Source organism: Spermophilus citellus (assembly GCF_964194105.1).
Source record: "Spermophilus citellus genome assembly, chromosome: 14".
Lineage (NCBI taxonomy): Eukaryota > Metazoa > Chordata > Mammalia > Rodentia > Sciuridae > Spermophilus > Spermophilus citellus.
Window position 1 is genome coordinate 7242498 of NC_138194.1, and position 72089 is coordinate 7314586.

The 72089-nt window shown below is 39.3% G+C and overlaps 1 protein-coding gene and 2 pseudogenes across 3 annotated transcripts; 1 reads left to right on the forward strand and 2 right to left on the reverse strand.

Moving 5' to 3' along the window:
* Positions 1–10657: 10657 nt before the first annotated feature.
* On the forward strand, positions 10658–14291 carry LOC308633233 (rho-related GTP-binding protein RhoC-like; annotated as a pseudogene). The gene is made up of 4 exons: positions 10658–10666; positions 12740–12860; positions 13126–13256; positions 14110–14291. The product of its transcript is annotated as a rho-related GTP-binding protein RhoC-like (transcript).
* Positions 14292–15198: 907 nt separating this feature from the next.
* LOC308633307 (putative helicase MOV-10) lies at positions 15199–21556 on the reverse strand. The gene is made up of 13 exons (XM_081265910.1): positions 21131–21556; positions 20865–21012; positions 20167–20475; positions 19834–19937; positions 19587–19684; positions 19393–19495; positions 17722–17839; positions 17326–17517; positions 17048–17194; positions 16058–16183; positions 15887–15975; positions 15498–15619; positions 15199–15412 (listed from the first exon to the last, which is right to left on the reverse strand). Exons 1-5 carry the CDS (start codon positions 21187–21189, stop codon positions 19675–19677), a joined length of 630 nt encoding a protein of 209 aa, XP_081122036.1. The 5' UTR covers positions 21190–21556; the 3' UTR covers positions 15199–15412; positions 15498–15619; positions 15887–15975; positions 16058–16183; positions 17048–17194; positions 17326–17517; positions 17722–17839; positions 19393–19495; positions 19587–19674.
* A 7615-nt stretch (positions 21557–29171) lies between these two features.
* On the reverse strand, positions 29172–47592 carry LOC308633234 (F-actin-capping protein subunit alpha-1-like; annotated as a pseudogene). The gene is made up of 7 exons (XR_014024334.1): positions 47559–47592; positions 39579–39784; positions 35852–35931; positions 34356–34434; positions 32370–32441; positions 29904–29966; positions 29172–29518 (listed from the first exon to the last, which is right to left on the reverse strand). The product of XR_014024334.1 is annotated as an F-actin-capping protein subunit alpha-1-like (transcript).
* Positions 47593–72089: the final 24497 nt, after the last annotated feature.

Genomic DNA, 72089 nt, shown 5'->3' on the forward strand with positions numbered 1-72089 from the left:
AATTGTACATAGAATTTTCCCCACATTCTTTACCTTTCCAGTGTGATTTCCCCTGTGTTGAGTAAGGCCTACTCTTCAAATAAAAGCCTTGACACATTCTTTACATTTTTATGCATTTTCTCCAGTATGAATTCTCTGATTTTATTAAGGTATGATGTTTCATTAAAAGCTTTCTCACATTCTTTACATTTATATGGTGTCTCTCTATTATGAATTCTATTGTGAACAATAGGCTTTGCCTAACACTAAACTTTTGCCACATTGTTTACATTTATATCTGTTTTCTCTAGTGTGATTTCCTTGGCGCACATCAAAGCTGTTCTGAACAGTAAATTCTTTGCCACATTCCTTACATTTCTACGGTTGCTCTCCAGTGTGAATTCTCTGGTGCACAATAAGTGTGCCTAACATTAAAATATTTGTCACATTCTTTATATTTGTAAGGATTCTCTCCAGTATGAATTCTCTGGTGTTGAATAAAATGTGATCTTTGATTAAAACCTTTGCTACATTCTTTACATTTGTATGGTTTCTCTATAGTATGAATTCTCTCATGTTTACCAAAGAATAAAATTTGATTAAAAGATTTGCCACATTCTTTACATTTGTATCATCTCTTCAGTTTGAATTCTCCGAGTTGAGAAAAGTATTGTGTCTGCGTCAAAAATTTTGCCACAATATTTATATTTGTTTCATTTTTCTCCAGTATGAATCCTCTGGTGAATTATAAAGTTTGAGATTTGATTAAAATGCTTGCCACTTTCTTACATACTTCTAGAGAACAACACAGTTTTGTTAAATGTGTACTTAATTTTTGTTATAACTTGCATATTTTTTACTATCTAATGTATGTTTAGCAGAAGAGGAGGAAACCCTGATGAAGGGAGAGAGAGAGAGAGAGAGAGAGAGAGAGAGAGAGAGAGAGAGAGAGCGCAAATACACCATAAACTGTACATATTCAGAATTATGGCACATGTATTATAGTTAACTGATTATATGCCTATCTCTCATATGTACCAAAATTTTCTCAGATGTGAGCAAGATCTTTAATGACACTGTTTCTGTGAGACTAAGCCCAATATCTTTCACACACTAGAGTATTCAATGAGCATTTATCAAATGAATGAAGCCAGAAAGCACTCACAACAGGATAGTGAGCATAATTATTTGCCAGAGATAATGATATAGGAGCACAGAAAGGTTATGTTACTTACCCTACATTATAGTAGTAGATAGAGGACTTATTTCCTATACTGTATGGCCCATATGAAGTCCAGAATATTTACAAAAATATGTTAAATTTTTCTGATATATTTTAGATTGCAATCTAAGCTTGGAACCAGACAGGGTTTTTACAAGCACTCCTTTTACAATATGTTTATATAATTAGAAAATGGCAAACCCTTTAGTCTTAATGGAAATGGAAACAAATCTGTTCTCCACAAACAATGAATAGTTGGTTGTCCATTGGTTCCAACTTTTCTCAAGTGGATGTAGTTTATTTGATTTTCTCTTCCCATTCTCGTTCACTCTCAGAAACTCAGTAACTTTGAATTGTTCTTGTCACATACTAGATGCCCAATAAGTATTTGCTGAATGAAGGAATGAATGAGTAGGAGGCTGGTTTCATCTTTCGCCAAGATCTCCCTGATCTCCACATTCTCATATACCAGTTTTGCTGCACCCAGGGCCCTGGTGGGTTTTACACACTGTCTTTTGTAGTAGCACATCTCTTGTTAATTTTCTTTGGACTGATGTGCCTACTGTAACTGAGTAAATCCCAGATCTGCTGCCCAGTGTCACAGAATCATTTCAGAGGCTCTTTAATTGCTGGTGATGTGACTATCATAATCCTGTCCATCTGACTTTCAGGGGCTCATTTTGGTGACCCTGTTATTCATGTTTCTCACTTGTCTTGGGATTATTGCTCTAGTTTTCCCAAAAATTTCCATTGCCAAGCCAGTTTTATTTTTTCTCAGTACTAATGCCAGCTGTTAATCTCATTCATTACATCTCTAAGAGTCTGGAAGCCAGTGGTGTCCTTCTCATCAGAAGTCAGGTAAGTGCCATATGTGTGTGTCCTCTAATCTACCCACCAACTTCTTGTTTATTAATTTATACCCATCTTGACCCTCACTGGGATGTCCTTGCACTGAGACCCTTACATCTTTACTGATCCAGAACTTCGTATGCCTGTTTTTGGCTCTATTTCTGCCCACATTATAGTCATCTGTTCCTGCATATCTGTAGTGACCTGAAAATGTAGGGACATTAAACAACTGAATTTTATCATGTCACCCCATTTTGTCAGTGTTCAGCAGGGTTTGGCTAACGGGAATCAGCTGGTTTACCTGGTGGTACTTAGCTGGTGTGTAGGTATCACTCACATGCCTGGCAGCTTGGTGAGGATGGCTGGCCATTGGGCTCACATGGGTCCTTCTCCATCTCCCCATACTCTTGGAGTTCCTCTGTGTGATCTCTCCATCAGTGCAGTTGGAAGTAGTCAGTAGCACAATGCTTCTAGAGAGTAATTACTTTTGAAGTCATACCTAGAGTTAGCACAGTACTTCTGATATAACCCAGAGACCAAATCACTCAAAGGCCAATGCATTCGGGGAAAGGCAATACATACTGCAGTTCTTGATGATAGATATATTTTTTAAATGTAGTCATTTTGAATTTATTATACCTACTCATGCTATAACTAGGAATTTACTCTTCCTGGAGTCACTTGAGACTAATCTGAGCCCAGATATCCTCCGCTTAGGTTTATTGCTTCCAGACTGGCACAGACACGTGGTAGTGTGGCCTGAGAAGGCATTTGACAGAAATGCTTCCTCTACTTAGGTATTGTAGCCATGCAGAGGCAGCTTCTGGATTTCTCTTTCAAGGAGGTTTGCTGCCTAATACAAAGGAGTGCAAATGGCAGCCTTTACCATCAGTCTCTACCTCAGTTGCAGAGAGCCTTTCCCCCAGCATCATGCCTTTCTGGGCAGGCCACATCCAGTGGTGAGTGAAGTAGGAAGATCAAGGCCTGGCCACTTTGGTGTAGACATTTCCATCTGAGTAAGATAACACTTAGTAGTGACACTTGTTTCAGAACTCTCTACTGTCTTATACAGGCACTGTCAAGCTACATTGAAATTTCACTTCTTCTATTGCCAAACACAACATCTTTTCTCTTCCTTTCATGAGTGCAGATCACCAATAAGCATGTTGTACACAGACAATCTCAGCCTCTGTTTCCAGAGTATGTGGTCTATGACACACTTCAACAACTATTTATCCATACCTAGGTAAGCACACTTGTATGTCTATATAAACCCACACATGTGCATACACACTCATCATGCATTGATAGATGTATACATCCACATACATATAGAATACATAGCGTATATACAAATATATAAAACACTCACATATACAGTGTTAGAGAGATCCCTTGGTTTCCATCCAAGACTAACTACATTTAGGTGATACTGTTTCTGTGTCCCTATATATGAGTTCTTCCTAACCAGAGAGTTCAATGTACATACCTTTTGTGGGAGAGTTGAGAAGAGCTTCTCCAACCACCCTGTGTTTTTCCTGTGGACTGTCAATCTTAAGACCGTCTTCTCCCTCTTTCTGTAGCCTTAGGTCTGGACACAAAACAGACAGGACCAATCAGAATCCTGATGGCATTGAACTGTATCTGGGAAGAAATCCTTTTGGTTCTGATGGAAATGTTGGAAAATGTGTGCCAGGAGCAGCTTGTGGAGTGGATCTATTTTATGCTTGGCTTTACAGAAGAGAAAATCAGCCATATACAGAGGGTGGCATTGAAGAACCAGTGGTCTGCCACTCTCATCCTCTGCTGCACAGAAACATTTCTTTTAATTGTGGAGCAGGCACACTCTTGCATCCCTATTACTATTTTCTTAATGCCCTACTTTTATTTTTCCCTTCTCACCTCTCTTCCAAATCCAGTTATCTACAAACAGCCACCACAAAACAGCTTCTCATCAGGCTCACCATGGATCTATTTCTCACCTATGACATTGCCATCACTCATCTTGTTACTCTCTCTTTCAATATGTGGCCTTGGACTTCTCCTCCTAGAGACCCTTCATTCCCCTGCTATTCCTGAGGAGGAAGGTTAATGTAGTCACAAGGATGGTATCAGCACCTTCAGAATGAGGCTCACCTTTACTTTAGTGTTAGACAAAATCTCTGTAGAGGTGGTTTGAAGACCAGCAGTTGGAAATTGAGGGAACTTGTTTGTGTAAATTTGTTCTTTTTCCAGAGACAAGGCCATCAGCCCACAGTGTGGAAGATTAAATAGAAATGTCAATCTTGAAAAAAGGGAGTGGATGTTAGAAATATTAGGAATTTTAAAAAAAAGTTCATGTACAAACAAGCAACAAGTGCCTAGAGAAAGAATATAGCTTGGATTTCTCAATCTCATAGATTTTTGCCAAAAGTCTATGTTGGAGAAAACCAATTAAGTGACATTTGCCAGCTAATAGGCATCATGGAAGCGATCTAGAGTGCGTAAGGGCAAGGCCAGTAGATAATCTAACCTCTAGATCATGGCAAATATTAGTTTAGCAAATTTAAGGGCCTGGAAATAAGTGATGGCAAGAAAATGAAGAAGAGATATTTTGGAGTATAATGTTTCCAACTGATGATGATGTACATGATCCATGGTGTCGCCATACTTAGTCTTGGTAGATCTAAAAGTTCAGTGTGTCTGAATGACCTGCAGAGCCTGGTTAAGCAGACTGGTGCTTCACTCTCTGTTAGGTCTGATATTTAACCTGAATAGGGTAGACCTTGAGAATTTGTCTTTCTAACACAATTCCAGGTTGGTTATGCTACTGTTCCAAGGGCCATGCTTTGAGAAACAGACTGTGTTATGAGAAAGAGAAAGGAGATGAAGATAAATGATGTTGAGTTGATTAAGATCCTGAGAGGCAAAGAACATCAGTTATCAGCAAAATTTAATGGGCTGATGAAGTAAAATTCAAGCAGGTGCTCAAAGGGTTCAGGGTCAAAAGATCACAACAAATATTCAGGAAGGAAAACTGCAAAGAAGGGCTCTCATGCAATGTGCTGTAAAGCAGAAAAAAAAAATCAGGATATTAAAAAGTGAGAATTTTCTACTGATATTAGTACATAAAACATAACTCTGACATAAACTCTGTCCAATAATTTGCAAAATATTTTTGATTTTTCAGAAGTAATATTTTATAAACATCAATTTAAAAATCTCCAAGCTAGAACTCTATAGATATTTGAAAAATATATTCCAAATTTCTCACATTGACATAGAGATTACCATACTGATTTACTTACAAATTAATAATACTCTTTCATGGGCTCTATTTACTTTCTACATGTTGGCTCTCATTTTTTTCCAGAGCCCTTTCATTAATTGTTCTTAGGTAATCAATAAAGCATTTGAAAAAGTATACTCTCAGGAAGCAGCAAACAAGTAAAGTATTCAAGCAAACAAATAATATATATTTCTTACTGATGAAATTCAGCAGAGTCATTGTAAGGAAATTTTGTAGGCAATAAATTCTGGACCATTATTTCCTTGTGATTCCTCAGGTAAAAGATATTGACTTGCTTTCATCATCTGGAATTATGCCAACAATGTATACTATATTACTAAAATAGTTTCAAAATACTTATTATAAAAGGATTTCCCATGTAATAAACTATAAACTCATCATTCCTTCAGGAACTATTTATTGAGATGATAAAGATGAATGGGATACAGTTACTGTCTTTTAGAAGCTTATAGGCTTGAGAAAAAGAACTCCATAACAGGTAACAAATCTATCCAAATAAAGTGATGGCAATGTAGTACCTCTTTTAGGAGAATCCAAGAAAGACTTCAGTGAGGATGTGACTTCCAAGCTGTTTGAGTCTTTTGGGACAGCTGTGTGAGGGATGGTGAGTGATATGTGAATTCAAAGGGGTGTGAAGGCTAAAATAGATTAGAATTTGGCCGTGTCTATTCTCGGAGATTTTCACAATGAAGCTGATAATGGAAACTAAAATCCTTTAATAGGGTTGGACATTTCTTTAATACAATGTATTAAGGTGATGGACAGCTTGACACTTAAAGATGGTACTTATTATTGGTAGGGGCTAAATCTTGCAAGAAATTCTGAGGCCATTCTTATACACAATTATGAGTCTTTTCTCTTTCATTCTACACACACAACCTCAGAACTTGGTTTGCCTTTTGGGGGTGGGTTGGTGGGGATTGAACTCAGGACTATACCCCCAGTTCTTTTCTTTTCCTTTTAAACAGACATTGTCCAAGGCTTATTTAAGAAGGTAGATACACATTCAAGGAAAATGTAAGAGAGAGAGAGAGAGAGAGACAGCCCTGACTTGGGCTGAGGATCCAATATGTATAAAAGGACTGTACCAGCAGCTGAACTAAAGGTGGATCATGGTGCATTTTCACAATTTTGCATCATTTTCAGTCCTTTTTAAATTTTATTTTCATACCAGGTCTCACTAAATTCCCCAGGCTGGACTCAATCTTGCAATCCTCCTAAATCTTTTATGGTATTTAGTGTATCTGGTTGACTTTACCCTATCTTTTAAATTCTGTTGTTAAAAACTGTTTTTATTCCAGTTAGGAATTAAAAGGCTTTTATATTTCTATTATTAAAAAAAAACTGTTTTTATTCTTTGGCTATAAACCATAAAGACTTGATAAACAATGATGTAGATTGTCACTTAATTTTTGAACTTGTCTATGAATTTAGGGCAATGAACAAAGGCTGATTAAGCCACACAGATGTGTATACATTTTGTATGAGATAAAGAAAAGGCAGAAACATACACTTCCGGCGACGCCTGGGCGCTGACAGCCCCGCAGCCCTGGAGACACAGTGGAGCCCAGCCGACTGACAGCGGCGCGATGGACGGTCGGGTGCAGCTGATGAAGGCCTTACTGGCCTGGTCCATCCGGCCCGCGGTGCGTCGGTGGAGGAACCCGATTCCCTTTCCGAGACGTTTGACGGCGATACCGACCGGCTCCCCGAGTTCATAGTGCAGACCGGCTCCTACTTGTTCGTGGACTACAAGACCTTCTCCAGCGACGCCCTGAAGGTGACGTTCCTCATCACCCGCCTCACGGCCCGGCCCTGGAGTGGGTGATCCCCTACATCAAGAAGGACAGCCCCCTGCTCAATGATTACCGGGGCTTCCTGGCCGAGATGAAGCGGGTCTTTGGATGGGAGGAGGACGAGGACTTCTAGGCCTGCAGACCCTCGGGCCTATGGCCGGTGCTCTGGGGAGGGTCAGCTGAGCCAGGCGCCCTCCCGCCGCGCCTCCCTCCCCACTCGCTAGCTAGCTCGCTCGCGTCACCGCGGTCTCCCTGCGCTGCTGTCCCCTCCCGCTTAGTGCTTGCCTTTGTTCCAGGAATAGCGCTCCAGGCTCCCGCAGCTGCCGCCACAGGGCCTCGCTCTGGAGCGGGCCCCCCGCCCTGTGCTGCCAGCCCAGCCCCTCCCATGCCCATTCGGATGCTGTCCTGTGCTCCAGCGGCACGCAGGCTGGGCCCCGTTACACACTGGACGCACCACCCACAGCCGGCCGCTGCCCACCACCCCTGCCAGACCACCTGACCGCATCGCGCTCTGCCCACACGCCTGTGCTGCGCTGCGCTGCCATCGCCTTCCACCACACCCACCGACAGACTGCCGCTCCTAGTGATCTGGACTCTCCTTGGAGGTACCTGAGCTGGCCACAGCCCGTGGACATTGATTCACACAGCTGGCTGCCACCGCCCCCTCCCCAGAAGGGGCCAGCCAGCCTTTCATCTTCAGCACATCCCATTCCCTTCCTCCTCCCAGAGACCTCTTGTGTTCCTGGCAGCCAAATGGAGTCTCTCATTTTCTCCTGTGGACCACTTAGTTTTCCCCAGAATCCAGTTTTCTTCTGAATGTGCAACTGTCTCTCTGATGTGTGTGCCCTTTGTTAAACACAGTAACCCGTCTTTCCAGCTCTTCTACACTACCTGTACAAAAGTTTCTTTTCCTTACTTTCAATAAATGTCAGACACTATTTAAAAAGAAAAAAAAGAAAAGGCAGCATAACATTTCCACATCTTTATGTTCTTTTTCATGTATGTTGAGGACTCATACATGGAACAGATCTAGCTGGTAGACTATGAGTCATTCTAGGCCTAGAGAGGGATCTTTTGGACATCACTGTTGATGGGCAGTAGAACTATTTATGTTAAATTGTTTCTAACTATTTTAATCTTTGTCAAATTCTACAAAATAAGGATTATGTTTTGATATTTTGTTTGAAAGGAAATTATATTGAAATGCTATTCTATATTAAGCCACTGAGATAAAAAATATTTTGATTTTGCTGGGATTTATTTCATCTGATTGTTCATGACCCATAGTAAGCATTCTAGTGTTAGCTTCTGCTATTATAATTATTATAATTTCCTTGTACTATGTGATTGCTACTTTGTTTATCCACATTTTAAGAAACCAAGTTATGCTGGGTATGGTGGATTTAGTCATCCCAGCAACTTGCAAGGCTGAGATAGGAGGTTTTCAAGGTCAAGGCTAGCTTCAGCAACTTCTGCCCTAAACAATTAAGCAAGACCCTGTCTCAAAATCAAACAAATAAGCAAGAAAAACAGCTAGGGATAAAACTCATTGGATAAGTGCCCCTGGGTTAAATACCCAGTTCCAAAAGTGAAAAAAACAAAAACTGAGTTATGCACAAACTTGTACAAGGTCACTCACCTAAAAGATCTCCCTAAGTTTTTCTGCCAGTTAAAAGGTCTATTTCTCATTATTATGGGTTCCTTATTCCAGAGTCCTTCAAGGATGACTGAATTTGTGAAGTAGATATTTCTATCCCACCATAAGCCTTCTCTGGCCTGTTCACTATGGGCAATCACAGGTAGTAACTAGGCAGGCAGATGAGTTTACCTGGTGAGCACTTCTGTGTTCAAAGAAAGAGTAGGGAAGTTATTGACCCAGCAGCCAGCTGGGCATGAGGAGAGAATGTGGGGCAAACACACTTCAACCTCAACATGGCCTGTCAAAGTGCTAATTAAACATACACATGTGCACATGCACACTCATACATGGACTGCTTAAAATCAAAGAGTTCCTAGTTAATATTTTTTTTGCTACCCATTTGCCCTACTTTTATATTTCTAGTCATAGATTTCTGTGAGATGGATGAATGTCAAATAAAATGTATCTTTTGGGTACCATGTATCTTTCTAGGTAGAAGTTCTTAACTGGTACATTTTTAAAATTCAAAATGACATTTTACACCTTTTATCTAGTTTAGAACCCAAGACAGACTTAGGTTCATCAGGGAAGCTTTCTCTGGCTCCCTGAGGTGGCATGAGCACCTCCCTATACAGCAGCCTAATGCACATAGTGCTTGTCCCTGTCACAGTAACAGTGGACATTTGAGTTTTCTTTAAGTTATTGGCACAGAGACACTGATCATTTATAATCTTAACTATTCTTTGTAACCATCGCTCCATGAAATTCAAAACTGCTGTGAAATGTACTCAGTGTTTCCAGCTTATAAGTGGTGGCCAGGTTTCTAAACTCTTGGCCTGGGCCTCCACTGATGACAGAACTTTAACCAACCACCTGCCTGCATCTGTCTCCTGAAAGAGTTCCGGTTTCAAACTTAGAGCACTCCATAATTCCCAAAGTTACTTCTGCACATTTAAGATGCTCTGAAAAACAGTTGTGTTATCACTTTTATTCCATTGTTGTTTGAATTAACTCTCAAAGGCTTGAAGTACAGGAGAAGGGAGATTATGAAAAAGTTCTTACTACCAAGTAAGAGCTTCTTGTATTCTTGTGATTCCTATACATAATTACTAAAGTCTCTCCTTAACTTTCAGAAGGGTCATTGCACTTGTGAGTATGTTTGACCAGCAAATCCTTCATTTCTCACCTATCTGTGTCATTTGATGAATGTTTTACTTAAAAAGACTGTCCATTTTCAGAATTTCGGTTATGTGCACATTGATTTGATTTGTAATTTATGTAATGGCATAATATTTAAATGTTTCTTCACAAGAATTCAACAAAGAAGTTTTTGTATGTATTCTCACTTTTCCAATAAACTTTTTTTTGTGTGTGTTCTAGACATACTCCATTTTTTATCATTCCTATTTATTGGAGCCAGAATGGACAGGTGGCATCATGTTTAAATTATGGTGATGATAAAATGTGTATATTCATTTCTAGGCGACGACAAACTATTGTCTGTTAGTACTGTTGCTGGGATTACTAGGAAATAAAAATATCTTCAAGTGTAGCACATAAAATTCTGTGCTTGATAAATCTCTAAATTGAGAATTTCATAGCACATCTTTTGTGTTGCTTCAAAATTATAACTTGATATTGAGTCTGTGGAATTGTTGGATGAATAGACACAGTAACTTAAAATATGCAATTAGTTCTGTCTCCCTTTGTTCAGTTACTGCTATTTAACAGATGCTAATGTTAGTCTATCAGAGGGAGTAATTATGCAATTGGAAATCAATTTCTCAAGAGAGACTCCCATAATTCAGGTAGAAGTAGCGTCTCAATCAAAATTGAGGGTTGACTCTTAAAAGAAAGAAGAATACCACCCTCTTGTCCTCATCATGACAGAGGTAAGTTCCTGTCCTTTTTAGACTGTGGACAGTCTCAGTGGGAGCAAACCAGTTCTCAAACAGCACAGGAATGGACACGGTGTGGAGCTAGTGATGGAAGTTCTTTGGAGGGCTTTGAATAGTTTGTGTTTTTCTTCTAAGCCAGGTTATAGGGTCTACTTCACAGCATTTAGTCTCCCAAGTTGAAGAAAAATGAACTAAATTCCTTTTTGCTTGGTAAAGCAAGACTCAAATCCTGGGTGTTTTAATAATGTCTAGTACATAGGGGCTGGGGTGTTTCTTCATATGTCATAAGACCTCAAATTGGTATGAGCTGTATAAAATTAATGGAAAACCAAATGCTTCCAATTCACCCCTTGGATGATGAGGTTCTATGTAAGCAGGATGGCTGAGAAAAAAGGGGAAGTGGAAGAGATGACAAGCTAGTTCCAATGCAGGCTGAATTAGATATGCAGCCCCCAACTAGATATGAAGTGCTAGAAGCACTGATGTCAGTGACAAGATTAGCTATTTGGTATTTTACTTAGTATTTGCAGAATGAACTTAGAATTCAGTTTGTAGTTGAGGAGTAGATTGGTCCTCCACTTGTATGTTTGAAATGGAAACATAGTGGACATATTAATGTAAATGTTGATTTGTACCCCAGACCAATAAGACTTGGGTATATGAATTCCTCTGATATCTGAAGATAAAAATCACTTGAAAAGATAATGTACTTGATCAGTTTTCCATAGTCTCTTCATTCATTTTTTAAAATATCTGTTCAACTAAATTTGAGGGTCTTAGCTCATCATCAAAATAGAGGACTTGCATAGCCTGTGCTTGCCTTGGTCTTCATGTTTTCCTATTCCAGTGTTTTCTCCCATATATACTTCACTGATTTAGTCATTCTAAATTTGGAGTTTGTAACATGGAGGTTCATTTTTCCCTCTCCCTCACTTTCCATCCCCAACTTCCCAACCTCACTTTCTTCTTTTTCCTCTCGTTTCCTTTTAGAAACTGGTCACTTTCTATTCTTTCAGGCCAATAAGTTAAATAGCTCTGCAGACCACCTTGAACATCTAAAGGCAAGGATATCTGCAAGTATTTGTCAAGATCTTATGTATCTTTTGTCCACATCTAGACTTTCTTTCTTGATTGCTATCTTTTGAGTAGCTATACTCCTTCCTCCACCATCAAACATCCATCACACAGTGACTTCCCAAGTAGTGGAAACAGCAAACGACTGGGCAGGGAGGTCCAGCCTCCACAAGCATTTACTCTAGTATGGTCAAAAGCATGTCATTGTGATGAGAGCAGTTACTGCTGAACATCTTCAAATTCAGCTGCTTTAGATAAGCATGGAGCATAATTAACTGCCAGGGGCCAGCCTTGTATGGGGTCTCAGAAGACAACTGGATGACAAGGAGTTGGTGAGGAGTGGAGGAGAAACAACACAGACACAAAAGTGAAGGTCCTGAATCTGAATCTTCACTTATGTCTTGAATCATATACGCTATTCTTTTTGGAGTGATTACAATACTTTGTGTTCACAAGGCAGGAAGCACAGAAGTTGTTATTCAAGGAAGTAGTTTCATTTTTGAGTAAGCCTAATCAGACAAAATTCATCATTAATCCTAAGCAGCAGTAAGCACTTTTAACTTTCATTTTGTGTTTTGCCTTGAGCTGTTACACTTATCTAAGCTTAAAAATAGTTGCCTATGACTCAAACATTTATCCTATCTCTCAAGCTGATTTATCTTATTTCAAACCTGGACCAGTGCTGCGGTTAGAGCAAGTGGTTAACTTGAAATATTTGACTAATATTTTTAATCACTCTAATGGTGAAGAGTCATACCATTCAGCTCTGCTAGCTGGTCCCTGAGTCCAAAACCATCAACTTATTTGTTTTCTAATGATTAACTTTTCTTCTCTAGGTTTAAGCATCAAGGGGTCCCCCTAAGTCTGCTTCATTCCCATTTACTTAAACCTCTATAGCATACCCTCTATAGCATACCCAACCTCTATAGCATACCCATCTCTGGGTAGTAGGTTGGGGCCCTTGGGGTCAGCTATGTATTGCCCGTTTGTCAGGTGGAGCTGGCTTTGTGGGACACAGCAGGGCAAGAAGACTATAAATGTCTTTGGCCTCTCTCCTATCTGGACACAGATGTCATCCTCATGTGCTTCTCCATTGACAGCCCCTACAGCCTGGGTGAGGACTTTGGAGAGAGAGGGTGGAGACGCTTTGGAGTCAGCCATCTTCAGAGGCTGTGGGGATGGAGTCACAAGGGCCACACAGGCTCTCCTGGCTCCTTTGTTGTGGCATCTCCGGTGTTTGGAAGGGCTTGGGGGAGGATATGCTACAAGGGACGGGGTTTTGAGGTATGAAGGAGACCATCAGCCTTAGACTGCTATGGGAAGTAAGACCAGTGCTCACATGCTTAAACTGAGGTACCTATTGGGACATGTCTGTGCAGAAAACATTCCTGAGAAGTGGACCCTGGAGGTGAAGCACTTCTGCCCCAATGCGCTCATCATCCTAGTGGGGAATAAGAAGGACTTGAGGCAAGATGAGCATACCAGGAGAGAGCTTTCCAAGATGAAGCAGGTGGGTGGGGCTGCCTGATGGGGAACCCTGGGGAGGAAGGTGCCCTCTGAGGGGTTGCAGTCTGGGGCAGAAAGGAGCTCTCTCTTCAGGCAACTGTCCTGTGTTAAGCAGTCATAGTGATATCTACCTCCTCCTCTCCCATGTGTGTGCCCTGCTAAGAACCAGAAGGAACCTCAGTATCAAATCAGATGATCATAGAATGAAGTGGGTGACTTGTCCAAGGTCACTTGGCATTTTAATTTATTCCAGTTTATTATTCTGTCTTTGGAATTGGGGCTACTAAAATGAATAAGGAAGTCCTTGTCCACGGGGAGACAGCTTATGTTTCACTTAGGGTATGCAGACTGTGCCATCATTGTACCTGGGGAGGAAGGGCATCATCAATGGCTGAAGAAAGGCTTAGGGGTTGAGGGAGCTGACTTATTCAGGGTCTCACTAAGCGGCCCACTGACCAGAGGAAGAGTTTATTATAGGAAGCTGCCAGGGTATGGAATAGAGACTATCTTGAGAGGATAATTATATAAGGCAAGGTTTTAAACTGGGGACAGCAGGCAGAGGATGGGTTGGGGGGATGATGGAGAAAGTAGTCATTTAGGAGGTAGCCAACACACATTCAGGCAAAACATATGTGGACCATAGGGTCTGCGACTAGGTGGGAGAGGAGGGGCTAGTCTGGGGACAACTTTGAATGTAAACATGAGGTTTAGATCCCTGCCTGGGGCAGCTGGGGCCTGGATGCTTTGTGGGCTCAAGGCTGGAGGAGGTATTTGTTATAGTTACTATACTTATGGGTGATTTGGTAAGAGGTGCATCTAACCAACAGCTTCCTCTGCCTTATCTTCTGTCTTCTCAGGAACCTGTCCGATCTGAAGAAGGCCGGGATATGGCAAATCATATCAGTGCCTTGAGTGCTCTGCCAAAACCTATGAGGGATTGCGGGAGGTTTTTGAGATGGCCACTCAAGCTGGCCTCCAGGTCCACAAGAATAAGCGCCAGAGGGGCTGTCCCATTCTCTGAGATCCCCATGGCTCCTGATGCCCTTTTCCTTCACAGGGTTTAGGGATCACCCACCTGCCCTTGAGCTCCACCCTTAGGACTCCATGCTGAAGGCTCCTTTTTCCAGTTCCCTCATGCCCAGGATTGCATCGTTTCCCTAGCCCCCAGAGTGGTGGCAGGCCTGCCCTCCCTCCCTGTCCTCTGGGAGCTGGGCCTGTGGCCTGCCCTTCTTGAGCATTTCCTCTCCCTGCTGCCTTGGTCCAGGGGTAGGTCTCTTTCTCCTTTTGGCCCTCCCCAGAGGATGGTCACAGACTAGCACTTTATATACTTCTGGCTCAGAGGAGCATTTCTACGGTAGGTAGATTGGGGGTTTTACTTTGGGCAGGGGCCTTGTCTCTGACTGCAATTGGTGGGGGGCATGAATAAAGGCCACAGGTTCCAACACGTGTGTGGCAGCTTCCTATTTCCTTTGTCTGATTCCTATCTTGGCTACAAGCCCAGAGTCCCATCTCTCTCTTCATTTCCAAGTTGCTTGCCAGACTGGCCCCCTGTTGGCAAAGGCAGGACTAGGGTGGAAGGGTGGAGTCTTAGAGCAGAGATGAGGTCATGCCTGGCTTAGCCTGGGAGGCGGGTGAGGGGCATGGTCTCTAGCCTGGACTAAACTTAGAAACCAGTGGGTGGCTTCCCACTGAGTTTCCTCCCCTGGACATGGAGGCTGTGAGGAGATGTGGCCCTGGACAGGGTGTGACAGTCTCACCCTCTTGCAGGTCAGCTTGGGGACACAGGAAGCTGGGGCCAAGATGAGGAGACATGATCAAGAGGCTTTTGCATAGAACAAGATTTTTTGTTTTCAGAGTTTTTCTTCCTTCCCCTTCCCCCATAATAATGCTAACAAGCAGCTTGATGTGTCATTCTCCCCAGCAGTGGAAGGGGTGGAAAGGCTTGGTTTTAAACACCATCCTCCAGCCTTCCTGTCCCTTAGAGGGGCAGCTCAGCTGGGTTCTGGTTCAGGGTTGGGTGCAGTGGGCTAAGGCTTGGCTTGGTGTGAGAAGGCAGGCAGCTGTGTCTTCAGAGCTCATTCCTCCACTCGGGCTCCACTTGCAGGGACAGGCCCCCTTTACTCTCCCACTCCTGGGAGAGGTAGTCATGACCATGGGGCCCTAGAAAGAAAGGAGGTATGCTTTGTCTTCTTTACCTTCTCTTCCACCACTGTCCCCTGCCTGGCCCACCCTGGCCCAGCCATACCTAAGGTAGAGGGGCTGAGCTTGTTCAGATCTTGAAGTAAGTTCTGTCCGTTCTGTAGGTCCAGTTTGGCAGGAAAGGGACACCCTGTATACCATCCGTTTTCTTTACAGAACTCCAGGAATCTGTGGGGTACAGAGGTGTTGGCACACAGAGTAGTGCAGGCCTGGATGAGGAGTACCAGTGCAGGCTGGAGGCCAGGCCTGGGTCCTACCACATCTGAGCCTTGGTTGCTCAAGCTCTAAATGTCAGCTCACTTACAAATAAGATGGAGGTTTTATGAAGACTAACTGATCCTGAGGATTGAGCCATAAGCAGGTACTAATGAAGATACAGCTGCCTAAGCTGGGGCTTGTGGCCACCATGAGGGATTACAGGGCAGGAATGCTCACGCTTTCCAGTCGAGGTCATGGCCCAAGAGAATGGGGTTGCCCACTATGATGAGCAAAGCTTTGGCCCAGGTCACAGCCACGTTGAACCTCTGGAAGGAAGAAGTGGTGGGGTCATGGGAAAGAAGGGCCAGAGGAAGGAAGAATTCCTGCCACACCCACTAGCCCTCCAACCTTGGGGTTCTTAAGGAAACCCAGGTTAAAGTGCAGATCCAGCTGCACAAAGCTCTGTCTGCTTGGCACAGTAGAGATGAAGACCACGCTGCATTCTTGCCCTTGGAATTCTTCCACAGAGTCCACCTAGAAAAGATAGAGGCAGGGCGTGAGAATAGGTGGGTTCAAGGTGAACTTAAGAGACGTCTGCCCCATGGCTCTTGAGCTGCAAAGAGGGTACACTGGGCAATTGTCAATCAGTGGGTGAGTGCTGCCACAGGGGACAGGAGGCATGCTCTGGAAGCACAAGCCTCAAGAATGAAGCTAGCTCTGGAATTTGGGCCTGTAATGCCATCAGAACAAAGCAAACAGTGTTTCAAAGAACACAGTAACTACAAACAGTGTTACTGAAACTTTCCTGGAGATAATCAGCAAGTACTTGTTAAGACTATAGAACCTTGGGCCCTAACCCAGACCTCCTGATCAGAACTTTCCAAGGCAGATGTCTCCAAATCTCAAAAGAGTAGGTTTCAGGCTTGTAACTGAGGAGCTGTAAAAAATACTAGTGCCCTGGCTCTGCCCCCAGATATCAGTGTTAATTGGCTGGGAGGGGCCTTGGTAGTATTAAAAGCCCTCCAGGTGATTTTTCTCTGTACTAAGAGCTTCGAATCACCATCTCAGAGCAAGTGTGAAGCTACTGAGGGTGGAGATGAGGTGACAATATCACATGACAGATAGGGGTAGGCTGTGGCATTTGAACTTCATTCTTAGGGCAAAGACCTCAAACCTGCCCAATTACAGTGACGTGGGAGATTGTTAAACATGCAGGGTTCCTGATCCCATGCCAGAACTATAAGCTGGAGCTTTGAGGAGCAAGAGGATGGGGGAAAACCCAGTTCTGTCCAAGGCAGTGGAGGTGGGACAGGGACATGGGCCAGACTGAAGCAGTGGCACAGGAGCTAAGGTCTCTGATTTGGGAAAAAGAAGGGTACAAAGAAGGTAGTGTGTCACCTTCAAGTCCTTCCAGTCTCCGAAGCTCCCTGTCAAGTTTGGTGATGCAATAACGGATTTTTTCCACCTGGAGTGAAGGGAAAGGCATCTTTCTCTTATGCAGTCACCTCAATTCAAGAGTAACCAGGCAGGAAGGAGGCCAGAGAGCTGGGGAGCAAAGAGGGAGGAGGCAGCTGACCTCTGCACTCTTCTGCGATATAGAGCCAGCAGAGGCCAGGGCTGTTTGAGAGGTATCAGCTGGGGGAGGACCCATCCTTGCTGGGAACTGAGGGCCTGACCTGCTTCTGGTATGGCGAGATGACTCCAATGCTTCGTGGGCTCAGGCGGGCTTTCCCCTTCTTAGAGGAAGGGGCCAGGAGCAGCTTCAGGTAGGAGGTCACCGTGGCAGCCTCTTCAGGGTTGAAGAAGGATGGGCTATTGCACTCACGCTCATCTTTGCCCATCACACCATGAAAGATGATGGGAAATCCCTGGTCACAGGGTTAGAAGAAACCCTCAGCTGGTCTTCCCTGCTTCCCTTCCCTCCCACTCCAAAACCCTTGCAGGCAATATAAAAGCTTAGGCCAAGGTGACAACTGGAGGGACCCCTGGTGTTCAGTCGAGCCTTTTCCTCCCTTCAGTAAACAATCAAGATATGGGGGTGGGGATCTGAGTCCTGCTCTGTCCAGCCTCACCTGTTGAGGCAGACCATCTCAGTGGCAGAAGCACTCTTGATCCACCACATCTGCACAGGCCTGCAGCTCTCCATCGTAGTAGAGTTGGTTGGGAATGTCCAGTATGGTGGGATGGGACCTAGAGGCAGGAGGGAGGGAGAGCTAGACCAAGACCTGGATTACTTTTGTCCTGCCCTGGGGGGACAGGCTTTAGGCCCACACATGAGCATCTTGCTTCTTGCTTCCTGCATAGCAGGACACATTTACCTGCAAGCTCTCCTGCCAGGCATTGCACACCACATAAAGAAGAACTTGTGGGGGCTGGGGATGTGGCTCAAGTGGTAGCGCGCTCGCCTGGCATGCGTGCGGCCCGGGTTCGATCCTCAGCACCACATACAAAAAAAAAAAAACAAAGATGTTGTGTCCGCCGAGAACTAAAAAATAAATATTAAAAATTCTCTCTCTCTCTCTCTCTCTCTCTCTCTCTCTCTCTCTCTCTCCTCTCTCACTCTCTCTTTAAAAAAAAAAAAGAAGAACTTGTGGGTCCATAGGGATCCAGTGACCAGTGAAATTATTATTATTTTTTTCAAATTACTTTTAAAAACTAAGATTTGACAGGCATGGTGGTGCATGCCTGTAATCACAGTGGATTTGGAGGCAGAGGCAGGAGGATGACCAGTTCAAAGCCAGCCTCAGCAAAAAGCAAGGCACTTAAGCAACTCAGTAAGACCCTATCTCTAAGAAATACAAAATAGGCCTGGAGATGTTGCTCAGTGGTCATGTGCCCAGTTCAATCCCTGGCACACTCCATCCCTCAAAAAAAAAAAAAAAACCTAAGAAATTAGGGACTCAGCTTTCAATTTTGCCAAGGAAGGGCAGTACAAAAACAATGTATTACTTCCCATTACCCTTATTTGAGATAATATGTTAAATCCAAAAATAAAAGTAGTAACGACACAATAACTTTTCCTTTCTGCAACTGTCCTATATGGTACTCATCCAAGCATTTTTAATGTCTAAACTTATTCAGTAAAAGAAGTATATAAATAGGGTGTTGTTCTTTGTGCTTGTAGGTCCAGCTAGCTATTTAGGAGGCTAAGGCAGGAGGACTGCCTGAGGCCAGCCTGGGGAACAAAGAGACTCTTAAAAAAACAAAACAAAACAGAGCTGGCTAGGTAACTCAGTGGTAGAATTTTTGCCTAGCATGTGTGAGAGCCTGGGTTCAATCCCCACCACTGCAAAACAAACAACCCTGCCTAGCCCTCTAATTTGATAATATGTTTATGAAAAACTATTCATTTTCTCATTTCTCCTTGGATTGCCTGGAAATGCCATCTGAGACAGACATCAGACACATCCTGGTGTCTGACCATCCCCATATCTAGATAATCTCACTAGTCCAGAATGAAACCACTAGCTAAAGGAGGCCTCCGACCTTCCAGTCTATAGTCCTTTCTGCATCACAGAGGCGCAGAGCACCAGGAATGCAGAGCAGAGCCTCCTGCTGGGGCGCAGTGGGTGCGAAGGCATGGGCTAGCAGTGGAGGGAGATGAGGGTGTAGGCATATCTGTAGTTTCATAGCAGCTTGGTTATGAACTGAGGTGATGAGCTTGGTCATAGCCATCAGCGCCCTTCTTGTACAGGGCATTGTAGGTGAGCAGCCATTCCAGCAGTGAGTACCCCAGCCCATACTTCTGTGTCAGTGGGGACTGCAGCACAGGTCCCAGCTGTCGAGGGTCTCCAGCCAGCACCAGTTGCCCTCCTGGATTGCCTGTTTCCTTAACTTCCATCAGTCCTAGAAGGCAAAGGTGGTATGAGGAGAAAGGTAAGTGATGGGATCTCCCCTTGCAGGGTGGCACACCTGCAGCCCACCCTGAGCTGCTCACCTGCTATGGCCACCAGACTCTCAGGTTCCATGCAGTGGCCAGCATCATCGATGAAGATGTGTGTGAAGTGATCAATGGGAAACTGGGCTTATACCAACCTGGGAGGTGTCAGGCCAGGCAGGGTCATCCCCAGGCACCCAACGACCAAACCTGAATGCTCACCCAATCTGAACCCTCACTCACCCACTGAGAACCCTTCCCCATCTTCCCAGCCCACTACCCTTTTATTTACAAACACACTCCCCACCTGATGGCCATGATGAGAATGGTAATTAAGACGAGGTATTCCTGCAGTTCCTTCTTGGCAGGAAACACATACTCCCCCTTTTTCGCATCCCTGTTACAGTAGGGCTGTGGATTGTGAAGCAACATGAGGCATCAGCTTGGCTCTACCCATGCCCACCCTCACTTTGGCAATGGGCCACTTTATAGACAAGGAAACTGAGGCCCAGGGAGGGTTCTCACCCACCAAGGGTGAGGATCCAAGTCTCCCTACTTTTCTGGTTTACCCTTAGAGTCTCCCAGACATCTGCCATCCCTTGACCCTCTGCACTTCCCTTACCTTAATGTCCTCAGGTACCATGTGGATGTCCCTGCTGGGGGCCAGGAGGCAGTAGATGGAGCTGGGCAGGTGGACCCAGAGCCACTGACAGAGAAGGTCAGCACCCGAGTTGGACGGAGTGCAGGCTAGGATGTGAGCTTCGGGCAAGTGCTTCACCACCTGAGATGCGGACAGGTAGAGTGTGGGAAGCAGTTTCCCAAACTCTGGTGACTCACACTGGGGCAGTGCAGCATCTGCCTCCCACAGCCAAGGGAGGCAGTGATATAAAAGACAAGTTCTATCCTGGAGCCCTGCTAGTCCAATTAGCACTTTGATGTGGGACAACAACTGCAAATAAAACACACAAGTCTATGAATACTGAAATGCAAAAAGTCACTCCAAGAGCCACACAGTGCCCAACCTACCCAACAGTGCTCAATAGCCACACTGACTCTAGCTCCCCACTTTTTTTAAAAAAAAATTGTAGTTGTAGATGGACAGAATGCCTTTATTTTATCTGTTTATTTTTATGTGATGCTAAGGATTGAACCCAGTGCCTCACCCATGCTAGGCAAGTGCTCTGCCACTGAGCTACAGCCCCAGCCCTCCCCACCTCCTTTTGATGGCTGCTGAGAAACAAGAACTTTCAGGGAGATGAAGGAAATCAGAATTTGGGGAAAACTGCTCCATCTGGGGGAGTCAAGGATATAGGTCCCAGGTTTATCCTCAAGCCTCACCTGCTTAATGGCCTCCATTAATGTGACAGTCTTGCCAGTGCCTGGAGACGCAAAGATGATGTAGGGGGCTGGATGTGTGGTGTCCATAACAATGTGCTTTATGGCCTGCAGCTGCTCTGGGTTTGACTCCAGACTCCGGTCATACAGCCTGGCAGGGAGGCCGGGAATCTGAACTTCAACTTATCCCACATCCCAGAGGCCTCTAGGACTCCATCCCCAAGCCCCACACTCCAACCAGCCCTGGAGTCCCCTGCCCTCAGTCTCACTTGAGCTTCACATCTGAGGGCAGCAGCGGGACCCCACAGCAGGCCACAGGAAAAAGCATGGACCACAGAAGCCAGCGCCCTGTCAGTTCCAGGGCCCAATGCTGGACCCGCAAGGGCTGGCGGTTGAAGGTGAAGTTCACCTTGAAGGTCAGCCCATCCACAAATTGGCTCAGGAGGGTTTGGATAGCGAGAAAGGTAGAGGAGCTCCAGTTAGGTGGGCCAGACAGTAAAAAGCCAGGACCTCCTTCCACCTCCCTCTGCTCCACTCCCTCTTTCCAAGACTTCCATAAAAGCTCCCTAGGGGAGGCAGCTGCTGAGGTAGCTCAGAGTTCCCTGGAAGAAAAGTCCCTTCCCTGTGCTTGGGATCCACTCATCTTAGGAGAAAGCCTCTCGTCTCCCCTGGCCTGAGGGAGAAGACTGAAGAAAGGTTCCCAAACACCCACCTCATGGAAAAGCTCAGTTTGACACGGTCCAGTTCCACCTTGTGCATGAAGCCCTTGTAGGTGATGGGGTCCTCTTGGTGTGTCTCAGAGGACAGAAGGGAAAACAGGTGGTCCCCCCGCAGCACTCAGGGGTGGCTCTCGGTCACACCAGGAACCTACAGGGTGTGAACGTAAGCAAGCTTCTGTCCCAAGCATGGTCACGGAAGGACCCAACCCCTAGGCTCTCTAGACCTCTGAGGGACGAAAACTGAGGCTCTGGCCTTCTAACCCAAGACTCAGAGAGCTGTGTTTTCCCTGTTCCCTTCCTCTCCCACCAGACAACCGTCCCAAGCTGCTCACAGGTGCAGAACTCCAGGGTGCTAGTTTAAAGCCTGGCAGCCACTTCCCACTCTACTCAGCTGCCCTCTCACCAGCTCAGTTCTACTCTGCCTTTAAAATATTGTTAAAATTCATCTCCTGTAGTTATCTTGCACTGATCATCCTTGTTCTCTCTTACCACCTGCATTTGTGTGGAGAAATTCATTCTCGTGGGTAATTCTGGTCTAAGGTACACACATTCAAAATCTGTGTGCTAGAAAGGGGCCTAAGAATTATCCAGTCCAGCTCTATGCTTTTTAGATAAGGAACCTATGGCTCAAAAAAAAAAAAAAAAAAAAAAAAACCAAGGATCTTGCCCAAGATCACATAGCCAGTAGTAGCAAAGTCTAGATTAAAACCCCAATGTCCTGCTCTGACACCATTTTGGGCAAAGGATGCCCACCCTAAACCTTGCTGACCCCTCTGGGACAGGAACCATTTCATTCTTCTTCTAGGTTTGTCCTGTATTTAGGAATGGCCTATAGAGGTTGGCTGACTTGAGCCTGCCCTCCCTGCTTTGGTTTTACTTTAGCATTACTTGAGTTCTTCAAAGCACTCACCAGAATATGGAATGTACAAGATAAAATAAAGAAATGATCAGTGCTCACTGTTCCCCACCAGATTGGGCAAGACCCATTTGGAACAGCACCTGGCAAGTGGGCATGCTCAGCAAGGGTGAACGAATAGAGCCTGGGAGGCTGGGAAGACATCCAAAGCAACAGGCAGAGGCCAGCAGGGAGAGAGAAGACGGGAGTGGGGTACCGAGGGGAGGCACTTACTTGATCTCAGCAATCTCCTTTGAGGCAGTGAAGATACTTGTTCCCTGAAGAAGGATGGGGAGCAGCTGCCTGAGGCGTGGGGGTGGGTAGTAGGTCCCCAGTTCCATACTTAGCTTCAAGTCATAGCCTTTAGCACTGCAGAAGTGGGGGGAAAAGCTTTCATAAACATTGAACTTGTCACCTTCAAAACTCTGGGAATGCCCCTCCATGGAGGATGCACAAGGACCCCTGTGATGCCATTGCCAAAGGGTGTTCGGCAGCCTCTGCCCAAGGACATGGAGCTCACTAGCTCATGGGGCTGCTCGGTCCATGGCTGGACCAATTTTGGAAAGCCCAATACTTGGAATATTTTAAAAATATTATTTATAATACATTTTCATTATTAAAAAAGAATCTGGCAAAAAAGTATAATAACATTTTTTCCATCCTGAGACAGCCAATGTTAATTTTTGGGGGTATGCAGGCTTCCAGATTAATTTATATTATATGTATATAATATATACATATATATTATATGTTTCCTCTGTTCCGGAGCCTCAGGGTCAGCACCTCCTTGTGGTTGAAATCCAGGCAGATAAGGAGCTGCTCATCTCGTGCTTCATGGGGCCCCTGGACTTCCACATCCACCCCATGCTTCCCGTGAAGATACTCAGCTCTGGGGAGAGTGGGAGTCAAGGGTGGGGGCCAGGGCAGGAGGGGCCTGGGCTGGGGGATGCCCTGGGGAGAGTGCCAGCCGTGCTCCCACCCGCAGCCAAGCCCCCCACTTGCTTCCCCCATTCCTTAAGGAAGAGGCCTCCCCACAACCTGAGCAAACTACTCTTTTCTTGGTTAGACAGCCCCTTCCCCCATTCCCTGAGCACCCCTCACAAGCAAGTGTGTGTGCACCAACAAACACACACACACACACACACACACACACACACACACGGACACACACCTGTCATAAAAGTTCTTGGCTATCAGTGACTTGTGGTGCTTGCTGGTATCTGAGCTCAGCTTCATTCTCCTCTTTTCTGGGAGCCGTGAGTCAGTCCAGCGGTCCAGTTTGAAGAACCTGACCCGAGTCTTGGTGACGTAGGCCAGATTTGCCTTGAGAAGCACTCAGACTGAACCCAGAGATTCCAGTGTGTGACCGCAGTGCAGCCTCTGAGGCTCCCAGGGCAGCCTAGGGGAGGGGACAGGTCTCCCAAAGATGAATGGGCACTACCCAGGCAAAAGAGGGAGGGCACAGTGAGTCAAGGTGAGGGGTGTGACCTCGCTACCTGGGCCGTTACTGTACCTCTTGGAGCCTTGCTTCCCTCCGTTATGAAATGGGAATGGCAAGGCTTGCCTCTTTTAAAGGTTGCTGTGATCCTCACCCAAGATAGTAGCATTGCAGCAAGCCACTTAGCCCAGCACCTGGCACATAGAAGACCTCAGTAATAGTGAGTGATGATTAGTATCACATACAGTTTGGTTGCACTAAAGTGAGAAGTGCGAGGGGAGTGGCAGGAGGCAGCAGAGGTAGGCAGGGACCACGATTCAGGCAAGGGGTGCGTAGGCCCTTATCTGATCTTGAAGTCGGGGTTATAAATGGTTCGCAGCTGCTTGCGATCTGTCTCCATGTCCAGTCCTTGAACGACTAGGAAGCACTGGCCCGTCTCCCGGAGCTGCCAGCAGCTGAACATATTGGGCATCGCAGTGGCGGCTGCTGCCCAGGGCAGGAGGGTCTGTGGAAATGAAACTGAAAGGTATTGTGTCCAACTAAAACTGGGTGTCACCAGATTAAAGGTCTTTTTCAATTTGGGAGCATGCACAGAGCACTGAGGGCACTATCTGTTGGAGGATCCCAGGTTCATTGTAATATCATTTACATTGCATAAGCCAATGATAGAGAAACCTCAGTAACTGCCACAAATACATAATACTGAGGTGGGAGGTTTTCAGATCAATATAAAAACCCACCACATGGAAAAACCCAGACTGCTTCTTTCATTAAGTTTTCACCTTTCATATCCAGCTTCTGCAGAGCCTTCCTTAAATCTATTTGCACTTCAAAGTAGTTAAATTTTATTTTAGTGAGTCCAAACAGCACTGAAGGCAGTTTGAAAGTTAACATTGGCGAACATTACTAATGGAGTAAATCTCCCAATAACACTACTTTGCAGGTAGAAGCTTTGTTTTTTCATTACTTGAACTGTTAGTTGGGTTGTATAATTCAGAATTTGAATGTTCTCCAATCTTGTTCAAACTATACTCCCTAAGGCAACTAGAAATAGCTGTTAAACCTTAAATACTGAAATTGGTCAGTCTACCACAGACCAAAGGAGAAGCTACAACATTTGAGCCTCATTGTTCCAGGATCCTGTATTTACAAGTTCATGTATTTAGTAAAATTTATGTGGAACCCAGCCTGGCTCACATCATCTTGCAATGAACAGGTAGAGCAGTGTAAAGTTGGCAAGTTCCCAGTACACACGTTCCCAAATGAGGCACAGCACTCTGATGTTTTGCCTAGTTTTAGCTCTCATATTATAAAAAGTGTCCTTTTCTGCCTTGTTTTAGCCCTCATATTTTTAAAAAGTTGTACTTTTCATGGACCATTTGGTGCTCTTTTGCCACTTTGTGATTTTTGCTGCTTAAAATGGCCCCAAAGGATAGTGCTGGGTGCTGTTTAGTGTTCCTAAGCACAGGAAAGCTTTCCAGTGAAAATTCCTTAGATTAGCTTTATTCAGGCACAAGTCATAGTATTCACCCATTCCATGCCACAGACATTATAAAATATAACTACTCTGAATAATGAGAATCACCTGTATATCCATATACATAACAGAATACTTTTATCTTTGGTCCTGTGGATTGAACCCAAGGGAGTTTTACTAGTGAGCTACATATGCAGTTCTTTTTTTTTTTGACAGGTTCTTACTAAATTGCTGAGATTACAAGCATGCACCACTGCGTCCAGCAACAGAATGCTTTTTTTAAAATTTTTTTTTAGTTGTAGGTGTACATGATATCTTTATTTTTATGTGGTGCTGAGGATCGAACTCAGAGTCTCACATGTGCTAGGTGAGCGCTCTACTGCTAAGCCACAAACCCAGCCCCCCAAACTTTCTTTGACTTTCCTCAGGGTAGGTTGCCGAACAACTTGAAGGCGGTTATGAGTGTCTGATTCACTTGGTAGTTCTTTTTTATTTTTTTGGTCCCAGGGATTAAACTCAGGGCCACTCTACCACTGAGCCACATTCCCAGCCCTATTTTGTATTTTGTTTAGAGACAGGGTCTCACTCAGTTGCCTAGAGCCTCACTTTTGCTGAGGCTGGCTTTGAACTCTCGATCCTCCTGAGCTGCTAGGATTACAGGTATGCACCACCATGCCTGGCTTCAACTTGGTAGTTCTATATAGAACTTTAAATTAATAAAATGGCATTCAGATGTATAAATTGGTCTTTTCTGAATTTAGAATGTGTCAAGGTTTGCCAAGTTATCTCATGAACTTAGATGAGTCTAGCATCTAGAGCTTTGGTTGATTATAAAACAGAACTGGAACTAGAACTAGGCAAACAGTAGAGACAAACACGAAGGCTCAGATGAAACAAATAGCCTTCAGCAGTGTCATTTCAAACCCAGATATAGAGTTGAGGCCTCATAGGAAACTCCTTTATGGGAAGCCTTTGGCCCTGGATACCATATGGTGATTTCATCAATGTGTGCTAAAACAGGCACAATTTAAGCAATTATTCTGCTGAAGAAGGTTAAAAAGTCAGGGAGTCTCTGCAGGAGATGGCAAGGGGGATTTATTTCCTAGCATTTACACAAGCAACCAAGGGTTTTAGATAGCCTGAGATTTCAACTTGTAAAGTCTTTCTGGAATAAGGAAATCAATAAGATAGTTTGGGATAGGCTGACAAGGTTTATCAAGTTAAATGTAAGAATGTTTGAAACTATTTGCATTACAAGAATGGAATACATTAAATGTCCCTCAAAAAGGTGGGGATTTGAACTGACCTTGGGTGGAAGGTGAAGAAACTCCCTCTGGTTCTCTGTTGGGAAACAGGATAAAAAGCCTTTCCCACAGGTCATCAGTAGCTAACCAGACTTGGAGGAGAGGAAAGCAGCATTTAAAGTTAAGGCAATGTGAAATATTACCCAAATTCCAGGTGCAGGAATTCTTTAATTTCTACTTCCAGCCTAGTGACTGCCATCTATAATGGGTAGAGAAGATAACTTTTTCTTTTGGGCATTAATATAAATCAACAAAACCTTTGACTCGCTGGTAGCTTTTGGGTGGAGAGTGGTTCCTACTTTGCTAACACACACACACAATAACAACAACAAAAGCTGTCTTTTCAAGTCTTTGATATTTACTGCATTTATAATAGTTGAAAGTAGGGCTCTTCCTGCAAGCAGCCTGAAGTGATCTATAAGAATGATTCCTTACTCAGCTGACCTAGAAAACACTACAAAATCATCCAAGAGATTGAAATCTGCATATTCACTTTAAGAATACCATTAAACTGCTCAAACCATCAAGGATATGACTATCCAAAAAGCCATCAAGTATCTGAAAGTTGACACTTTAAAGATATTCTGGTATTACAGTGGAGTTGGTAGGTGTGCTCAGGCCAAACAATGGGGCTGGACACAGGGTTGGTGGCCTAAACAGAATGAACTTTTGTTGATATGCTCAGAGATGCGGAAAGTAGCTGGGTCCAGTGGTGCACACCCGTAATCCCAGCAGCTTGTGAGGCTGAGTCAGGAGGATTGCTGAGTTCAAAGCCAGCCTCAACAATTTAATGAAGCCCTAAGCAACTCAGTGAGGCCCTGTCTCTAAATAAAATAAAAATATGGCTGGGGATGTGGCTCAGTGGTTGAGTGCTCCTGAGTTCAATCCCTGGAACCCCCCCCCCAATGTCCCCAAAATGCAGAAAGTAATGCTGAACTTTAGGTGAAGATTCTCTGATCACTGAACAGATCCAGATGAACAAAGCACCCAACATGTACACCAGAGTTCATGGTCAGATTAACCTAATCATAAACTTCACTACAGAGATGAAAAGGAACAAATTATTCATAAATCAAAAGAGGAAGTTGGACAGAAGAAAAACATATCCCAGAAGAAACTAATAGAAAGTTAAAACAAGATCAAATACATTGAATTTCTTACCTTGAGAAGAAAGGTTGAAGAGATGCATCAAAAAGGAGAGAGGCTCAGATACTTTTAGAACAAAATGGGTATATTTCTATTGAAATACCTGATACAGAAGATAGTGTTGTATGGATGGATAGTATGAATGACAAATAATACAAATATATTATATTTGAAATAAACAAAAATGCTTACACAGCATTCACTTGGAAACAAACTCTTGCTTGACTGTATTACTGAGCAAAGAAAAAGCGGAAGCACAAACACCCTTCTTATTTGACATGTATTTGGAGACAGGTAGGAAGATACTACTTGGTTTTAAAAAACTGACCTTCCCTTAAGGCCTGGTCATAGAATTGTAAACAATGTAAATGAATCTACCATTACCAGTTGTCCTATCATATCTATGTCACCTGTGTATTCTGAGATCACATACATACCTGACAATATATCTGGGAAGGGTTGCTATATCACAGTTACACTTTGTTTCTTGGCAGGCAGGACTGAGGAAGAGTAATTTGGAACACGTTTTACATCCTACTTAGAAAACACTAGTATTCCCTTAAATAACAGGTTACAGTAGAAAGATACTGCCTGTAAGTTACGTTTTCACTTTGGTTCATCTTAAGTTTTTGTGATTTACAGAGTTGATTCATTTGCTTATAGTATAAACCTGCCACAAAGTGTTAAAGCACAAGATATGGATTATTCCTTCAGCATCTGCATTTTCAAGTTTTATACTCTACTACATCCACAGTATGTCCGTAGTTCTTGTATACTTAAAAAAATAATACATGAATAAAACTATTCTAAAAATGCAGATGTCTATAACTACAATGGTACTAAGTGGGAAGAAGACAATGAGGAAACGAAGAAAGCAAACATATTCCATGTGCAGGGAATGTGGTTCAAGTTTTTGGATTTAAAAATGAGTGCCCCCCAGAGAAGCTGGCTGTCATGGAATTTCCAGAAAACTTCTTTGCCCCCCAAAATGGACCTGAAAAGCCTCAATCCAAACTTTTGAAAACTATAGTTATGAGATGCTATAAATGATGATCAAAGCAGTCAGAGGGAGAAGGATGAATGTGTCTTCCATTTAGCTCCGATTTGTAGTAGAGCCTCCTTGGCTGTTGGTGGATCAGTCAAAAGCACTGAAGTACCAGAAGTGCTTTGGAGCACAGGGTAAAAGTACTAAGCATATTATCTGTCTAAATCAGTAACAGGATTTCATGGCTAGGAAAATTTTCTAAAGAGTAAAATGACCCCAGAATAGATGGATCTTTCTTCAACACTAATTGTAGCAGAATTAACAAAAAGGATTTACAAGTAGATATAGTGATAACAGAAAAATACAAGGCAGAGAACACAAAAAGATGAAGTCAATGCTATAGGTTCAACAGTATTTCATGAGGCTAAAAAAATCTGTTAACTTTGAAAGCCCTAGCAAAATATCACTCTTGTTTATAAATCACTTATTTATCATATGACCACATGTTGAATCCTTTTCTTTCTACATACTGAAGAATCCTACAGTCAGCCTTTAAGCATTCTGCATTTCTTTGCCAATCTTGTAGCTGAGTATCTTGTTCCAGTCAGTTTTGGTGCAGGTAACTGGAAGCTGCCGGCGCAAGGCCTTGAATGTGGTGTCTGACATTGTTTGGTAGTTTTCACTAATTGCAGTCTGCAACAGATAATTGAAGGTTAGTTACTTGAACAGAAATGGGTTGGTTGTGAATAGGAAAGTAACTCATTAGTCAAAAGACATGCTTACATTACAAGAGTTAGACTTGTAATGGATAGATTATATTATTTCTAGTGAGCAGGATAGATTATATTACTTCTAGTGAGCTCCTCTTTAAATTCTGAAGTGAGCCAAGAAGATCATCTATATTGTTTAAACTAGAACTATGGTCTCTTCCAAACTTGAAACCTTAATTTCAAGCAGAATGCCAGATTAAAAGGTCTGACTCAACAGCATAGGCATTCAAGTTAAAAGAGAGAAAGGACTAACAAATATATTAACAGAAAAATATGGCACTAGAAAAATTAGTTCCAAGTCTTCTTACCTGATATTCATTTTCTGCACTCTCTATGATTTGAATAAACTCCTTGGCAGTTTGGACTTCATTCTAATGGAGAAAGAGGAAGAAAAAAATGAATGAATTATTCGGTTCCTTTTTTATTGGTTGAGTACAGCAAAAGGGGTGTTCTGCCACTGAGCACAGCCCTTTTTCTGAATTTTTAGACATGGTTTCACTAAGTTATCAAGGCTGGCCTTGAGCTTGCAATTCTCCTGCCTCTAGATTCTGGAGTTGCTGGGATTATAGGCGTGTGCCACTGAAGCAAGCAGTGCTTATATATTTAAAAATTCATTTGTGCTGGATACAGTGGCAACTCCAGAGGCTAAGGCAAACGGATCAAAACTACAAGGCCAGCATTGGCAACTTAGCAAAACCCTGCCTCAAAATAAAAATTTTGAAAATAAATACAAGGGGCTGGAGATAATAGTTCAATGATAGAGCAAATCCCTGGGCTCAATCTCTAGTATCACAACAAACCCGCAAGCACTAAGTAAAATGATGCTGAAAAGTTGATCCATATTAACTAACTCTGATATGATAATTCCTAGTTTACCAAGCATTCCAGTGCACATTACCTCCTTTGATTCTTTGGATTATCCTGTGAAATAAATAGTGTATTATCATCACCTTCATTCTGCAGACAAAAATAGAATCTTCTAAAATAATATGACCAAAATTATACAGCTTTTGAATGGTAAAAATAGAATCTGAATCCAGGTCTTCACCAAAACTAAAAACCAGACAAACAAACCCCATGTACTTTCCAGTCTATCACAGATAGACTGAAGAGATCATTACTGTGTCTTTAAATCTTAATGCCCTGAAAAAATATTTTTGCTTTAAGATGAAATGAACAGGGGTGGGGTTGTAGCTCAGCAGTAGAGAGCTCGACTCACATGCACAAGACCCTGGGTTCAATCCTCACCACCACATAAAAATAAATAAGTGGAATAAATGTGTTGTGTCCAACTACAAATAAAATAAATATTTAAAAAAGATGAAATGAACAATGCCCTCAGGGCCGCACCCCAGGACCTTTGCTTGCTAAGCAAGTGCTTTGCCACTGAGTTACATTCCAGCTCGATGTCTGCCTTTTCCACTCTTTTTTTTAAATATTTTTTTAAGTTGTAGATGGACACAATACCTTCATTTTATTTGTTTATTGTATGTGGTGCCAGGAATCAAACCTGGTGCCTCACACATTCTAGGCAAATGCTCTACCACTGAGCCACAGCCCCGGCCCTGCCTTTTCCACTCTTACTCTCATGTTTCTACAATACAGTTTCTAAGAAACTTCATGATGTGCAGTGACTTTACCACTGTGAGGGTTACAGACTGTATGAAGCTGATATGAGAATCCAGCTGTCTTTTATTAAGGCAGATATTACACAATTTGTGAAGACATAAATTAATGTTATTCTTTTTACTTTTTTTTTTCTTTTGCTTTGGAAAGTTAGTTATCACCCACAAAAAAATGTTTCTATGTTGCTAGATGTGGTGGTGCATGCCTATGATCTCAGCAACCTGGAAGGCAGAGGCAGAAGGATCACAAGTTTGAGGCCAGACTCAGCAAGGCCTTAGCAACTTATCGAGATGGTGTCTCAAAAAAAAGGGGGGTGGGGGTGGGGATATGATTCAGTGGTTAAGTGCTCCTCCTGGGTTCAGTCCCTAGTGGGGGGAAAGGTATACTCATACATTGCTGTTGGGACTGCAAATTGGTACAACCACTCTGGAAAGCGGTATGGAGATTCCTAAGAAAACTTGGAATGGAACCATCATTTGACCTAGTTATCCCACTCCTCAGAAATATTCCAGATGACTTAAAATCAGCATACTAGAGTGACATGGCCACATCAATGTTCATGGCAGCTCAATTCACAATAACTAAGTTATGGAACCAACCTAGGTGCACTTCAACAAATGAATGGATAAAGAAAACACAGTACATATACATAATGGAATAATACTCAGCCATAAAGAAGAATGAAATTATGGTATTTGCCAGTAAATGGATGGAACTGGAGACTATCATGCTAAGTGAAATAAGCCAATACCAAAAAATAAAAGGCCAAGTGTTCTGATATGTGGATGCTGACTCACAACTGGGGGGGGGTGGGCAGAGGTTCACTGAATTGGAGGAGGGAGTGGGCTGGGAATAGGGGGAAGGGAGGAGAGTTAAGAATGGGAAAGATAGTAGAATAAATTGGACATAACTTTCCTATGTTCATATATGAATACATGACCAGTGTAACTCCACATCATGTACAACCACAAGAATGGGAAATTATACTCCAGGTACGTATAAGTCAAAATACATTCTATTGCCATATATAACTAAACAAACAAACAAAACAAAAACAAATAATGGATGGATTGCACTCCAAAGCAAAACAAAATATTTTAAAGTAAAAAAGAAAAAAGTGAAAAAGACATTAAATATTGTATACTCACCCAAACAGTTACTAAATCTTGTACATCTTTATGACTAACCAACTGAACATTGCCATCTTCATAATAGTGAACCTGTGTGATGAAGTATTTGATCAAGTTTATGTTTATGTTTAGTTCATATAGAATCCTATTACTTAATGCACAGATTCATGCTTTAAGCTATCTTTTAAGTTGACAATCCATGTTTAGCAATTCTGAATAATTAACACAATCAATGATAATTCATAGCGGTATCAACATAAAATTCACAGAATATTTAAGTTTAAGAATTCTTTTTTTAATATTTATTTTTTAGTTGTAGTTGGACACAATATCTTTATTTTATTTATTTTTATGTAGTGCTGGGGATTGAACCCAGGGCCTCACATGTGCTAGGCGAGTGCTCTACCACTGAGCCACAACCCCAGCCCAGTTTAAGAATTCTTTGGTCTTGATGGTGCATGCTTGTAATCCCAGTGACTTGAGAGGCTAATGAAAGAGGATGGAAAATTTGAGGCCAGTATTAGCAACTTAATGAGACCTTGTCTCAAAAAATAAAAAGGGCTGGATATAGTTCATTGGTAAAGTGAACCTGAGTTCAATCTTGTACAAAAGAAAAAAGAAACAAAACCTCTTTCCTTACCAGATAAAATTTAAGTTCAAAAAACATTTGTGTGTGGCTGTGGCTCAGTGGTAGCATGCTCACCTAGCATGCATGAGGCACTGGGTTCAATCCTCAGCACCACATAAAAATAAATAAAATAAAGTCCATGAACAACTAAAAAATTTTAAAAACAAATAAAAACAAAAACAACAAAAAACATTTGTGTTTTTGATTCCAGGCACTGGGCCAGACATTATGACTACAAAGATAAATAAGATCCCACTTTAGAAATATTAAAAATAATAAAAAGCATGGAAAATTAGTTTCTTTTTGAAAACCAAGGAGTTTTAATGGATCCTAATACTTAATATGTGAGACAAGGCCATACAAATATCATCAATATGCAGGAGGTACATAGATCTGACTGGCAGGAAAAACCTAATTGGGAGTTAAAAGAAAATCACTGAAAACCAAATATTTGATGGGAAATTACACTATAAAAATAAGTGTGACATAGGCCAGATGCAGTGGCACATGCTTGTAATCCCAGGAACTCTGTAATGTGAGGCAGAAGGATCTTGAGTTCAAAGTCAGACTCAGCAATTTAGCAAGGCCCTAAGAAACTCAGCACGACCCTGTAGCTAATAAAATAAATCACTGAATTTCTTAGAGCCTTCATTTTGCTGAGGCTGGCTTTGAACTCTAGATCCTCCTATCTCAGTCTCCTGAGCCACTGGGATTACAGGTGCGTGCCACTGTGTCTTGCTAGGCCTAAATATCTTAATGTCTCTTTCAAATAATTTTCATTGTGACTTTTAAAAGATAATAAAAATGAAGTAAGCCTTCTCCCAAAGTGTGACCAGAAATTCTGTATTAAAAAGTGTACATGTATAGGGCTGGGGATATAGCTTAGTTGGTAGAGTGCTTGCCTTGCATGTATAAGACCCTGGGTTCAATCCCCAGCACCCACCCTCCGAACGCACACACAAGTATAAAACAGGGCTGGGGGTGTGGCTCAGCAATAGAGAGCTTGCCTCGCACGTGTGAGGCACTGAGTTCACTCTTCAGCACCACATAAAAAAATAACCAGCAAACAGTATTCTCTACATAATTATCTTTATCAACCCAAAATAGATCTCTGTTTAACTCCCTCCCCAGGAAAGCTTTTATTTCTACTCACTTCCATTCACCTCTCTTTGCATCTGCATATAAGTTAGTACTTATTTTAATTCTACAACAATGACCGACTTGCATGTTTATTTTAAAATGTGAAGTTTTATTTATTTAGGCAGTGCTGGAGATTGAACCCAGGTCTTATGCATATTTGGCAAGCACTGAGTCATACTCCCAAACCAAAAATATAAACGTTTCTACCATGATAAATGAACATGTTTGAATCTTACCTGAATCCTGAGTACTCCAACCACCTGGGCTGTAGGTGGTGTAATAGTGAACTTCCACTCTGATCTCCAACGACCATTCCTATTAAAACATACACATACAGTGCTGCAGAATTAGCAGTAGGCACAAGAAAGAGGTGATTTACCACTGAGGCCAAAAAGTTGAAAAAAATTTTTGAGGGGTTGAGGAGGAGGGGACCAGTCATTCCCAATTTGATAAACCCAAGGCATACTCAAACCTAAGTCTGGAACCAAGTGGCCTGACCATAAATGTTTTCTAAATTATCTGGATTTCCACTTTTCCTTAGTTTGCTTTGAAGTGAACCATGCCCATTCTGTTCAGGGTATGCTCTTCTGAAAATGGACAGGCTGCTGAGTTACATAATCAACTCAAATATTACTAACCCTTACCCAAGTAAAACTCAATAATTTCAACTGGGCACTTTATATTAATCATTTGTTCTCACTCAATATAAAAGTACTTTTTAAAAAGATATGGCTATAGAATCTTAGAATTGGAGCTGGGTATGGTGACACATTCTTGTAATCTTAGTGACTCACAAGACTAAGACAGAAGGATTGCAAGTTCAAGACCAGCCTCAGCATCTTTGTGAGACCCTGTCTCAAAATAAAAAAATAAATAAATAACAAGAACTAGGGATGTATCTCAGTGGTAAAGCACCCCTCGGTTCAATCTCACATATTGGAGAGAAAACAAAACAAAACAAAACAAAACAAAACAAAACAAAACAAAAAAAAAACCAAATTAGAATTGGAAGGAATCTAAATGATGTCTAAATTCATAGATGGAGAGCTAAAATCTTGTAAGTAAAAAAATTACCTTGCTGAGGCAGGAGGATTAGAAGTTCAAGGCTAGCCTCAAGAATTTAGCAAGACCCTCAGCAACCTAGTGAAATCCTGTCTCAAAAATAAAAAGGACTAGGATGTATGTAAATTAATAAATGTTGGGAGCAGCGAATGAATTGTATAATCGTTGAGCTGTCCCTGCTGGGAACTCTCTGCGCAAAGGCCTAGATTTGAAACTGTCCAGCTGCTGTGGTGATGCCCTGTTCAAAGGGAAATTCCATGCTAGCCAGGGACTTATCATATCTTAACCTTGGGTTCTAATGACAGCTGTCCACAGGTGGAGAATTTTGAGCACAAGCTGATAGTTCTAATTGAGCTGTTTATACCCTCCACTTTGGTTCTGTTTATCTTTAAGAAACTTTCTTACAACGAATCCTTTTGAGGTTAAAACCTATATAATAAACATGGTGAACTGGCTCTGGGTTGTCCATCCCTCATCAGGGGATGGAGAACCATGGGGCCCTAGCTTTTTCTCTATTTGTCTTGTCTCCATCTCCTTATCACCTGGTCTGGTATCTGAATTAAGTGCTGTGCAGTTTGCAGCAAAAAAAAAAAAAATCTCAAAATGGATAAAAATTGCTGATTTCTCTACAAAATAATTAGATGCAAAAAAGAGAATATCTATTTCTTACCAAAAGTTTTTAGGCTGAAACTGGTGGCTTTCAATACATGCCATGATAGTCTGTTGCACATCTATAGTTTTAGAATAAACCTATTGGGGGAAAAAATCAAACTAGAAATACACAATTAATCTAAATGCCAGACAATGCACATAAGCAATGTATTAAATCCTTGAGACAGATAGAACAAGCAAAACATAGCACTCACAACCAGATCCTGTTAAATTCTTTATATATATATATATATATATATATATATATATATATATATATATATATTTAGTTATATATATATTTAGTTGTAGTGGACACAATACCCATATTTTATTTTTTAATGTGGTGCTGAAGATCGAACCCAGTGCCCTGTACATGCTAGGCAAGCACTCTACCTCTGATCCACAACCCCAGCCCTAGATTCTGTTAAATTCTAACAGAGACAGAGTTACAATGAATAGAGGAAAATATTGCTCCCGGCTTAGAGTTTAATGGAGGTGCCATTTAAGCTGAGCTTTACAAAGCAGATAAGATTCTGATAAGCAGAGACTGAGAATAAAGACCAGTAAACAGTTCAGGCATGAAATCAAGGGTTTGTTAAGTGAATGTCAATTAGGTCATCATGTTAGAGGGTATGTGTAAAGTAGACTAGTGGGAGACAAAATGGTAGATTTAGACCATACAGTAGTATATATAAGTAAAAACTTTAGATTTCATTCTACAGGAAGCAGAAACAGAGTAAAACAACATGACCAAAACTATTATATTGGAAGAATATGACCAGCACTATTATTTTTGGAGAATGACCAGTACTGCTATACAGGAAAAAAGGGAAGAAAAGCTGGAGGCTGGTTAGAAGACCACATAAATTAATTTAGGTCATAATCTAGGGTAGTATCAAATGGTAATGAAAAGGAAGGGTTCCAGACAGAATGCATAAGTTTAGCAATATATTGTAACTGAAGGGTTAAACAAACAAATGGACAAACAAAAACAAAAGGAAGGGCCAAAGTATTTGTACATCTGAATGACTGGAAGATGGTGGTATCAGTAACAAACTGGGAAATCTAGATGGAAATGTCTAGCCAGTAGTTACAGAAACACCAGCTCTTCCTTACAGTAGAAATAATTGGAAACAATTACTAGAGGAATGCAAAGAAGCCATCGAATTTTAGAGTTCACATAATATGTTTTCCCATATTATTTTCTATTTGCTCTAATAAAACTGGCAAAACTACAACAAAATAAAAGAAAAGGCATGTTTATCATCCACAAAAGGTAAAGCTGAAGTTAGTTCATAGGTGTTTCTGTTCAAGGTCTCTTAAGAGAATAAGTGGTGAAGATAAAACCAAAACACATTGTTTTTCTAACACTAAGTCTGTGTTACTTTCCCTATATTTAGTGGGCTATGAACTTTCAAGAGTATTTTAAAAGTTTTTGGATATTAGAAAATTAGAGACAAAGTAAAAAGAGTTAATAGGTATTGATAATGGAAGTCTAAGCAAAAGATCATTTCTATTTTCTGGGCTCAGTATGAAACAGCAGCAGAAGTCAAGGACCACAAAAATGTTCACTGGATCAAGTGATTCAGGAACCATTAATACTCTCAGAGAGCACTTTCTATAGGATGGAGACTAAAGTAAAACTCAAAGGCTCATAAGTGGATGAGTAATGAGGACATGGCACTAGTAGGGGAAGAAGGCCCAATGATTTGGAGGGTAAGGAAGAAAACAGAGGAGAAACAGCAAGATGAACAGAAACAACTCAGAGGAATTATCATGATTAAAGTTTTATCTCCATTAAGCACAGGAAAAATAAGAACATTTCTAAGTAATGAGAACTATATAAGAAGAAAAAACAAAGTCATATGGAATTGTCTTAAAGTACACAGGATAGTATGAAACCAAGAGTAAGAACCTTTCTTTCTCAAATTCAAGTATAACAGAAAAGTTTTTCAGTGTGGAGGGAAGAGAAAAAGATTTTATGTCAGACTCACACCTAATAAAACATTGGGGATTAGATGCTCATCTAGGACAAATAAGAATTGTCTGAAAAATGCCACATAGAAAATGTGATAGGTAATAATGAGTTGAAATTACTAAAATAGATTACTAAGCAAGACAGCTAAGAATACAGAAAACTAGTGTACAGTAGACACCATTAGAAAAATTCCAGCACTGTGTTGCTCATTTGATAGCTAAGGGAAGTGAAAAAAGACCCCTGAGGTTATTTGCCATTGAAACTCTCCAAATTAAGAATGGGGAATGACAAACTTTGAATAGGTAACAAATGACAAATTGAAAGTATATTTAGGATCGAAAAGCCAATTTCTAAAAGGAAGTGTATCAAGTCTCCCACTGCAATACTGGGTTCCAAAAAGAATTCTGTACTGGTATCCACCAAGATGGGTTTTCTCCTTTATTAAATAAATAAAAAAAACAAATAATTAATTAAATAAATAAAATAATAATGTTATCTACCATTTAGGCAGGGCTTATGTTGTGCCACTGTTTTAAGCACTGTAAATGCATCATTAACTCATTTAATCCTCACATCAATACTATGTGGTAAGAACTATTTCCATTTCAAATGAGAAAATAGACATAAAACTATTAAGTCATTTACCTAAGGTCACACAGCTAGTTAGGTGGCAGGGCTAAGACTCATACCATTTATTAAAGTTTAAATGTAAGTGCTCTTAACTAACTTTCTATATTGCCATTTCACTCATCATCATCACATATTTAAAATACTCAAGTTAATGTATTGTTTTGAGAATTGCTTAGAGATTAGATTTTCAGCATTCTCATTAAACAATAAACCTGTTAGGTAATGCATGTTAATTAGCTCAATTTAGCCATTCCATAGTGAATACATATTTCAAAACATCATGATTTTATTAATTGATATAAGTTTAAAATACAATAATAAAAAATTATTAAACATTCTGAGGCTGGTGTTACAGCTCAGCTGGTAGAGTTCTTGTTTTACATGCACAAAACCCTAGGTTCAATTCACAGCACTACCAAAACAAACAAACAAACAAATAAAAAATTAAACATTCTATACATATTTTTTTCTTGTCACAATATTATAAATGGGAAATCATGTAGAGCCAAATTTATCTGTTAGATCCCAAGAGATAGTAAAAAATAAAAATAAAATTACTCTGGATTTCTAAAAGTGTTTATTTCAAAACAGTTTTGATTATCTAGTGAAAAATATCTTAACTATGCAGAAGTAGTTTTTTGTATAAATGCCTATGCCAAAAAGACACAAATGTGGACAATAGATCTCCCAACAATTTTAACATTTTTTCCTAAGTCTAAGTTAAAGTATTTAAAAACTTAATTTTTGAAGGAAGGCAATATTTTTTCATAAGTAAGATAAATATGAAATAGAACATATAGAAATTTAAAATTATTATGCATTGTGATTTTATAAATAAATTTTTCATGTATTTATACTCCTTTCAAAAATGGTTTAGGGGGCTGTGGTTGTGGCTCAGTGGTAGAATGCTTGTAGTATGTGTGAGGCACTGGGTTCAATTCTCAGCAACACAAATAAATAAATAAATAAATACCCACTGACAACTAAAAAATATTTTTAAAAAAATTTAGGGAATAAAGTACAGAGACCATAACTAAGAAAGAAGTGATGTTTGGTTGGCTAAAGTTCCCAAGTGATAAGGTAAATGTAAGAAATATAACACTCTGATAATGAAACAGGCAGACAGTTACTTAACAGTACAGAAGCCATTGGAATAATGATCTTTCACATAGACTCTTAAAGCATTGTCATAGGATTCTCTCCAAGACTTCAAACCTCCATCTACTTCCTCTGGTTAAGGGTCACTTGCTTCTTTCCATAAGTGATCAAACTTAAAGGAGATTTTGTTTCTTGGATCTAAAAATTGGCTATTACCCAGGTCACCATGTTCTGTAATTAAGACTTTCCAAAGAAGAATTAAAATTATGAGTAACTATAAAAAATATAGTTATCACATTTTGCAAAACAAGTAAATAAAATTGAGGAAAGCAGTTTTTCATTAAGTCAAATTTCTCTTTCATATTGATTTTTTCCAAGTCTCACTTTTATTCTTATGAAAATATTATATTTATGGTAAGTCAACTTTATCCTATAAATTGCCCCCCTCCTAAACACCCATCATTTCTTGGTTGGTTTAATATTTATGTAAGTACTTTTGAACACTTTGGTATTATTTTTTCTACACTTTATGCAAAATTTTCAGAGTCACTATACTGAACATTTAAAAATATATAAAGGTAAAAATCTCCTATTTTCCAAATAGCAAATTCCTAAAGGAACTTAAAGTAGCCTACATTTCAGTATGAATGCTTTTATTTCCCCATTGAATAAAAATGTCTCCTGTTATTCTTACCAAAATGAATTAGAGACAGCTGGAAAACTTTTAAGATCTCTTGATTTTCTCTCTTCATATTAGGGGCATATCTCTCTCTCTCTCTCTCTCTCTCTCTCTCTCTCTCTCTCTCGTCAAAGATAACAACTAGTATCAGCAGAAAGAGAAAAGAATTTCCTAATGTGTAGAATATTTTTAAAAACTTTGAAAATCAAGACATAAATTTATTCAGCACTTAATATACATCTGCTTTAGTTTCTATCATCTCAACTACGTGTCAGGCATAGTCTGTCTGATGGGTGTATTTTTTCATATATTTTTTTGATCTTTTGAAAATATGTGAAAAGGCCATTTGTTGGGCATGTAAGCTGGAAATAAGCCTACTTGCCTTTGTGCAGGATCATAGGGCTCCACTCACTGGTCTGTATATTTGTGGTTTGGAACACCAACCACAACCAGCCCCATTACCATGGTAACCTGGCAACACTCAGGTGCACATTGTGTTCCTTTTCTTTCTGCTTTTTGCCAGTGAACTTTCAGCCCATTGGATGCCACTTGTAAGTGTGTTGCTTGCTCACTGGATTATTATGGCCCTCAGCTAAATTTACTAGGTAACAGACTATGCATAAAAGGCTTCCCTATGCAATAACAATGTGGAACAACTTCTGTGAAACTGGTCACCAGAAGCCTCTTTTTGACTTTGTCACCACAACCTACTCAGCTCTTCAGTGGGCTTTGGCTGGACCAAGTGAGCCCACAGCCATTGAGTACTCTTCTTCCTAAAACCAAAAAGTGTGTGTGTGTGTGTGTGTGTGTGTGTGTGTGTGCGCGTGTGTGTGTGTGTGTGTGTGTGGGTGTGTGTCTGTGTGTGTGTATTTGTGTACAATTAAAAAAAATCATGGATACTTTTAAGCCAATTAATACTGCTACCAGGTAAAAAATCCCATCAATAAAGGTGCCTCTGAAAAAAAACATACTACTACACAAATCATACAGATGCTTTTTTAAGTAGATGCTACTCAAGTTTTATAATGTTATATGTTGCTCACTGTCATCATATAACTATGCTGAACCCTTTTTTTTTGATATACGAAATACCATAAGTAACATTGCCTATTATATATTAGGTGACTTATCAGTACGTGTTAACTGAATGCAAGTATTAAACTTTTTATGACATGGTATTAAAAGGATATCAGTACCAATGACTAAGAAATAAACAAAAAAAAAATCCCTGAAATCTTTAATAATCTCATAGTTATTTTTAAAATTCTGTTGGTAATTAAATTCAGCCTACAAAGAAAAAGCATGAAGTTGAATCTTTCATTTAAATTCTCAAAATTTAGCACAACATTCTCCCTCATATCTGGATCATGGACCCACTATGAAACCAACGAATACAAATTAATGAATGGCTTATGATTTAGGATTTACCATTTCCTGAGTGGACTTTCCTTGAAAAAAAATTAGTGCAAATACATTTAACATTAACAAAGCATTATAGCCTCTTATATAATAAATATGTCTTAAAAGAACTATAATTAACTCCCTTATCTCATTGCTAATATTAGTTACTTGTATGTCCATCTATTTCTTGATTTAGTACCTCAAAAGTTTATCAATCTTATTAATTTTTCCAAGAATAACCTCTTGACTTCATTGATATCAATTGTATGTTTCATTTATTTCTGCTTCATTTTTATTATTTCTTCTGTTTTTCTGTTCTTTTGCTAACTTGCTGAGATAAATAATTAACTCATTATTGTTTAACCATTATTCTTTGATATGAGCATTTTCTCAAACAGTTACTTTTGTTAAAATCAACAGATTTTATATTTTTAGTTGTAGAATTTGAAAGGAAGAAAGTAATTTGTAGTTAATCTTATTGTGCATTGTGATAGCTGATTTTATGTACCTAGATATTTGGTTATATTTTGTGTCTGAGTATCTGAGGGTTATTCTAGTTAAAAATAAACATTTAAATTGGCAAAATTAGTACAGCAATATGCCATCTCCAATGTGGGTGGCCTCATCTAATCTAATAGAGACCTTAATAGACTTAAAGACTGAGTAATAAAGAAATCTTTCTCTGTTTGATTGTATTTGAAGTGAGATGTTAGTCTTCTGCATTTGGATTATGACTCTCACTGGAACTCAGACCATTAGCTCTCAGGAAAGTGCCTCACTCTGGCCTTAAGACTCAGACTGGAACTATATAATTATAGGTCTCCAACTTGTCAAATACAGATTTTGGACGTCTTAGCCTCCATAAATGCATGAACCAATTCCTTTATAGTAAATGTATTTTTAAATGTCTCTATTTTTGTGTGCATACTATTAATTTAGCTTCTCTAGAGACACCAGAATAATGCTCCAATACAAGATACACCTGTTATACAGATAAATTATTTGAATTCATGAAAAGTAAACTTTCATTTTTATGTACCAGCTTCCAAGCTAAGGAATAAAATTTTTAAATAATAGCTCTTATAATAGAATAAAATATTATGTACTTTGGACTAAATAATATAATATAAGAAGACCCTCAGGAGAAAATTATACTCTTAAGAGAAATTGAAGTTCTAAGAACAAGATACTATTTTTGTGATTTTCAGACTTAATATTTTCTGAAGGGCTATGTTAATTCCCCACAAGAAGTTAGCAAAATTACAATCAAATCAAGCAGCCTGTATTGACAAGATAATTTAAAAAATAACATAGGAGATTCAAAAGGTTAAGAAAATCAGTAACATAATCTTTAAAGAAGCACAAGTATTTGCTCCTCTAATTGTTATAATTTACTACAAACCTGCAGCAATTAATATATTGGCATAAGGATAGAGAAATAGATCAACGGAACAGATTAGATTGTTCAGAAGCAAGATCATTTATACCCTTGTCTTACAACAAGTGACATTAGAGTATGGGAGAGTGTAGACAGTGGAGATTTGGGGTAAAGTGGATGAATGATACTGAACAATTAAAGATACCTATATGGAAAAAAAATCAACCTCAATCCCTACTTCATATTCAACATAAAAATCAATACTTGCAGGCTTTCATACCTATTAACAAAACATATTTATTAAAGTTCTGTTAATGTAAACTTGTATTTTTATGACCTTAGGTAGAAAAAAGTCTTCTTAAATAGAATACATAAGTTACTAATCATACAGGGAAGGGATACCACACTTTAACTAAATTTAACTCGGATTCATCAAAAGCCACCTCAAAGAAGAAAAAAATTAAGTTGCAGAAGTGGAGCTGGATGTGACACATATAACAAAATGATTCATATACAGAATATATGAAGAATGCCTAAACCTTCAATAGGAAGAAAAGTATCAAAACCCTAATAGAAGAAGATGGGGGTATGCATAGGGTTTATAGCTCAGTAGTAGAGTGTTTGCCTAGCATGAGCAAGGCCTGGGTTTGATCTATGTCCTACAAAATAAAGGAAAAAATACAAGCACTTCACAACAGATGACATTTAAATAGCCAATATACATACGAAGGTGCTCTAACTCTTTAGGAAATAAGGAAATGCAACTCAGACAATATTGAAAACTATTACCCACTAACCAGTAGGCAAAATTATTATCAAATATTGATGATAATTTGGAGCAATAGGAACTTTCTTACACTGCTATTGGAGCATTAAATGGCTCAAATTCAACATTTCATACATACATGAGTCACATGAGATTCTAATCAGCAACAGATCACATATATGACAGTGATCCCATAAGATTATAATGGAGCTAGCCAGGTGCAGTGGTGCACACCTACAATTTGAGCTAATAGGAGGACTGAAGTTTTGAAACCAGCCTAGGCAGCTTAGCAAGACAATGTTTTAATTTTCTTAAAGTAATAATAATAAAAGGTTGTACATGTAGCTTGGTGGTAGAGAACCCTTGGCTTTAATCCCTAGTACCACCAAAAGAGATCATAAACTAACTGAAAAAAATCCTTAATACATAATGAAGTCATAGCTGTCTTGACAACAACATGATACTCATGTGTTTGTGGTGATGTTAGTATAAACAAACTTACAGTTCTTCCAGTCATATCAAAGTATAGCACATACATTCTGAAAAGTGAATAACATTTGATAAATATAATGAGCATCTATGTTATTTATTTGTATATTTGCTCTCCCATACGTTTTTTTTTTTTATTTTGGAGTTTTGCTACTTATTTTAAAGTGCATATCCAGGTGTGGTGTTATCCACATATAGTCATAGCATTTTGGAAACTGAGGAAGGAGGATTTCTAAAGCAAGAAGATTGCTTTAATCCAGGGGATTGGTGACAGTCAAAGTAGGACCCCATCTCTTAAAAATCAAAAATGGCAAGTTTACTATAAAATAATATGCAATAACAGGCCACAGTGGGCCACAGTATGTGATTATCTAATATTATCTAGGTTTGTGTATGTATTCTTTATGATGTTAAAATAAGGACAAAATCACCTAACAATTAATCTGTCAGAATGTGTCCCATCATGAACATATATATATATATATATATATATATATATATATATATATATATTCTTTACAGTTAAGCATTTAATACAGTAGAATACAGTAGACATTGGTCAAATATGGATAATGCACATCTACAATGTAGCTCCACTGAATTGATACAGGCTCTAAAGAGTATAAAACACAGGCCATAATTAAAATATTTAGTATAGAAATGGCAAATATCTTAATTTTTTAATATATCATGTGTTGCAATGACTATATATTTATTAGGCTGAATAAAATATATCATTAAAATCAACTTAATCTCTGTCTACTTACATTTAAATGTAGCTTAGAAAAAAAATTAAATTATATATATATATATATATATATATATATTTCACATTATATTCTATTACATATCACTATTTCAGAGACATTACTCACATGTATACTTGAAGACATGCACCAGGAGGATTGTAAGTAACATTATTAGTTACAATTCCCAAAGTGGAAATTTTTACTAGAGTGTAATAATATATTGTGGCATATTCATACAACATGTAGCAAAAAATAACAGTAGTAATAAAAAACATGGATCTATCTTCAAAATATTATTAACATAATGAAGCCAGATTAAAAAATAAAAACACATATGATTGAATTCATTCTAATCTATTTAAAAAGTTCAAGATCAGACAAAACTAATTATGGTATTTAGGAACACCTGATTGGATGAGAAAATTATAAAAAAAGCAGTGACTACCATAAAAGTGGGGTACCTTTTAAAGAGATATGATGAGAAAAGTGCTGACAGTGTGCTACCTTCAACACACATTATGCTCAGTGATGGTTAAATACTGGTGTTCTGTAAATTGTATATTTTTTATTTATATGCATTTTCTGATTGAGTTACAATTCACCATAAAGAGGACTTAAAAAAGAATCATCAGGCAAAGAAAAAAGAAGGGTAAAGTTATCAATAAAATAAGTCTAAATGGTCATTCTAGTACCCAGTTCAAAGAAAAAAGGACAATTTTCAAATTCTGTAAGGGTATAGCAGAATACACCCATAACACCAGGTTCTCAGAAGAAGAGTGAGGTAGGAGTAGCAGTGAGATTATTCCAGACTTTAATAGTAATACTAAAAGCTAAGCAACACTAATTTCCAAAACAGAATTCAACATTCAAACAAATTATCAACAACATGTCATAGTAACATACTCCTATATATACCAAGGTAAAAAATCTTATCTCCCATATATTCTTTCTCATTAAGCTTATGTGGGTTCTGCTATTGTAAAATGAATATAAATATCAATAAAAGAAAAATCTGGAATATAAGAAATGAAGGAACCATTATGGAAGAATGGCCAAAAGAATCCCCAGAATGAAATGAAGGGAAAATACCACCAGTCCACATTTAGGTCAGAAAAATAGAAATATCACCAGTCCACAGTCAGGTCAGAATGCCCTGGGAGAAACTGTCTCAAGAAAAGAAAATTGATACAATGACTGAGGGAACTAAAAATCTTGAGAGAATATTTGGAAAACTGGTAGAGAGTTTGAGAATCAAAACATAGAAAACTATACAAATAAGAAAACAAGGTAATTTTCTAATCAAAAACTTCCTCCAGAGCCAATCTTGAGCAACTTAAGAGCTATAATGCCTGCAACTCTTAGCAGGCAATACAAACGTGCACGTGACAATGTCCCAAATGGGTAAAACTGAATATAATCTAAAGTACTTCACCAAAAATTTCCCAAGGTATTTAAAATGTTTCTGTGGGAATGTACATTAATTCTATTAAAAATTAATAATAAAGTAATAGAAATTGTTTTTATACTTCACTAAAATGGTCAAATTTTCTTACACATATTTTATAAGCAAAGGGTATACCACAATCATTGAGTTCAACAATATAATATTTGCCAAGCAACTAGAAAACAAGCACAACATATGAATGCTACCTAATAGGACTAAAGCAAAGGACAAGGATTAGATGCTAGTCCTGCTCTAAAATATCCTGAAAAAAATATGGATCTGAGCATGAAGATGATTTGTCAATACTACCTACACTTAAATACTATTTGCTACCACAAAGTAGTAATGGGCGTATATTGCTTTATGCTGCCAACAACATAGACCTACCTGGTAACTGAACTCACACTTCATGATAGAAGTACTATCTAAGCATTTCTCCCTTTGCCTTTAATTCAGGTCAGAGTTCATTACCACCACTCAGCACACTTCCACATTGATTTTGTCTCCTTACAGAATTGGACTACACATGGCAGAAGATCAGTTTAATACTTTAGAACCTGGTGCACCAATGAGATGACAATCATTCCACCCAATGTTTTAAAAAGCATGACTTGAAATTTGCCCTAAGGGAGCCAATGCCCACTTTTAAGAATCAGGACATTAGAAAATCTGAAATTCGGAATGCCTGAGAAAATGTTTTTACCTTTAAAACACACTACTGCCTTCCTTTTATAGGAATTTAATGTATGAAGAATTATATTCCAGGTGCAGTCTTTTTCTCTCCTGAATCCCTCCTGGGGACAACAGATGGATCGCAGCAGAGTTTGAGAAAGGACTGCGAACTGAATCCAGTTTTATGACCACAACCAACCCTTCCTTCCAGGACCTGCAAAAAAATCAAAACAAAACATACTAATTCGAGAAAATGCCCTCCAGGACCAACAGGCAGCAGAGTCCCTGCCGCCGGCCATGGGGACATGGCTGAGCCTTGGCTGAGAGCAGGGAGGACCCTGCTTCCTGTAGGACTTCAGGGATGGACAGGCACCCCACCCTCTGTGGGCCAGCCAGGTCCCTCCCCCAGGTCTCTGGTGGCTGCTAGCCCAGCACTGACCTTCTGGAGGCCCAGGACCAGCAACCCCCGCCATTTCTGATGGTTCTCTTTGCTGAAGATTTCCGACCTCCGCTGTGCCAGCTGCGTGGCCAAGGTACCCACAGTGGAGCTGGGGCAGCCGGTGGGCCAAGCCGGGCTAGGAAGGTGGCCAAGCCGCGGCAGGCCGGTAGCCACACAGGCAGAACGCAGGCCAAATGTGTCTCAGGCCACCGCCTCCAGCCTGGGCCATGACTGTGGCCAAGGAGCTCAGGGGTTCTTCCTGCGCCCAACTGGCCTTCACCTCCCAGGAAGCGCGGGAACCCTGAACTCCAGCCGCCTGCAGGGCCCTCTATTCCGCGGAGCTGGCCCCCTTCTCTGTGACTCCTGCTTTTTCTGGGCCCCCAGCCCCAAAATTGTCCCACGGGCTTCGCCTCCTTTCTGATTCCTGTGCAGGCCACGGCGGGCTGTGGGTGGAGGCAGCAGCTCCTCTGCTCCTAGCCCTGTCCCTGCACTCCAGACAGGCAATGGCCCACCTGCGTCACCTCTAGAGGGCCAATGCCACAGACTGAACGTGCAGAAGGCAGGATCATGCCACGGGGACATGCACAGGATGAGCCACCCTTGGGCAGCCACGCAGAGCTCTGGGGGGAAGCCAAGCTTCAGGGCGCAGACGCAGAGACTCAGCACGCGCTGCCTGGAGAGGCCCCACATGGAGCATACCTGCAACAGAGTGGACCAGGCTGTGGCCAGACTGAGTGTGGCCATGGATTCGGCCTCTGGGGAACTTTTCAGGGACTGTTTCAGACTCACGGAGGATAAGTGCTCTGGGCCACGTGGCCAGTTCTGCTGTGGTGTGAACTTGGCAATATAATCAATGTCATAGGCATAGGTTATAGACTATAGGAATAAGATAAGATGATATAGAGAAGCAACGGTAAGACATAAGTTCATAGACAAGTTCACAGGAGTAAGCCTTAGTAGTTAAATCATGTAACTATAATACATAGCATTTAAACCAAAGGAAATGCTCCAGCAAGAGAGGCTTAATTTAAGACTTATGTTTCAAGTCCAAGATCTGGTGGCCCTTTGGTTTGGGCCTCTGTGAAAGGTGGCACATTATTAAGGGAAAAAATATTCGAGGGATTTCTCCCACCTCAAGTCAATGGTGAATATAGAGGGGAGGGAGGAGGGAAAGGTGGAGGAGGACATGATGATGATGATGATGATGATGATGATGATGGAGGAGGAGATTTGTATTTCCCAATCTATTTTTCAAACCGTGCTTCCAAACACCTCAGGACTTTTTACTAGGCCTCATCTCCTGAAGATTTGTTACAATTCCCTGTACCACCCTCGGACCAAGCTTTTGTATTGCATAGAACTTTTGGGAACACTTATCCAAATTTTAACAGTCAACATTACTAAACTCTTGAGTAAAAAATAATTATGATATTTCTAATGTTTGAAGCTAACACAGAGCCAGATGCTGGATCAAGTAGAAACATTATTACATAGAAATGTACAGATCAGGCATATAAATGTTTAAAGCTTCTCTTCATTAATTTAAACATCTGTGAACAATCTCTAAAGAGTAGTAGTTTTTCCACTCAATGAATAGAAATCTCAAGGAAAATTTCTTTTTCAGACTCTTCATATGGAGAAACAATATAGGTATGAATATGTGTCCTGAAGGCCATTGCAAGTGAGTAATCTGTACATTTCTGTTTTGGTGATGGAGTGCTCTGTGTACTTTGCCAGTAGGATGTCTAACACCATGAATCCCACCTCCATTTCCTCAGCTCCTAATCATTTTGTGCAACCAATCCTTTAGTGAATGCTCAAAAAGGGCATATATTATTAAACCCTGCATTCAAAGATCACTGTGAGAAGTGAAATAGGCAAGTGCTCTGGATATGACTTGAGATAATAGTAAATAGCAACCCAGTATTGATGTTTCTTAACTCCTCAGAGACCATAATCCCTTCTCAGTAGGTGTACCTGTTTGCCACCATTTCTGACTCTGGAGCTCATATACACATGTGTGTGAATCTGTAAATTTAGGGATGGAATTGAGTTCTGTCTAGGTAGGTGCTATGAGCATTCCTTTCTCTTTCCATTTGTTCCCTTTTAGCTCTTTTTGTGGTTTGCTGTATACAAATGAATGTTGCTCTGTAGTTCTAGAATAATGAAGTCATTGAACTTTGCAGGCCAAGCAGGAACTGTTTAGGGACCTCTTGCTAGTTGATTTTAAATTGCATTCTCATTTATCACTCTATTTGATTAAGTGGTAGTTCATTCTCAGGACCCTCAATCTAAGAATCTTCCTCAATATCATATTTCTTTCACTCTTGAATGTCCTAAAATTTGGAGAAATAAAATGTTATTATTGTTTCCTAAAAAGTAAACTTAGGGCCTTTGTGTCTGCTGCCCTTTGGAGCCACTTAGTGGTCATACATTTCCATGCAGTTTGCCTTCAGCTGCTGTAATTAAGCTGGAAAGGCCTTCAGTTCTTTTTGCTTCCTCACTAGCTTGGATTGACCTGCAGTTTAGTTCTGGTGATAACACTGAAGGGCTGTACATGTAGAAGGCAATTTATCTGATCATTATATGAGTTTTAATTTCCTCATCTGTGAAATGAGGGATAAAAATACTACAAATCTTGTTGAGAGCCACAGCCAAGTCATAATGGCCTCTGGCATTTTGCCAGAAGTAATGGTTGAGAGGAGAGCCATTAAGATGATGATAATTAAGTTAAGCTGTGTCAATAGGGCGGCCCCTCTGCCTCTGGCTCCCGCTACTTTGGAGTCAGTGGCGGCAAGCAGTACAGAGGTGACTGCGGCAGCAGTCGAGTGGGAGGCAGAGGCAGCCGTGGCAGGCAGGTGTGAGGCATTGGTGGCAGTGGCAGTGGTGGCAGCGGTGGAGGCAGGCGTGTGGGTAAGTGGGGAGAGGTGGGGAGAGGTGGCACTGCCTGGTCTGTCCTGGCCTGTCAGGGCGCAGGCAGTGGTGTTCTGGTTTCTGCCACCATGTCCCTGCAATATGGGGGCGGAGGAGACGCTCCTGACACATAGTTCCAACTGGGTGGATTGGTTCCCAAAGGACTTCTTCTCTGGTGGAGAGGAGAAGGATGAGGTGGCTGTCCACGGGGGACCCCTAACAGCTCAAAGCTGAGGATTCTGCTCTTGGGGATGCTGCACAGCTGCAAGTCCTCCATTCAGAGGGTGAGTTGGTGGTGTTGGGTCCTTCGGTCCTCCCTTGGCTCCCCTCCAGTGTCCCAGGTGGCCGCTACCTGGAGGCACAGAGGAGGGTGATGGTCGTGCTGGCCTACACCCGGGTCACAGCTCACTTTCTCTCACACTCCCACAAGTGGGCATGGAGCCAAATGCACGGGGATCCCGAACTCTGGCAAAACTGACTGGAGACAGACCGAAACGTCACGTGGGGACCCAGGCCGTGGGGCATTGACAAGGGGAAACACAGCCTCCAGATCTCACTAGGAGAACTTGTTGGATTCCATCTCCTGCCCTGGCTCGCTTCAGGTGACCTGAGTTTGCAGGGATTCCCAGCCAAGCCCCAGGGAGCAGGGTCCAAAAGGGTTTTGATTAAGGCACCAGGCATTTAAATACTTTACTACTCCAGAGGAGTCTTGGCTCCAACACTTTTGGGAATTGGGTACTGTCACTCCACCTACTTAAATCCTAGTGACCTGGTGAGTGTAGTTACTGGTGGTATTTGCCTTGTAGATGTGTAGTTAGAAACATCTTTGAAAACTTTGAAAATGTTTTGCAGATACACATTTGTCCATTTGTTTTCACTTTGGTCTGTCAGAAACGAATGGAGGACTATATACTGTTTGGTAAAGGGGAAAATAAAGGCAAAGTTGACTTCTTTCATCCTCATTACACACAAAACAAACTTCTAAACTATTATTGTGCACACCTAGTATTTCCCCCTTTACACTTTGAAAAAGTCTATGCAAAAAAAAGTCTGTGTGATATTTCATAGTTGTGATGTTTTTAAAAAGTACCCTCTTGAATTTGCTTTATTACTGTGTTTTATTTACTTTTCTTCTCACCTCTACAAAGACTTGGGGTACTTATGATAGGTTTTCAGCAAACTGATTTTAGCTCCTCCCATTTGTTACAAAACCTTGGAAATCATTTTATTTTCTACAGTGTAATGGTGAGGCAAATTAATTTTATGTTATGATTGAATGGATTGTGAATATTGTGATTCTCAATATTTGCATTTACCATTTCTTTTCTCAAGAGAGTTGCCTATCTAACCTATCAGCTCCCACAAGTCCCCCTCATGTTTTGGACATTTTCTGTATAATTACATTCCTTGTTTATTTTTTCCACAAGTGTGCAAACTTAATGAGGAAAGATTTCATGTTTATTATTCCTCAGATCCTGGGGTAGGCATTGGATTTTTGAATGACCAAAACTTCTGGGAATTTTGCTACAAAAGTTTCATGATATTAAATTAGAGTTTGGCAAGTTTAAATCCCCAATAAAAGCAAACAAACAAAACCAATAAACAACCCCCCAAAATCAACAACAACAATGTGGGTACAATAGAGTGCTAATGCTAGTACTGAGTATATTGCAGAGAAAATAGCATAAAACGTTTCAGCTTTAAAATAGATTGAATGGAAAATGATTTACTGTTTTCCTTAGCTATAAGTAAAAAGATAGTACCAATGCATTTATAAATATTCAGTTTTTACCTTAGTTTGTTTGTTTGTTTGTTTGTTTATGCCAAAAGATCAAGTTTTCTATTGTTAATCCAGTATGGAGTTTTAAATTTAAATTCTGAAGTTGAAGAGACATAACATTTTTTTCTCCTAGCAGGTAGTGTTTTACAAGATGTCACCCATTCTATTTGGAGAGCACCAATAAGATTTATAAACATGACATTTCCAATAGCTACTTTGTGAATTTCCAGATTTGGGATTTTCCTGGGCCGATGGACTTTTTTGACCCAACCTTTGACAGCAAGATTATATTCAGGGGAACAAGAGCATTTATACATGTTATTGATGCACAGGTAGTTAGAAATAATTATGTTTACTTCTCTTCCCTGGTGGCAAAAAATATGTAGAAACAATGGAAAATTGTTTGTCTTATTGTCATTTGTTTGCAGCTCATTTCTCTACCAGTAGATTCCATAACAGTATTTGATGCAATTGCAGAGGTGCTTTTGGAACAGGCATGTCATTGCAATTTGAAAGAATCAGTTGGTTAGAAGATTTAGTTTACATCCTGAGCCCTAGTTAATAAGCACTTAGGATTGGCTTTCCAGTAAATTTCGCTACACATTACTATTAGCTATTATAGTAGTACTACAACTTATCAAAAAGATCCTGTCAGTGCCCATAACATAAGATGGACTATGAGAAAGAACTGAGTCAATATATACTAGAGTGTTTAGTTTCCTTGAGTGTCCAAATTGAATTTAGTCCAACAAGCATTTATTGAGGGCCTACTGTGTGCCAGGTAGTCATATGAATGGTACATGTCCCTATTCCTAAGAATCTTACTTTTCATAGCTGATATATTATTTAGGAATGCATTCAGAGTAATAGACCATATACTGGGAACTTTCACATACATGATCTAATTTAATCTTCACATCATTGTGAAGTTAATATTGTAATTCCTGTTTTATAGATGAGTAAACAGAAATCAGAGTGAAGCAACTTGTTTAAATTCACACATCTAATAAATAGCAGAGCTGGGATTGCTTTAAAAACTATTTGGAAGAATTGTTCATTTCCCCTTTCCTTTATATTATCAGTATTAAAATTTGAGACATTAATTTGGCATTTTAATTTTTTATCTTAAGAAGTGGAAGAACTATTAGTATATTTGAATGTTTGGATATTTCTGAATAAATAGTGAAATATATATTTTTGTGGTTGGGAAAAGAGTTAGTTTGACACTTTCTTAACTCATTCCTTGCCTTTTGTAAGATTCTTTTTATAAAATATTTTTTCTGACTTACAGGATAACTACAGGGAGGCTTCAACAAGACTTCACATTACTGTTTCTAAAGTCTACAGAGTTGGGAGTGGGGTTGTGGCTCAGAGGTAGAATGCTCACCTAGCACGTGTGAGGCCCTGGGTTTGATACTCAGCACAATATAAAAATAAATAAATTTAAAAAAAGGTACTGTGTACAACTAAAATAAATACATATTTTTTTTTAAAAAAATAAAGGCTACAAAGTTAAGCCAGACATGCATTTTGAGGGATTTATTCCCAAAGTTGTTGGTCTGTCTGATTCTCAAAAAATAGAAACAAAGAGGGACATTCATCAGAGAGCCAGTGATGACCTTCCAGATGCTGGGCTAGAAAAAAATCCATGTTAGGTAAAAATATGTATATTTGAAATGAGACCCCTCCCTTAAAAAACAACATGTGTGTTCGATATGAGAGCCCTGAAGATATATTCCCATCTCTGTCATTACAACCTCATAGCTTTCTGTTACTGATAGGCCCATTCCTAGTTCTGAAATATTCCGGTCTCTTCTTTGTTGAATTCCAAGCTATCTTGTAAGCCTGGTGAAATTGAGAAGTTATTTTTCTTTCTTTTCACATTTTCCTGGTGATTGAATTCATGTGATATGTATCCATTGGTGCTTTTGCCCCACTCCCAACCTCCAGTTGCCTTAGGCAAATAATCTCTTGTTATATTTGTTGTTAAAGTCTAGCTTGAATTTCCATACTATCTTTATTAGTAGCAAGGGTCTTTTATAAATGTGGTACACTTTCAAGTCTGGACTGATTCTAATGTATCTTAGTTTTTAAAACACTTTACTTTTATGAAACTATCCTTTGTGTTAGGTGGATTTATTGTATAAGTTTGCATCCTTTTTCTATGAAATAGTTGAAAGTATTGCTTATTTATAATTATTTAATTAAGAAACTACTGTTAAAGATCACTTGCTAATTAAGATTAATGATTTTGAATTTGCTTTCTATAAGCATATAAGGAATAACTTTGCCCATTTCATTTTTTATGATATTGGTTCAAATGAGCATTTAAACATACCAAGAAAATGTTCTCTTAATGCGAGTAACAGATTACAGGGGAAGCAGAGGAGCGACTCAATGTAGTAATTACCTTATCGTGAGTCTGTTATGGTGACTTCCCTATAAGCTCAATAATGTTCTCTGGGCCTCAGGGTCCAAGAGCTTTTAGTAACTCCCCTAGAAAATCATGCAAAAAGTCTCTTTTGACTTCTAGTTTGCCTGGATTAAATTTTTAAATCATTTATAGGAAATTAGTGCTTAAAAAATAAAATTCAGTGCTGAGGTTGTGGAGCAGTGGTAAAACTCTTGCCTCACACATATGAGGCACTGGGTTACATCCTGAGAACCACATATAAATAAATAAAATAAAGGTATTTTGTCCATTTACAACTAAAACATTCTAAAAAATAAATTCAAACAATCTTCCTCTAAAAAGTATCCTCCTTTCTTCTCCCACTGTAATCCGTTTTGTTGTTGTTGTTGTTGTTTGTTTTGGGGAGTTTTTTTTTTTTTTTGGTATGGGGAAGTTAACCACTGAGCCTCATCTGCAGCCCATTTTTGCATATTTAATTTGGAGAGGGAAGATACCTGAGCTTCTTAGGACCTCAATAAGTTGCTGAGCTGGCTTTGAACTCTTGCTCTTTCTGTGGTAGCCTCCTGAGCCATTGGGATTATAGATGTATGCCACCACACCCAGCCACCAAATGTAATCTTAGCTTTATATTTTTGTGTTCTTATTTTGAAGATTAAGTTTAAGAAAAAAGTATCACTTCTCCCATCCCAGTAAATTTAATATGTATCTATTATATTTTCCAAACATTAATTTGAAAGGATTCAGTGTTCAGTGGTTTCTTGGGCTTTTGTGTTATGCTAGATGTTGACATCAAACTTTAATCTTTTGTGTTATACTGATTGCACACATAAGAACTTTCTGGTAGCATGATCACTCAAATCAGAGATGGATTATAATTATGTATAGCTTGAGTTTGGATATTTTTTTTGTTAAATTTTTTGGTGATATCTACGAAATGATTCACTTAATCAAAGAGGAATAAAAAAACATTTAACATGCAATTATGTCAGTAAAATAGAGATATAATTAAACTTTTATTCTTTGATAATATAAGTGTTTCTGAAACAAGTACTATTTTTGTTTTGGTATTGTGTTGTATGGCCTTATATGTTATTTAATAATTTATGGTCTTTGATTTTTTGCTAACTTTGATTCTTAAAAGATACTGAATACTTCCACAATTTTGTTTTTTCAAGATTTCAGGTATTAGAAAATATTTTCTCTTTGATATTTTCACCAATATATACATTGCAGCAGACAATACCCCCATGTATATGCAGTCTTATGAACTTTTCTGTGTTGTGATTGATGTTTTAATGGATGTGTCTTCTATATATGGGTGAGTTATATACATAATTCTTCAAGGCTTCAGACACGTGGAATAATAGCTCTATTTGTTGACCAAATTTCTGAGGCCTCTGGCACGTACTATATAAAATGTGATTGTGTTGATGATAGTGCTTTAACTTGGAGCAAGACTTCTTTTAAAGCAGACTGATGGATCTTACTCTTTGAAATAGCTTGTCAAAGAGCAGTTGTAAAATGTGATGAGTGCTGACTTACTTATCTCTGAATGTTTCTTCTAACATTATTTAAGGGATTTGCACTGTGTCTTCTCACTACTGGGATTTAAGTAGATCAAAAACTGTTAGATTATTTAAATGTCAGAATGACAAAGTGCTTTATGAAATGTTTGAATCTTAATATTTTAGGAGCACATAAGTAAGGTAGTCAGAATTCTAGATGTCAGAGGACTTATGCATATAAAAATTTAACCTACATATCTGAGTTTCCAAAATAAATCTCTGAAATATGAAATATGAGCATTTCCCATATGTTTACTCACAAAATGAAAGACAGCAAACAGCAATTTTCTGTAATAGGTACAAGAACCAATGAAAATTGGGATGAATAAGTGCTTTTCAAAAGCCAATGGCATTCTGTGAATCTTCTGATAGCCCTGATTCCTTTATTATATTAACATGAATTCCCAAGATGATTTTAACTGCTCTTTGGCTTCTAATCATTGTGTCCTCTGTTCCTGTTCTCAGATTTACCTATGACCACATCCACCATTTTGGTCTGGTTCATCAGTGTTTTTCTCCAGCTAACTCTGGACAGGAGAACATATTTATCTTTTTTTTTCAGTGCTGGGTTTAGAGCTCCAGACATTGTGTGGAATACATACACCACCTCCAGCCCTGTCTTATCCATTTTAAAAATATTTTTCAGATGTTGATGGAGCTTTATCTTTGTTTTATACATTTATACATGGTGCTACAAATTGAACCAACTGCCTCACACTTTCTGGACAAGTGTTCTACTTATGAGCCACAACCCAGGTGTCTTATCCATTTCTGACCCACCTATTGTTATTTCCATTTCTTATTTCTTATTCACTTTTGTGATTACTTGTTCACTTTGTCTTTTTTCTATAATGAAAATGGTCTAGACATATTACCCATTATATTGCTCACTCCTGTAGAGAATCAGATGTGACTGCTTTACTATTACTGTCCTTGATGGAGTCTGCCTGCAAACAGGATATTCTGTCAAGGTATAGGGAGGTAACAGCGGACATGCTTGAAAACGAGGTGTCTGCTGTCCTTGGGAGAGCCTACTCAAAACGAGAGGCTCCTTCAAGATTTAGATAAGGTAACAGTGGACATGCTTGAAAATGAGTTGTCTGCTGTCCTTGGGAGGACTTGCCTGCAAATGGGATATTCTGACAAGTGGGCTAAGAGGGCACTGAGAAAAAAAATTATTATATATTCTTAACAAGAGCAGAGCTCAGCATGCTTCAAGCTGAAAGTAGATTAGCCATGAGAATCGGGTCACTTCTGATTAGAAAGTAAAACTTCTGTATGCTATGTTTAATTAGCTGAAAGACCTGATTTATTGCTGTTGGAAGGCTGCCTTCTTTGTTCACAATACTATAAAAAGGTTTCTTGTATAGAATAAAGGATTTTTCTGCTGCTACTTTGCTTGCTCTGCTTCTTCTTTCTTTCTCATGCTGACCTGCACGTGAATTACTGCAACAACTCCTTTTTTTTGGGGGGGGGTGTACTAGGGATTGAATTCAGGGGCACTCGGACACTGAGCCACATCCCCAGCCCCATGTTCTATTTTATTTAGAGACAGGGTATCACTGAGTTGCCTAGTGCTTCACCTTTGCTGAGGCTGTCTTTAAACTCATGATCATCCTGTTTTAGCCTCCCAAGCTGCTGGGATTATAGGCATGTGACACCAAGCCTGGCTTTCCCATTTCTACTTTTAAAAATGGATGAGTACAATATTTGCTTCTTCTTTAAGACAAATATTTTACAATTTGAAAATCAAATTTAATTTTAAAATTTATTTAGTAAGGCACATAATGAGATATAGACATCATAATGAACTTCTAAAGAAACTAGTATACCACTTCACTATTCTCAACATATTCTGTACATGCAGTTTGATGAGCTTAATTGTAGTTAATTTGTTTATTAATTGATTCTGGATTTACATTTTTTGAAGGGAAACTTCATATAATTCTGACAATGTTAGCTTAATAAATGAAGTAGATTTTAGCTCCTGTAGGTCTCCCTTTGCAAGTATGAGTATGCCATAGAATATTTGGTAGAGCATATTTCTTTTAATTTTTATATTTAATCACTTTTTACTAGTAGTTTTCATATTTTAGGTCCTTCTTTATAGACTATATCACTGCAGATTTATGTGAGGAAAGATTTAAAGCCTGCCATATAACATGTATCCTGTGTGAACATGTGGAAGGTATATGAATGCATGCGTGTAACAGTACTGGTCACAGAAAGGAAAAGAATGTGTTGTTGACACTTGGTATGCATTTTATCTCATGATGTCATCCAGAAGCTTTTCACTCATGATTTGAGTACTAACAAGTTTCCTTTTCCTTCACCTCTCATTTGCAACCTTTAGGGTATGCTGAATCTAAATCTTGTTCCTCATGGCTATGACCTTAGAACTTCTGCTTGGGTAAGAACTAAGCTTCAGATAATCATATTTGCCTGAAGTAAATGTGAATTAGAGCCACAAGAAGACCATTTTATATAACTTATTAAAATTAAATATGCTGGGAGCAATAGCACATGCCTGTAATCCCAGCAGCTGAGGAGGCTGAGACAAGAGAATGGCAAGTTCAATCCCAGTTTCAGCAACAGTGAGACACTAAGCAACTCAGTAAAACCCTGCCTTTAAATAAAATACAAAATAGGGCTGGGTATGTGGTTCAGTGGTTGAGTGCTCTTGAGTTCAATGCCTGGTAATAAATAAATAAATAAATAAATAAATAAATAAAGTAGCAATTCCAAATGTTAGAAAGGATATTTATCAACTATAATTTTTGTGCTCTTGAGTTCAATGCCTGGTATTAAATAAATAAATAAATAAATAAATAAATAAATAAATAAATAAATAAAGTAGCAATTCCAAATGTTAGAAAGGATATTTATCAACTATAATTTTTGTGCTCTTGAGTTCAATGCCTGGTATTAAATAAATAAATAAATAAATAAATAAATAAATAAATAAATAAATAAATAGAGTAGCAATTCCAAATGTTAGAAAGGATATGTATCAACTATATTTTTTTGTAATTACTAATGAGAGAGCAAAATAAATTTTGTATAATTGATAATTTCTTATAAAGTCAAACATATACCTATACAATAAATCAACAATAACAGTGTTGGGAACTTATCCAAGAGAAATGAAAACATATGCCCATGGAAGACCATTCTGGAATGTTCATAGTAGTTATATTAATAATAGCATACCTCTGGAAAAACCCCAAATGTTTCTGGTAGAGGCATGAATAAACAAATTATGGAATGATCACATAGTGGAATACTACCTGGCAATTCAAAGGATGGGCTCAAGAGACATGCAATGATATGACTGAGCTGCAAAACCCTGTTGAGTGAAAGCAACTGGCATTGTTTATATTGTGTAGCTCTGTAAAAATAAGAAAAGTATAATACACACAGAGAATGTGAGCCTGCTGAAGTAAGAAATACTGAAGGACTAACGAGGTTGGCAAGAAGGCAACAGGGAGATGGGCTGATGTATGCTGTTGAAGGCCAGGCTAAGGGAATGGGAATTGACCAGACACTTTTGGTCTTAACTGGTTATTTAACATGGGGAGGTGGAAAGGAGAAAGTTGCCTCAGAAGCACAGATTCGAGGTTCTCCCTAGACCTGAAGCAAGTCGTGGCAATGAGAAGATTCAGGCGCATTCCTGCCTGCTATAAAGTAAAATTCAAGAAAATAAAGAAAATGATCATGTTCATTTTTATAGTATTTTCTTCTCCAAGAGTCTATTTCAACACTGTGCTCTATCCATCAGATTAACATAAGAGAAAACAATAGTTTCTGCAGAGAAAATTAGTTCACAAAATTTAATGGATACCAGATATTCTTTTAGAAAAAATTCAGTAGAGACTATAACACTATAAAATGATATGTAAAACTGCACCAAGAAATATTTTATTCTCATGTGGAGAGCAGAAAGGCTGGGGAAAAAGGAAATAGGAGCAAACACTGTAAGAAAATACAATCTTGAATTTCTCTCTATTGATGGCAGGTGGATGGAGCAGAAAGGATTCTTCTCCCTGAGGGCCAAACTTGCAGTAGATATATACTTGCTACTCGGTCTGTGGCCCACTGCCTATGGGCTGATGAGAGAGGATAGTCAAGTCACATTTGCAAGGCTCTAGCAGCTGGGATTAGAAACTCCCCTCTGTGATCTAGTCAGCATCTAATTCAAGTCCATTTACTGACACAAAAATATCCTTTAGAGGTTTCTATTGATTTTTTTTCCTGCACAATATATGTCAATGTTTAAGTTGATAATTTTCCACTTATCCTAATCACAATTAGTTTTCAGAAAAAAATATTTTAAGAAGAATTTGATGTTAACACTATAGAGGATAATATCTGAACAACAAAGATTTTACAGAAATCAGTTTAAAGCCCCTGAAGTAAGTTGCCCTTGACAATCTATCTCCTGCAGACAGTCCAAAGCAGTATGCACTGAAATGTGCCTCTTGTTCCAGATGTCATCCTGGAACATATCCTGATTAGACTGTCATCCTCAATACAATTTTAAAAAGCCCTTTCAACCTCTTTCTGCCTTCTCTTAGCCAGACTAAAGTTACCTTTTTGCTTTAGAAGTTCTCTAGGAGCCCAGCACCAGTTTCAAGAGTGGAATTTCTACATATCAGTGGTTCTCTCTGTCTTTAGGATTTCTAGTTACCTCAGGGTTTGCTGAGTCCAAGTTTGTTTAGCTGAACTCCTGCATCACATGGTGGTGATGGTAGTTTCACTTAAGTTAACACTGCAGTCTACTATGCAGAGCAAAACGTGACTCATCCAACCTGAGAGGGGAATAGAGCTGTGCATCTGGTTGCAGGTCTTTCTGATGCAAGAAAATCAGTCCAGTATGTGGTACCTGTGAGACTACTCTTGGATGGGTGGAGACCACTCGTCTAAAATCAGATCCCTGCCACGGGATTACACCACAAATAATTATGCCTCCAAATGGGAAATTACAATCACACAAGGGGACAATCAGGGTTCTTAATTGCACATTACTTCAATTTTCCCCCATTTCCTTCTTTAAGTTTGCTTGTCTCCATAGATTCAACCCTAAAAGGACACTGAAAGAGATTTGACCAGTTTTAAAAGAAATTAAATTGTATACAAAGAAACTTAACAACTAAGAACAAAACCACAAATCTACTCTTTCTTCTGTACTGCATAAGGGTTCCATAGAGGCCATCTGAATAGCATGCAATGACACTAACTCAAAGGCAGGAAGGAGGCAACAGATATTATCTAGTGGGACACTTCAGACCAAAAGGGGAATAATTTGGATAGAAGCTCCTCAATATGGCTGCCCTTTGAAACATCTGGCGAGCTTTTTAAATACCAGAAGTAATATAGCTAGGTGCCACCTATAACCAGGGGGGAAATGGGGATGGAACTAATTTGCCATTTGTTGAATTTTCCAATTGATGTGATAGAAATTTCACATGGTAGTAAATTTTAAGCTACCAGGATGCCAACTGAACACAGATTTGGGAGAATTAGAGCCAGGACCAGCAGGTTGCAGCAGATCACTGAAGAGTCAGGACCTCACCGAGAGACTCTGCTTTCCATGGAAGGGTGAGTCCTGAGGGAGGGGACAGGCAAAACTTCCCACAGGTGATGACAATAGGCAGCCAGTTTGAGAATGGCCACCCTCCTCCAATTTATTCCTTACAGATTTCTGCTTGCACCTGTCATCACACCTGTAGCAACTGCAGGTCAGGGCCTTTCCCTTCAACACTGCCACCTTAGGATAATGTGCTTGGTGGAAGTCTCTTCTTTTCCTCCTGCTGCCTTACACTAAGTTGCTCAAAGAGGGCCTGGTATGGATGGTCTTCAAAAGAAGATCATTTATCCAAAAACAAATCTTAAGATAGCATTTGAGACTTATGATAGGCCATGAGGAAAGGCTACAAATATGCAATTCTGCATACCAGGAAATAGTAACACATCTATGAAATGGCTTCAGATTTTTTTTGTTTTGTTTTGTTTTTTTTTTTAGCTCGTAAAATATCACAAATAAAACATTCAAGACTCTTCCTTAGACAATGTGGTAGAGAGAACAATATATCACATTGTTCACAGTAAGGCAATTCTGGAGTCAGCACTGATATGAGGACTTTTGCAAAGTTTTCTTTAGGGATGGAATTTAAAAACATATTACAGTTCCTTTGCCTTTATTAACATAAACACATGAGCAGATAATGTAAAAAGAAAACAGTTTTTATTCATCATCAGTACTTTCAGTTTCTGAAACTGTGATTTTAGGGAAGCAAGGCAAGACAATTCAATGAAACTTATTTCCAGATACACACATAAATAGTTCACAGAGTAACACTTCAGTTTACATCCCCAGCACTTTTTATATTTTGTTTTGAGATAGGGCCTCACTAAATTACTGAGAATGGCCTCGAATTTGTGATTCTTCTGCCTCAGTCTTCCAAGTTGCTGGGATTACAGGTGTGAGCCACCATGCTTAGGGTAGGACTAATTATTCTTTCCAGTATAAGCTAGAAAACTGGAAGAGAATAAATAATCAAACTTTTGACTTATAACAAAATTCTGCTTAGTACAACCATCAGATAATTTAGTTAAATTGTTAGGAAAATAAAACATGGATAATATCTACAAATTTAGATGCAAAACCATATAATACCCTACAGAGCCATACAATTGAAACTTTTTGGGTTGCATTTTAGTTATGCATAGAAATTACTTGTGACTTATTAGTTCTCCACAGGCTATCATCTAACATCAGCCTGGACCTAAGTCGGAAAGAAATAAGTTAGATAAAGTTTTCTTCTCATAAACTCTAGGATAGTACTGTCAAATAGAAATATGAGATAAATGTATATAACTTTAATTTTCTACTAACTACATTTTTAAAACTTTAAAAAATAAGTGAAGTCAGTTTTTTAAGAATCTTTTTTATTAATTGTAGATGAACTTTTTTAATTTTTTTAATATGTGGTGCTGAAAACTAAATTATACTAATATATTAGTATAATTCAATTATATATATATGTATAATTAAATACTATATAATATATAAGTATAATTCAAATATATATATTTTAGTATAATTCAATTCAGTTCTTCAGTTGTACCAGCCTCATATTGAGGGCTCAACACCCACATGTGGCTACCATACTGGAGACATCTATGTCCTGGAGCACAAAGATTTTCAGGAGATCTTGTAAATGTTCCAATACAGACTACAGAAAAGGCATGTGGCAAACTTGTTGCCTCAATTACAAGCTTTGTATAGATTTTATTTTAAAAAGTGGATTTGTAAACAGTGATATGGCACTTACTGAAAACTCTGGGGATGAGGATCTGGAGCTAAATTTAGTTTGCTTTGGGAAAACAAAAACAAAAATGATGTGCCTTTCTTAAGCTCTTGCAGCAGTATTTACTAAAAAGCAGTCTAGAATCTTAAGTGTGATTGTGGCTATTTTGTGAGACACTTTATTGTTCTAAGCAGCAGCATAATGGAGCTTTTAAGTTCAACTACACTTCACTTTCTGCCTTTTTTATTCAGTTCTAATTTATAAAGCTGTGGGATGATCTGGATGCAAAAGGACACCTGTGCTTGGCAAAAGGATGGCTCATATACCCAGCCCCTTCCTGTCAGTGGACTACAAAGTTACATATTAGTGAATGAGAGGGATGCTACAATTTCCTTTGGTCTATTTAGTAAAGTGAATTAGTAATTGTGACAGTTTGGCTTTGTCTTATAAATTCAACTAGGGAGAAAGTGATCAAAAACCTTTGTGTTTTAGATGAAAAATCATGGAGTCCTTTTGCCACAAGTTACAGAAATTCTAATCAATGATTGACAGCTGGGCTAGGTAATTTGCATATGTTGTCTTTAATGCACAATCAACTCTGTAAAGGGATTATCAGTTCTCTAGTAGAAGCAAACCGTGTCAATAAGTTTATGTCATTCAAGCATTCAAACTCAAGTTTAATTGACTACAAATATTTTGATGTTTCTACTATTTTTGTGCCACCTCCTAGCCATACAGAAGGAAGTGGTCATAGATTTAAGAGCAGATTATCCAAATGATAAACATCTTTGGGGTCAATTTTAAATTCAACAAATGTGGTTCACAAAATAGACAATGGCAGTCCCCTATATATGTAAAACCTCTTGTTATATGATGGGAAGTCTTCTAAATGCTTTGGAGGTAACTAGACAACTTGATATTTACAATAACCATACAAAGCAGATGCTACAAGAATTTCCATTTTATCAGATCTATAATATAGTTAAGAAAACTGAAGAACAGGAAAATTAAGCTACTTACCCAGAAATGATGAAACCAGGACATTCTGGCTTCAGAGCCTGCATTTTTAACACCTCCACTAAGAATCACTCATGGGAAATGTGGAAGAGAGAAGTCTTAACTGTGTAGTAGCTGAATCCAATCCCTTAAGTCCTTACCAGCAATATGATCCTCAGAAACTTGGATAGAGGTCCAAGCAGAACTGTCACAACACTTCTCCATTAGCTTTACCCTTCACAGTGTAAAGTGTAACAATTTTATTCCAAACATGAGCATTTGTTAGTTGCTCAAAGGAAAGTCACCACAATTCCTGGTAGATGTTCAGCAAGGCTTCATTGACCACCTAGATTGGGAGGTACTCCTTGAGAGACTCTTGGTCTCTGGAGTATTTGAGTTCTTCTCTCTGAGTCATGTAGTAGTGTAGATCCCAGGCATTGATTTTTTTCATCATATTAAAAACATCTTTATCTACATTCTGTTTTTTTTCAAATTCAAAATAAACTCTCTTTCTGCCTCACCCAAAGGTTTTAATTTATGGCTGAAGTTATCTGTGAAAGAATTGGAAAAGTTAGTGGTCTACTGCTCTCTGGAGCAAGCCTGTTCTTCCATATTGCCAATATGTTAACAAGGTGCTAAACATGACAAATCAGCAGGAAAGAAGAATGAAAGCTCCATTATAGCAGCAGATTTTACTCCTTAGGGTGATTAACAACTCTGCCTTTTTCCTTAAGCACCACCAAAACCCAACGATGAATCCCTTAGAGCACCAGCAAAGGTGAGGTTTACCTCAAAGAACTCTAACTTGAGGTTGTAATCCAGGGAGCAAAGTAATAGTGAAACTAAACTCATGTGCACAATTATTCTTCAGTGATATTAAGCTGTTAAGAAAGCCAAGGGAAAGAAATCAGATGTGACCTGTGGTCAGTATTATCTATAAATTGCTCAACATATCTGACAGTCATGAGTTTAGTTTCACATTGCCTATTCCTACAAAGGAGATTGATTTGGGTATAGCAATTCTACATTTTAGACGGAGAAACTTCTGGGCATCAGGCTTTATTTTCTACTTTCAACTGTTAAATACTTGTTTTTTCTTTGGGTAAATGGGTTAGTGCTTCTGTATTCGTTTTTCACAATTTGTTACACATGTTAAGATAAAAGTATGCTTGGGTTTGCGAGGGATATGGGAATTTAGAGGTTGCCCATCACTGTGAGATGGAGGCAGTAGTCTGAAATATGCCATGAACAAAAAGGAGGTCACTCATACAGGATACAAAGTGATATAGTTTTGCTTAGGCCTTTTAAGAGTTAGATATGAAATGTTGTGCAAAGGCCATGTGCTAAAGGCTTGTTTGCCAATCTATGGTCCTATAAGGAGGTGGAACAACCTTTAGGAAGTGGGTCCTAACTGGAGGAAGTAATTCACTGGGAAAGTCTTTTGAATGATATATTTTGTATCAAGCCCCTTTCTCTTCTGTGTTCTCTTATGTGCTCATTCTCTCTTTCTCCCTCCACCCTTCCTTCCTTTCTTTCTGGCTGCCATGAGGTAAACAGCTTTGCTCCACCTTTCACCATGATGCTCTTATTCAACACAGATCCATAAACAATGTATAAACCTTTTCTTCCTTAAGTTGTTTTTCTCAGGTATTTTTTAACAGTGACAGAAAGCTAACTAACACAGTTTGTGAGAGAGTACATAAATGCAGGCTGAAACAGGACAATTCACTTGAAAATAAGCCAATTTCAAATTAGAGGGAAAACAATGTTAAAGGAATTAAGCTAGTCAGATGTGTGAAGGAGAAATGTCAGCATATGTAGTCACCACTAAAAAAAAAAAAAAAAAAAAAAAAAAAAAAAAAAAAAAAAAAAAAAAAACATGTTAAGTTCCTGAACCAATCTCTTATATAACATGGATTATATGGCAATATCCTGCTCACATCCCTCTTGTTTCCACTAGGTAGAAAGACTATTGAAGAAAGGACTTGTTGTATTTCTTTCTACAATCCTACCACAGTATGGTATTATCTACTAGGTAATTATTTCATATATGTCTCACCAATTAATAAATTATATAACAATAAATACCATTTGTGGAACACATAATTCATATTTCATGGATTTTAACCTATTTATGGCTGATTTTAACACATCATTCTCCAACCTAATTAAATTAACAAAAGGATTTCAAAACAAAGATGAAATACTTTGGAATGTGGATGAAGGTGAATGACGTTTGAAGGGGTTAGTGGGGAGAGAATAAAAGAAATCATACTTTGATTCATTAATTAGAGATATAATAACAACAACAATATTAATATATTGTGTCTGAATTATTCAACCATTTTAATCATGATGAAAGAGAAAATAAAGAGAAAAAAATAATCATTTCTGTCTTGGAATGGGGACACTAAGACTGAGAGGATAGGGGAGTAAGAGAGTCCCAGAGACTAAATGTCATGGATGTAAGAGCCATGATTTGTACAAGGTTTATGAAAAAATTACTTAAAATGGATGTGAATATAGCATTTATATAATAGTTTTGATGTATATTATTTTATATTACTTTCATATATTGACAAATGGTTCCTGGAGCATAAAATGTTTACATTTTAAAATATACATTGTTTCTATTTATGTCATATATGTCAGCTTATTTCATGCAAATTCATAAGTAGTCAAGTTATAAATACTCTATATACTACTAAATATGTAGTGGTAGTGAATAAATGCAATGGGTTAACACTGTTTAGATGTCATGTGAGGAATCAGTATAAACATTCCAAACAAAATGCAAGACAGAATGAAGGAGAATAATCGTAATGTAATAGTAATGTAAACTATGAGAAGCCCCTAGAATAAGTACACTATCTAATATAAGAACTGATCAATGAATCTCTTGAACTAATAAAAAATTGGATGTCCTCAAAGAGATATTTGATTCTGAGACTTTAAGTTGACATGATATGGCCAGATTAGACTTTGTATAGTGGAACACAAAGAGAAAACAGTAGAGGAAGGGGAAATCCTACCAGCATCTTCAAGGGATATAATAGCATTAACTATATACTGACTATCAGAAAATAAATTAAATACACAATCTTTGAACATCACAAAAGCTTGTAAAACTGCATTAAGCTCTACCTTTTGAGCTGATTGTTTGGGTACTAAAAATGTAAAAGTTTGATCAGGGGTAACTACTGTTGCTGTACCATTATTAGACCCATCAGTGAATATATTTGGAGCATTCATGATAGGTGATTTTCTTGTCATTTTAGGAAAAAACTACAGGATGCTTAGACCAAAAAGACAACAAAGGATTCAATGGTAAATGATTATCAAATGAAACATTAAATTTACACATGATTATTGCCCAAGTATTTAACTCATTAGCTAACTCATCAATTTGATCCATAGTATATGGAGTAATAATTTTATTAGGAGAAATTCCAAACACTCCCTTTGCTGCTCTTATTCCTTTGAGTATGAATTGTCCTACAGCCTCAGGATACCTAGTAAGAATAGTGTTAGGAGAATAAGATAAATGTATCCACAATAATGGACCTTCTTGCCAAAATACTCCCATAGGAATATTTTTTGTTGGTAGTACAATAAATAATAAAGGCAAACTTATATCAATTCTATCTAGATGCATATTTTCCATATATGTTTCAATAATTTTTAATGCCTTTCTAGCTTTAGGTGTTAACATTCGGGGTGAATTTGGATCTGATGGACCTTTTAGAATATCAAATAAAGGTCCCAACTCTCCTGTTGGTATGCCTAGATAAGGCCTTATCCAATTTATGTCTCCCAATAACTTTTGAAAGTCGTTAAGTGATTTGAGTTGATCTACTCGTATTTGAATTTTTGGTGGACGGACCATGGTTGAGGATAATAGAACTCCTAAATAATTAATTGGAACTTTTAATTGTACTTTATATATTCCTATCTCTAGATAATAATTTTTTAATAAGTTCGTAAGTGTGGCATAACATTCCAGCAATGTGTTTTTATCTTTATGTGCTAATAATACATCATCCATATAGTGAAATATTTTTAATTCAGGATTTTGATTTCTAAGTGGCTGGATTGCTTTATTAACATAGATTTGACACATAGTTGGACTGTTAGCCATCCCTTGAGGGAGTACTTTCCACTAATATCTTTCATCAGGACCTTCATGATTTAATGCAGGGATAGTAAATGGAAAACATGGACTATCCTCTGGATGAATTGGAATAAAAAAAAACAATCTTTAATATCTATAGCTAAAACATGCCACGTTTTTGGTAAAGCAGACAATTGAGGAATCCCTGATTGAGCAGGTCCCATAATAACCATCTCATTATTAATGGCTCTTAAATCTTGCAATAATCTCCATTTACCCAATTTCTTTTTGATGACAAAAATGGGAGTATTATGGGGAGATACGGAAGGTTGTATATGTCCTTCCGCTAATTGTTGTTTGACCAGATCATGGGCTACTTGTATCTTTTCTTTAGTCAGGGGCCACTGAGGAACCCACACTGGTCTTTCTGATTTCCAAGTAATTTTGATTGTCTCAGTGGCCCTTTCTGAAAATCCAGCCCATGTCTGTCTGTTCCTTGATCTATTTGAATTGGTGCTGCTATACCTTGTTCTTGTTTTCCTAATTTTTTTTCTTTCCTAACACCTTGTCTAGTCCTAGTAGTGGGCGTATTAGGATTGATGTTATTTGTTAACATCAAACCTAGTTGATCTAGGACATCTCGTCCCCATAAATTTATGGGAAGATGATCTAATACATATGGCTGTATAGTTCCTTCATATCCTTCAGTCTCCTTCCAATCTAATACCATAGCACTTCTATGGGGATTTGTTGCCACTCCTAGGCCTTGAAGCGTTTGAGTGGCTTGTTGTAATGGCCAATGTTTTGGCCATTTTTGAAGAGATATGATGCTAAGGTCAGCACCTGTGTCCAGTAGCCCATTAAACTCGTGACCTTGAATATTTAGTTTTAGCATTGGGTGAGAATCTAAATTTAGAGACAGCATAGCCCAATCTACACCTGTGGAGCCTAATCCCCTGGAACCTCTTTCTACATTACGACTAGAGAACTTATTATGTAGGCTGGGTATTATTAACAACTGTGCTATTCTATCTCCAGGTGAAATTACTGATATACCTCTTGGAGAACTAGCTATAATTTTTATTTCACCTACATAATCGGGATCAATTACCCCAGGACTTATCATAAGTCCTTTTAATGTAGATGAACTACGTCCCAATAATAAGCCTACTGTTCCTTGGGGAGGAGGTCCTTTTACTCCTGTAGGAATGATTTGAACTCCCATCTCTGGAGTTAATACTGCTCTGGCAGAGGCACAGGTGCCTAACCCTGCACTCCCTCTGGTTTGTCTGATGAGGGATTTAATGGACAATGTGTCCTGGGCACCACCCTGATGGTGTTGCTGGGTTCCTCCCCTGCCCTGTATATTTTTGGTTGTGGGCCCCGGAGCATTGGGTCCCCCAGTCCGTTTTTTGGCAATGAAGCTTGATGCCTTTCTCCATGATATCGTGGGTAAATGCCTGATCCTTGTCCATTTTTTGATAAGGGAGTACCTTCTATGGTAGTTTGAGAATGGCATTCATTAGCCCAATGTCTCCCTCTACGGCATCGTGGGCAAATACCCGGTATTCTATTCCTTTGATTTCTAGTTTTGTTAAACCCTCCTCCTACAGGGCAACTCCTTTTAAAATGTCCTGTTTGTTCACAATTATAGCATGTTTTTGGCCTGGCATCTAAAGCCTGTTGTACTGCAGCTGCCAAGACTTGCCCTTGTTCAGTAATATCTCTACATAATTTAATATATGTGTTTTAATCCTCATGTCTCCATGGTCTAATAACCTCTCTGCATCAACGATTCGCTTGGTCATAAGCCAGTTGTTTTATTAATGGCATTGCTTGATCTGTATCCCCCAAAATTTTGGTAGCTGTTTGAATAAGCCTATCTACAAAGTCAGCGTAAGGTTCATTAGCTCTCTGTATTACCTTAGATAGCTGACCTTGTAAATCTCCATGTCCTTGTAAAGTCTTCCATGCCCTAACTGCGTCTGCAGCAATTTGTGCATATATAGCAGGATCATAATCAATTTGTTGCCGTTGACCCTCATAAGGTCCTTTTCCTAACAGCATATCTAGATTTCTTTGAGGGTAACCGGCTGCTGCATTTCACCTAGCTGTCTCCGTGCAAAATTCCTCATTGGCAACCTTCCATAACAAATATTGTCCTCCATTGAGCACAGATTTACACATGCTAGCCCAATCTGCTGGCATCATGTCCAAGTTAGTAATGGACTCGACCATGCTTACCGTGAAGGGAGCTTGAGGACCATAGGTTGTTACAGCCTCCTTTAACTGCTTCACTGTTTTAAAATCTAAAGCATGGTGAATTCACTGCCCTCCTACCTGTTCAAGTACAGGGCATGCTAATCTTTGAGGTCCTGTCTCAGGATCCCACTTATCAACTACGGGGTTTGAGGGCCACTCAGCTGTCTCCATCGGTGGGGCTGTTGGTTGAATTACACCCTCTGGTAGTAAAATGGAGTTAGTAACAGCCTCTTGTTGTGGCCTTTTTCCTAATAACCCCTTTTCCTTTAAATTTTCTTCCTCTGTCTGACTAGCTCCAGAGACCTTCTCTTTTGCTTGATCTAAAATGTCTTTCTCCATGGTCTGAACCTCTAACATTTTACTTAACACCTTTTCAGTTTGTTTTTTACTAATTTCTAATCTACTCTAAAGATAAACCCAATAAGATAACACAAAAAACCCAAGAAGATAACACAAAACAAAACCGCAACTGAATGAAACAAAAACAGAATAAAAATTTGCTGTATCAATTTTCTCTTCCTTAGGGCTGACAAACTTCAATCTTTGAGCCAACCACTTTTCCAGGTTTGCCTGAGAAATTTCTAGGGATAGGCAGCTTGAAATAAAAACAAAATAAATCAAAACAAGAACACATTGTTTTTTGAAATGGTCACCCATTCTCTCACCTTCCCTCAGGGGCGAGCAATTTCACTTACCTCCAAGTTTCAGACATTCCGCGTAAGGACCACCAAATGCCAATGTCTTGGCTGGGCACAAGATCACGAGCCACCACACAGCTTTGTAGATTCAAACAGCAATTCTTTATTCCCGAACTCACACCGGCCTCTACACACGTTCTGGGGAAGTCCCAGTTCTGCCACCGCCAATTCACCTACTCCACAAGGCTTTTTTCCAAATACTTTTTGAATCTCACGAGAACTCAACGGGAACTCAAGCAGCAGGAATGCCCGATTCCCAGCAGCAATAATCTTCAACATCGAACTTCCCTAAAACCCATTTTGTCTTAAACCGGGAACGCCCTAAACCCAAGGAGTGGGATACTTCCTCAAACTGCAGGATGCACCCTAAATCTGGATCCACCCTCGTCCTTGAGCAGGGTCACCTTACATGCAATGTCAACAGTGAAATTCCAAGGCAAGTCCATTTAACATGGGGTACGCTGGAAAGGAAATTTCGATGCA

What these genes read in the sequence shown, in the direction of transcription:
- LOC308633307 (XM_081265910.1), bottom strand. Translation starts at nt 21,189, where the DNA reads ATGCTTTTTCCTGTGGCCTGCTGTGGGGTCCCGCTGCTGCCCTCAGAT. An exon ending in CCCTCAGATGTGAAGCTCAA is followed by an intron (nt 21,013 to 21,130) that starts GTGAGACTGAGG and finishes CCTCCCTGCCAG; the next exon opens with GCTGTATGACCGGAGTCTGG. An exon ending in TAATGGAGGCCATTAAGCAG is followed by an intron (nt 20,476 to 20,864) that starts GTGAGGCTTGAG and finishes TTTTATTTGCAG; the next exon opens with TTGTTGTCCCACATCAAAGT.